Source organism: Trifolium pratense, linkage group LG4 (genome assembly GCF_020283565.1).
Source record: "Trifolium pratense cultivar HEN17-A07 linkage group LG4, ARS_RC_1.1, whole genome shotgun sequence".
Taxonomy (NCBI): domain Eukaryota; kingdom Viridiplantae; phylum Streptophyta; class Magnoliopsida; order Fabales; family Fabaceae; genus Trifolium; species Trifolium pratense.
Window position 1 is genome coordinate 27,902,808 of NC_060062.1, and position 65,159 is coordinate 27,967,966.

At 33.8% G+C, this 65,159-nt stretch overlaps 4 protein-coding genes, 1 non-coding gene and 2 pseudogenes across 7 annotated transcripts in view; 3 read left to right on the forward strand and 4 right to left on the reverse strand.

Moving 5' to 3' along the window:
* Window positions 1-971, reverse strand: part of LOC123920161 — a 1,706-nt gene extending 735 nt beyond the window's left edge. Inside the window, exon 1 of the mRNA XM_045972350.1 lies at window positions 1-971. This exon is cut by the window's left edge and continues 735 nt beyond it. Within this exon, the coding sequence (XP_045828306.1) occupies window positions 1-821 (821 nt within the window). The 5' untranslated portion in view covers window positions 822-971.
* A 6,245-nt stretch (window positions 972-7,216) lies between these two features.
* Window positions 7,217-14,613, reverse strand: LOC123920162 (phosphoglycerate mutase-like protein 1). 3 transcript variants are annotated; one of them, XM_045972353.1, is made up of 10 exons: window positions 14,300-14,613; window positions 12,348-12,457; window positions 11,868-11,975; window positions 11,512-11,591; window positions 9,321-9,483; window positions 8,748-8,822; window positions 8,523-8,608; window positions 8,198-8,317; window positions 7,733-7,777; window positions 7,217-7,634 (listed from the first exon to the last, which is right to left on the reverse strand). In XM_045972353.1, the coding sequence occupies exons 2-10, from the start codon at window positions 12,405-12,407 to the stop codon at window positions 7,550-7,552; spliced, it is 822 nt and encodes a 273-aa protein (XP_045828309.1). In that variant the 5' UTR covers window positions 12,408-12,457; window positions 14,300-14,613; the 3' UTR covers window positions 7,217-7,549. The 3 variants fall into 3 exon arrangements, with proteins under 3 accessions (XP_045828309.1, XP_045828308.1, XP_045828307.1); XM_045972352.1 differs by lacking the exon at window positions 14,300-14,613 and adding an exon at window positions 12,627-13,582; XM_045972351.1 differs by lacking the exon at window positions 14,300-14,613 and adding an exon at window positions 12,754-13,581.
* Window positions 14,614-15,988: 1,375 nt separating this feature from the next.
* On the reverse strand, window positions 15,989-22,326 carry LOC123922397 (annotated as a pseudogene).
* A 10,827-nt stretch (window positions 22,327-33,153) lies between these two features.
* On the forward strand, window positions 33,154-33,310 carry LOC123882596. The gene has a single exon (XR_006799916.1). It is a non-coding gene; the product is annotated as a small nucleolar RNA snoR143 (small nucleolar RNA).
* Window positions 33,311-34,072: 762 nt separating this feature from the next.
* LOC123920163 lies at window positions 34,073-35,412 on the forward strand. The gene is made up of 3 exons (XM_045972355.1): window positions 34,073-34,304; window positions 34,423-34,553; window positions 35,296-35,412. Exons 1-3 carry the CDS (start codon window positions 34,133-34,135, stop codon window positions 35,353-35,355), a joined length of 363 nt encoding a protein of 120 aa, XP_045828311.1. The 5' UTR covers window positions 34,073-34,132; the 3' UTR covers window positions 35,356-35,412.
* A 16,546-nt stretch (window positions 35,413-51,958) lies between these two features.
* LOC123920164 (uncharacterized protein At5g65660-like) lies at window positions 51,959-53,761 on the forward strand. Its single transcript, XM_045972356.1, has 2 exons — window positions 51,959-52,280; window positions 53,076-53,761. Exons 1-2 carry the CDS (start codon window positions 52,056-52,058, stop codon window positions 53,241-53,243), a joined length of 393 nt encoding a protein of 130 aa, XP_045828312.1. The 5' UTR covers window positions 51,959-52,055; the 3' UTR covers window positions 53,244-53,761.
* A 1,045-nt stretch (window positions 53,762-54,806) lies between these two features.
* LOC123920165 lies at window positions 54,807-57,960 on the reverse strand (annotated as a pseudogene).
* Between the last annotated feature and the right edge of the window lie 7,199 nt (window positions 57,961-65,159).

The following is a 65,159-nucleotide window of genomic DNA, read 5'->3' on the forward strand; positions in this document are numbered from 1 at the left end:
TTTTCTCCGTCAACTTTCACTTCTTGTTCAATATTCACAAACTCCATTCTCTCAAGTTCCTGAATCTCAGTTTCTTTAACCGTTTCGGGCCCACATTCAGTTTCCATAGCCGGAAAATCCGGAACAGTTACCGGAAATTCCGCTTGCTTCGCCGACGGAGTATCAGAATACGGTTTATCTAAACCAAAGAGATAATCTGGATTCAACGTCGGAGGCGGCGGAGGAGATTCTTCCAACGGCGGAACATTAGCGGAATTGAGCGCGTCGATGAACCATTGTCCTTCCGATTTGGAATCTTCCACCGCAGCGAGAATAACAGCGGAAACAGAAGAATCAGCAGACGCATCTTCGTCGTCCTTGTTGTTGATGACAGGTGCAGGGAAGAGGAAGAGTCTCAACCTAGCAGGTTTAGGAGAAACGCGACCCAACCGATCGTACTCGATCATCATGTGATCGAGATCTTCCTCGTTGCAAACGGAGATCAGAGCATCGAGATCTTCACCAGGGAGTTGATACTTGAAACAAACATCACAATTCGCCATTGTTGAGAGCTTACCGACGAGTGTGGTTAATTTGACGGAACGATCAACGGTGAGGATTTTGGTGTCGCCGCCGATGTACGTAAAGTGATGATCGTGTAGCCTAGGTTGAATTTTTCCACCGTAGCTACACATTAGCTTGACTCTGTTGGAATTGGAAGGTGGTGGTTGTGGTGGATGTTCATCGAATGGTGAACGGTGATCGTTGTTTTCGAGCAATTCGCGAGAGTTAGGGGATGAATCAGGGGAATTGGGATGAGAAGTGAGGGATTGATGCTCCATTGATGATTGAGAATTAGGGTTTTTTGGGGGGAAAATTTGGGAATTAGGTTTGGGAAGACGAAATTGGGACGCGATTGATGAATTTGGAAGAGTTTCGAGAGAGTAAGAAGAAGTGAGTGTGGATTACAGAGAGGATTGAGAAAAACGGCGTGAAGCGAAAAGAAGAGTGTTGTGGCTTTATTTATTGTAGATGAAAATGTGGGGCCCGCTTATCTTTTTTCATCTTTTTGGTTTTGGATTTTAATACGGCTTAATTAGTAAGATGGTCCCTTAAATATATTTTTGGTTTCACATTGGTCCCTTAAAGAAAAAACTGACCGAATAGGTCCCTTAAAAATAAGGGTCTGAATAGGTCCCTTAAAGACATCTCCGTTAATCACTTTGGTCCCTTAAAGATATCTCCGTTAATCAGTTTGGTCCTCGAAAAAATGGACGGAAAGGACCAAACTGATTAACGAAAATGTGACCTATTCGAACCTTTTTTTCTTTAAGGGACCTATTCGGACCTTTTTTTTTTTAAGGGATAAATGTGAAACCAAAAATATCTTTAAGAGACTATTTTACTAATTAAGCCTTAGTTAATAGTAGTATTTTATAAGTTTGTTACTCGACTTTGCATAAAAAAAAAGTTTGTTACTAGACTTATGAGAGAAGTTTATTTTAGTGAAAATTATCAAAAAAGTTTATTTCAATGAAAAATAAAGATAAATAAGATAAGATGTTATTTTTGAATAGATGAAATGACAAAGTTATTGAAAACTCACACACATAGAGTAGATGATCGAGATTTGAGCCATCTATCATAACGTCCGACACTAGCAATTAGTTTTAAAGTGTTTTTTACGATTTAAAAATGGGATTAGGTGCCCGTTTGACCCTCCTTATTTTTTACTTTTCTACTTCTTTTAAGGATAAGTAGAGTCAAACACAATTTTGATAAAGTTATTAAAATAAGAAGTGTCTTTTTTTAATAAAAAAAACACAATATGAGTGACTTAAAAAAAGAATTTATTTCATAAAAAAAAATTATGATAATTATCTTTTTAGTTGTTGTTGTTATTTTTTTTTTTTTTTTTTTTTGGTCAGGTAGCCTAGTGGCTTGAAATTCCACCTTTAAAGATGGATAAGTGGAGTGTCCAGGGTTCGAACCCTGGCTCCTGCATATAAAATGCTGATGTCCCAACCAATTGAGCTAAGCTCATGGGGACAGTTGTTGTTGTTATTATTAGGCTTAATTAGTAAAATTGTCCCTTAAATACATTTTTGGTTTCAGATTGGTCCCTTAAAGAAAAAAAGGTCCGAATAGATCCCTTAAAGAAAAAAAAAGGTCTGAATAGGTCTCTTAAAGACATCTCCGTTAATCAGGTTGGTCCCTAAAAAAAAGGTCCGAATAGGACCAAACTGATTAACGAATATGTCTTTAAAAGACCTATTCAAACCTTTTTTTTTCTTTAAGGGACCTATTCAGACATTTTTTTCTTTAAGGGACCTATGTGAAACAAAAAATGTCTTTAAGAGATCATTTTACTAATTAAGCCTTATTATTATTATATTTTTTTAAGTTTGTTACTATATTATTAGGATAATTATCTTTTACAGATTTAACTTAAAAATGATAATTAAGTTGAAAAAAATAAAAATAAATACCAAACAACTTTAACTTTAAGTTTAAAGCTTTTATTTTCAACTTTATTCTTAAAGTAACTTTTAAGGCTAAAATAAGGAGGGTCAAACGACACTAGATCAAATTTTATTTGATTTAGTTTTTTTAAAAAAAACTATTTAAAGAAAGCTTGGCAAAAGAAAAAAACGTAAAAAAGATAAAATTGTAAATCACTTAAAAAAAGTAAAGAAATTTATAAAGTAAAACATTTAAATAACTATTAAAATTGGAAGAAAAAAACATATAGTACCCTCTGTGTACAACAGGTTATTCTTATCCAATACAAATAAAATATATTCTCTCCCTCCCAAAATATAAAAACTATATGACCATTGTACGTATGCTAATACATATTTTTTATTAAGAATATCTTTAATTTTCTATTAGTAAAAATTATAGAAATTTGATATTTAAAAAATATACATCGAAACAAATCAAACAAAATCTTATATGATAATATTTATATACTTTTAAAAAAATACAATCAAAACAAGAAATATGAATAGTGTATTTAGTCAAAGAATGTCTTATAAAATAAGACGAAGGGAGTATTATTTTTTTATATATACCGTATTGTTTTAGCCATTGTAAGTTTTTTTAGTTAAATTCCTGTAAACTCAAAAATTATTATTATTATTATTATTATTTTATGTACTGTATATAAAAAGAGGGTCTAAGCCCAGAAAACTGTTATTTTTAGTTCCCTAATGTTGTGTGTCTTGATATTATCACATCATGTTGCTCAATAAATTTTCATAAGGTTTACCTTCATTGACAATGGTCATGGTGATATTATCAGACCTGACATTTTCACAGTTATGTAGTGTATTAGTTTTTAGTAAAGTTTATCACATTGTTTATAGACTAAAAAAATAATTAATTGATTTTTTTTTAGAAAAGTGTACCCTTTCATAATTTGAGGGTATTTATCCATCAATCAATCAATGAGAAGAAGTCACATAAGTAGTAGATGTGCATATGGTATCCACAATTAACATGCATGTAGATGTTTATACTGATTTTTAGTGGTACCTACAATTGACTTGTAACCAACTAATATAGCTTGTTTTGATCGATTGATGATGGGTAAATACTCTCACATTATGAAAGAGTATATTAAAAAAAAAAAAAACCTTTTTGATATTTGACCGATTTTTTTTGGTCAAGTGGTCGATTTTGTTCTAATCTGTTTTTTCTTTTTTACTTGTTTGACGTAAAATTTGTTCTAGGTCCAGGGTTCAAGTCCTCGTAAGGAGAAAAATTAACATAACATTGTAATATACTAAAAATTTGCTTATATATAAAAAAAAGGCAAAATTATCCAGGGGTCTTTATCTTATTTATATGTAACATTTTGGTCCTTTATCTTTTATTTTTATCATATAGATCATTTATCTTATATATTTGTAACATTTTAGTCATTTTACTCATTTTTTATTAAAAAAATACTAATATGGCTTGCCACATCATATAATTCTTTTTTTTTTTGACAAAAGATAATTCTATTTTTTAAAATCTAAATCTCTAATTTTTCAAAATATTTCCTTTCCTCTCCATTTAATATAGATCTAGGTGTGTTATGCTCTTCTAAACTCAAAAATAGGGATGGCAAAGGGCGCTCATGGGTGCGGGTTTGACACTTACCAAACCCACACCCGAAATCATCACCCAAACCCAAACCCAAAAACTGTTCGGGTGGCAAAACAACACCCACACCCACACCCATTGAGTTCGGGTTTTTTCCACCCAAACCCAAATCCACAACACATTTAAAAATAATTTGCAAATTTAAGAAATTAAATTCCAACATAGACTTTGAATTAAATTACAATTAAAATTAAGGTCTTCCAAAGAAATTCAAACATAGACTTTCAAGAAATTACAACATATACTTTCAAGAAATTAAATTACAACTAAAATTTAAGGTCTTCCAAGGAAATTGAGGGAGATTATGGGGGTAATTAGGTAATTATAAAATATTTCGGGTGGGTGTATGAGTTTCGGGTGTGGGTTTAACTGATACCAAACCCACACCCATACTATCGGGTGTCACCCGAACCCAAACCCAGTCAAATCGGGTTTCGCCCGTTGACTTGGGTTTGAGTTCGGGTGGGTCTCTCGGGTTTGAGTTTTTTTGCCATCCCTACTCAAAAATCTCCAAATTATCATTAACCTATAAATGATTTGTCAACAAATTTGGGATTTTTAACAATAAAAAATTCTGGAAATTAATTCCATAAATTTTCATATGCATCTTGTCACTTCACTATATCAAAGAACAAATCAACAATGATAAGATCAGAAAGCACAATCATCAGGAGGCCAAAACAACAATGATAAGAATCTCTCATCCTTCCACTTCCAAACTGTATCAAGAAAAAATATTATGGGGAGGGAAATAATCAGTAAAATACACAAAGACTAGGCAAAGTATTGAGGTGTATTGAGTTTTTTTATTTTTTTTATTTTTTATTTAAGGAAGAATATGAAGAAATTGATGAAGATGATGAAGATAATATCGATGCCGTTCAACAATTAATATAATTTTAAGTAAAGTGATTGAAAGTGTTTGTTTATGAAAAAGTATGAAAATATGGTGATGATGGAGAACTAATCGAAATCACAGAGAGATAAGTTTGTTGGGATTAGATTTCATTAATTCATTCATTTGTATAATAAGTTATATAGATTTTAGTCATCTACCAATATTATCACATATCGCTCGTCGCACGTTTCCGTGTCCAGATAACGCCGAGATGTCTATTATACCTATTAACCTCTGATGTCTTAGATGATCAATCAATACAATAACATTAAGATCCGATACAAAAAGTGAATATTAAACCTATATCTATGTCTAGAATTTAAGCTTTAATAAATATCATCTTAGTTATTTTAGATTCAAAGAGTATATGTCTGTAACAATTCAAATCTTAAAATAAAACATGAGATTCAAAGATCATATCAATATTGATAGATAAACTAAAACATATATAACAAGATCAAGATAAATACATACTAATAGAGTAATTTACACTCAATCTCAACAAAAGTGAGATTAGCTATTCATTTTCATGATAGCTTTATAAAAGATAAGAAGAAAAAGAGATGAACAAACATCAATGATGATTTCCAACAAAGGTTGTAGACCCACTCTCAAATCTCCTTGATTCTGGCTCCTGGGGTCTCCCTCTGCGTTTTTGAGTGGTTGAAAGTGAATTGGATATGAAAAAATGAAGTCTGATGGCCTTTTATAAGTGACAGAAAAGTGGATCTTCGCTTAGCGACGGAACTGTTCGCTTAGCGACGGAGGTTTCTTCACCCTGAAGTACTCTTTAACCGCCATAGCTTCGCTGACTCTCGCTACAGCTCGCTCAGCGGTGGCCTCTCACTATCCCTCGCTATCTCTCTCGCTACAGCTCATCCTGCCACTGACTTGACTCGCTATCCCTCGCTATCTCTCGCTCAGCGACGACACTGATTTTTCTGCATTTTCTGACAGCTTGCGTCGCTTTGTCGTCGCTTAGCCAACAACTCATACTCAAAATTTTTATCTCTTCATTTCAAATTTCATTAAATCCAAATTTTCCTACAAAAAGTGTGGGAATTAGATAGAAATAGTAAAAATAACTAATTTTCTCATTAAAACTAATATTTACAATTAGTTGAGTTTTTTATATGAAATTACTTTTAAAATAAGTCAATAAATACTTAAAATATATAAGTAAAGGAGGAGTGCTAGCAACACACTCTTTAACAAACACACTCTCTTCTATTGGTTAAAATTTATATGGGTCCCATAAAATTTATATGGGTCCACATTTTTTTATGGGACCCATGTGAATTTCAACCAATAAAAGAAAGTGTGTTGGAGTGTATTTATTAAAGAGTGTGTTGTTAGCATTATTCATAAGTAAAATTACCATTTTTTAACACTTATCAATGAGCCAGACTAAATAAATAGGTCAGTTCTACCTGACCTATTGGTTAGTGCCGGTGGACTACACATTGACGAGTCTTACCTATCCCATATGAACTTTGTGGGGGTAATGAGTTAACCCAACCTATTTTCAAATTTTTATTCACTTTTTTTTATGTAACTTTGATGTATTAATTAGTTATTCACAATTATCAATTTTATCAGATATGATCGAAGTGTAAATAATTTTTATATCAACACTAAACAGTTATTAAATAATTTCAAGTTGTTGTTATTATGTGGATATTAATAATTAGTATCATACTTTTTTTTTCCTTCTAACACATACACCATAATTAGATTCTTTTACCTCTCCATAGACTAGTACCTATTTTGTTTTTGTGGGTCCAATTTATAAAGATGTATAGTTATTGGTGAGATGTGTTATTTGTAGGGTCTATTTAGAACTTTTTAAGAGATGTTGGGTTGGAGGAATTAAGTACTTATTAGGTACTATTATTAAAAAATTATAAATAAGTGATGTGTATACGTGAGACCCAGTTAAGTACTAAAAAATGAGTATCTCCATTGTGAATGATCTAAGCTGCCTAAAAAAACAATTATGTGTAAATGGGGAGTAGGGACGAGTGATGACTAAGGGAGAACTTCACTTGTCCAATATTAAATATCTACTCTCGTATAAAAAAACGTATCTAATTTCAAAATAATGTTGTTTATTTTCTTCTAAATTAATATTGTGTACATTAATTATCTCAAATATATATTATGTTCTAGAAGAATTGACAATATGACTTTGCCTAAAAAAGGAATTTGAGTCTGATTTTTTGGAGTTGCTCATTTTAGAGATAGCTCAGCACTAGTTAAAAAACTAGAAATCTGATTTCCATCTCAAGTAATAGTTTCATAGCAGGCTCACAATGTTGTTTACACTATTGTTTATTTACTTACCCCCTCGTATAAGGAATTTAATAATATTTCTTACAGACATAATTTGTTCCTAAAGAATAAAAATGTTTGACTGTAAATGCGACCAAAAAATCAATCATCATGACTGTTACAGGCTATCCAGTGAGAGGAACAATTATTTGGTCAGTCAGCCCATTCCTTGAATTGATGTTTCTTTAGTTAGTCAGTAGCATCACTAGGAAGATCCGGACCGTGAGGAATTTTGCCAGGATAGTTGGTAGTTGAACTATTTGATCCAACCATACTGCAAATTTATATATAAATTAAATGAATTTTCTGCATAAAGTTTGAATACTGTATATGTCGTTTTATCATATGTTTTTATTCAAATAAAATGCTTACCCTTTATCCATGATAACCATCGAACGTAGTTCACAATTAGCAAAGCTGTCAAACATGAAGACCATAATTTAATCAATTTGTCTTATGAAAGTGTAACATATGTAGGGCATGCAATCAAATATTTAGTCTAAAGTAAATTGTTTTCTTCTATGTTACATATCCGTTGACTTTGAGTAAGAATTTTCCTATTTTTCGAATTCAAAGTACACTATTCTAACAGGGCAATGATAATTGTCATTTCAACAAAGCCCTTTTTTTTTTTTTAAGAGAAAAACCATTATTTAAATCAAATAATGAAGTGAAGAAGTTTTCTTTTTGTCCTTGTTTCCTAAATTTTTCAGAAGGATTGAGATAGAATTAGACATTTTGAGAGAAGCACCTTCTTATTTATTATTCCTGCATATATCTAAACATGAAATGCTGTTCATAAATAAGTTTAGTCAAAATTATAAGAGAGATGCTTACTGTGCAGACAATTCAGTCTTAATATTTGGGTGACAATCATTTCCAAAAGCACTTAGAGTATTAAACAGAAAACTGCTGTGTGTAACAACAGCTATCTCCTTCTCTTTACGTGTACACAACCTGAACCAATAAAGAGATTTTAGAAAAATATATCAGATATTTGGTTATAGCCACTCTGCTACTAGATAACATTTGCAACAAATTGTCCATAAGATATTCAAGCACCACAAATACTGGAAACAAGCTCTTTTGATCCAATTCAAAATCACAGTAAAAACATGAAATTCTAAGCTTTATTGAAGTTAAATTATTTAGTCACACTTACCATTCCAAAAACTTCAGTCCCCTAGCAGTAACTTCTTCTTTCTTCTCTCTTTCAGGTGTGTACCAAGTGTCCTCATCAGTTTCGACCTATAAAGATTTATATTAAGCAAAATACAATTCAACAAAATTTTAAATATATTCTAGCAATCATTGTATCAGAACAAACTTAATTATAGTAGCTTCTACCATAAGGTAAGAATTAAGAAAGAACCTAAAGATTACTAACCAATGAAAAATCAATTCCTGGAAACAAGTGTCGGTACTCAGTGACAGTTCTTCTCTTATCACAAGGATGGAGACCCTGCATTACAAAAGAAAGCCTTGACTAAAAGTCTATTGATTTATACGTATACCAAATGAAAATTTAGAAAATAGGAAGAGTTAAAGAATTATGTTAAGATTTTCAAATAATGCAGCCCGATGGTCATTTTATGTTTGATATATATCCTATTTACATAGGCGGCAACATCCTATAAAGCACTGATGCAGATATGGACACCGGACAAGACACTTACATTTTATGTTTGATATATGTCCTATAAAGCACTGATGCATATATGGACACCGGACAAGACACTTATCAAAATCGGTAATAATTTGAAAAAACAGAATAATTGAATGTAACAACATATGTCAGCGTATTGCCGGATGTTGACACAAGTCCGACATCGGACATGCCTTCAATCTAAAATGTCAGTGCTACATAGGGAAAGATTGTTGTAAACTAGTTAATTCAATCATCCAAACTCCAAAGACCAAAGCTACACATTACTCATGAAGTGGCACATTTTTATCATACCATTTGCTCTCGGCAAAGCTCTACTGCAACAAAAGGTGGGCAGTTAAGACTAGAAACTGCAGGATGATCACTATGTCCCACATTTTCAATCATCAAAGGAGGTTCATTAGTTCCATCAGTATGTGCTTCCCCACCAAAGACTCCAACTGCTGTTTGCATTGTCCTGCAATGCAATAGTTTGAATTTCAACTTATGATAACTCCAAATACAGAGGCATGCTTATTTTCTGACCAAATGAAACAGTAAAAAATAAAAAGATTTCTGCAAACATAGCATCAATATCATACTCCTTACGGGTTCCATCTTTCTCATCCATCTTTTTATCTGTATATACTAGTGTGTGCTTTTTTATTCATTCACACTTCGTTATTATCCTGTCCAATCTCACAATTTTTGGTTGATTCACAGTTTTATGTTTTCTTGTTGTTCTTTTCTTACAACTTTTTGTTGAATTGTTTAGGTGAAGAGCAGTGACTATAATACAATTCAGGTGTTGTAATGTTGAAAAAGAGATATTGTATTGCCAGATAAATTAACAGGGAAGATTGTTTCTGATAAAAAAATAAGAAGTGAGGTTTGTGAGACTAACAAAGTACAAACAGTGTTAAACTGGAAGGGAGATGTTTGTCACCCCAAAAATTAGGTAGTGGAGGTTTGTGCAATTTTAAAAAATAGAGGGGTGTGAGAGACATTTTAACAAATCTCAAGGGTAGTCAATATAATTTTCCCTTTTTAAAATCAATCTTTATCATCTATGTATTAAATTTGAGTTCTCACACTTTGAAGGATTTTTTGTATTTTACCCCCTCTTAAGGTGCCATGTGACCTTTTATTTATACTAATTCAATGTAATCACTTTGGCTCTCAATAGTATCTATAGCGTATGTCTACAGCTTAGGACTTTTGGGTCTGTTATGACATTAATTCTAAAGTCGGCAACGGAACATTCAGTTTTTGGCACAGTTAAGTTGCATTTCAACTGGGTGACTCCAAGAGTAAAACTCGGATTCTTTTCTTGGGAGAGAGTTATGTTACCAACTCTCTCAACACCTGGGTGGTGCCATGTGATCTTAGCTTGATAATGTAAGAGGTATCAAGGGAGATGCTCACTAGAACTAAATACAGTTCTTACTTATAAGAAGTGAGTAAAACCTTCTCCCAAGTCTCTCCTTTATTTCTTATATTCTCCTCTCTGTACAATTCCTTCTTGGTTGTCTTATTCCTTCCAGAATAGACTTTTAATGCTCTCACTTCCTTATCCCTAATAGAACCCCTTGAGGTAGTGTATCGAATCCGAGATTCTTGAAGAATGCACCAGGTAAAGATCTGCTTTTCAAAAAATTGGACCATAAACTAATGAAACCTACATTGATGCTAGCTGACTGGGCTGGAATAATCATGGACCGTATATTAACATCAGGATATTGCTCATTTGTAAAATACAATATGTGGTTGGAACATGGAAGGAACAATGTTTTATGGTAAAGTTGAATATAAAGCTGTGTCTCAAGGAGTGTGTAAACTGTAAACTACTATAACTAAAAAGAATCTTGAAGAAATGGAATTTCCTATCAACCTCTTAATGAAACCATGGCTAAAAAGTATTGGTTAAAACCCAGTACAGCATAATCAAATCAAGCATGTGGAAAATGATAGACAATTTGTACAAGATAATATTATGAATGAAGAAATTATTTGTATGCCATTTGTTACAAAGGAATATTTCAACAACTAGCAGTCATCCTCACCAAGGGATTATTTCAACCTAACTTAACTTTTTGTAAGCAAGTTGGACATGATGGATCTATATATCTACACCAACTTGAAGGATGGTGAACAAGTTTATTAGGATCAATAGTTTGAACTTATCTATTATTTTAGATAGATTAAAATCTGATTTATCAAATTCAGATATGATTTAAATTTGTTTTTTATCTCTTATCTTTCTCTTCTCTATTTCTTTCTCAATGTGTGTAGCAAATTAATTAGTACTATTTATCTAACCAACTCTGCCTATATATTCAATCCTTGTATTTCATCACACGAATAAACAAAACAATTATCATCATTTGTTCTCCTAAAATTCCATAATCCATACTTTATTCAGATACATAATTTTAATAACAAAACAGAAAAATAAGTTAAATAACAAAGTACATGATTTGACAGAAATCTAAACTGCAATAAATACCTTAACAATGGAGAAACCACAACTAGTTCAATTTTTCCAGAAAGTCCAATAGCCTTCACGTGCTTTTGCAGATTTTCAACCTGTTATACAAGCGTTTCAACATGACATTTAGCAAACATAAATATTGAGCAGGAAAAACTAGCAAGAGAGAGATACAGGTAAGTGAGGACAAGATTATCATTGACAGTTTTTCATGAGAAACCCAATTGTGAAAAACCAGGACAACATACTAATACCAATCTCTACATCAGTATCATCTTGAAATTGTGATTATTTCAAAGAGGAATTCCACATAATACAAAAACCATTCAGAAATACTTGACAATATGATATTCAAGAATTTGACCCGCATCTACCTGCTTCCAGCCAAGAGGGGTAAGGTTTGCATCAAATAGATCGTCCGATAAGTAAGCATCATGGTTCTTCTCTCCTTCCACATTATGAACTCCTTGGGCATGCCTAACCTGTATATAAAGGTCCTAAAGGACATTAGTGCTATAAAAGCTATAGCAAATTAAATGGTCTTAAGAACCATGAGTACAACTACTTCAACACACAAAGCTATTAACTTATGTAATTGAAAGAATGCCAAGTGCCTGGAATTATTGCGCGGAACATAGTCCATATGAACTGAATTTCATGATGTTACTTATCGTTTTGATCACATAGAAGTTCTTGTTATAATGTCATTCAGAAAGAAATAAGTAGTTAAACACTTGTTATATAAAATCAGAGGTGAGTAAGGCTTTGGATTTCATGTCACATGTTAAAAAAACACAATGTTTTGTATGATAAAGAAAATACAAATCTACTTCAAGGATAAATTTGTCACAAACCAGGTGAATAGTTTTGCTATGGTGCAATGGATAGAGACTTGGACCTGCTGTAGTATCCATAACGCGATTGATGAAGTTGTTACTAAACCAGTGTAATGAAAAAGAAAAAACTGCACACCATATTGTGCAACACAAGAATAGATTAGATAAATAGAAAAATAAATCACAAAAATCAAGTATAGATTCTGAAATTCAAGTATAATTCATGAGTTTTTGACCACATAAGAATATTTCATGTAATTGAAATGGTGTTAAGTGATAGATTCTCAAATTACAAACCAACACAAGCATGAAAAAGTTTGATCAATCGGGCAAGTGGTTGAACTTGAGGGGTTAATGAACTTTAGTTAAGATCAAATCAATCAGGAGAATCCAAGTTTAATCCGTGACTAAAACAATTATTTACCAGAATTTATTTATCTTCGAGACAAATTTCAAATTAATCGGGTCCCTTTCCCCTAGGAATTAGACGGTTAAAACAAAAAAGAAGTTTGAGCAACCAAAAGCAAAATTACAAAAAAATAAAATTGCAACTTGTAAAAAGCATAAATTCCCAATTAGGGTCAAGGAATAGAAGAATAGATGCCAAAAAGCAAGCTCTAAAAGTAGTCCACATTTGTTTTGTCTTAAACATAACCCTACCAATTTGTCCTGAAGCATACATAGGTTTACTAACAGCAACACAACACAGAAAAAGAACCAAAAAGGAATCAGGAGTCTTTCACAGCATATTCCGAGAATAAGATTTGAAACCTTGATGAAATAAATATCAACAATAACCTCGGATAAACAACTTAATTAAGCACTTATATCATAGGTACTTATCATATAAGTGTTTATAAATAAACTATTTATATATAATAAAAAAATACAATATAGTCAAATTGTTTTTCATATAGGCTATATCCTTGACAGTTTATAGAAATAAGATGTTGCCACAAGCTCTCCCAAACAGTCTCAAAATGCGTATATCAATAGCTAAGCTCAAATAAGTTAATTCAAAGAAACCCACATATATAAGCGCTTATGCCATAAGTTCTTAATTAAGTTGTTTATCCAAAAATCAAAAGACACCAAAGTTTTGTTTAGATAAACAACTTATTTGCATCTTATAGCACAAATGCTTGTCATGATAAGCGCTTGTGTATAACCTTGCATAAGCTATTTCTATAGCAAAATATAAAATATAGTTAAATGGTTTTTTTTTGTATATGTCATTGTTTTCATAAGCTTTGTTGGAGAACTTACTAAAAATAAGCTTATGATAATTATCATCAACAGTTTTCATAAATTCTCTCAAACAATCTCACAAAATTCATGCCAGTAGATAAACTCAAATATTATTAGTTTCTGATAATAAACGTAATAATAGTGATTAAGAGATGTGTTTGGAAAAGTATTCTAAGTATGTATTTGGTTCTGCTGTGGACATAATTGATTTTGATAGAATTGAGTTTGACAGAATTGATTTATGTTTGGATATATTCACACAAAAATGAGTTGATCAAAGAATTTGAGTGCACAAATCAATTCTAGAATCAGAAGCTACGATTTCTAGCTTCAAGTAGAATTAATTCTGGAGGCGGAATCAATTCTACTTTTGAGAAACCAAATAAGCCAGAATCAATTCTACACGTCTAAAATCAATTCTGGCTGTGCTCCAGGAAACCAAACATACACGTATAAACTTAAAAAAGCGATTCTACTATGAACATGCCATGCATAAAAGTAGCGAAAAGTGAAAAAAAGCGAAAGAACGTAAAAAGGAGATGTAGAATATTCAATTTTGCAATTCACGATTTGTATAAAACAGTGGATTAAGAAAATGATTATGAATGAATCATATAAACAGAAGCTTAAACTTAAACATGCGTATTGATTTGATCTATATAACAAAAATGAAAACGATTTTTTTAGTGAATTGCGATTGAAAAAGAAAGGCACGTACGAACCTGAAAAGAAGAAGAAGAGAAAACGAAATGAGTGAGTGATTGATTGGTTGAAGGGAAATGAATACGGCGGATAGAAACAGGGGAAGGAAATAGTGAAAATGGGAGTGGGGATAAAAGTGGAATTTCATATGGTTATCACATGTGGAAGATTATTATTGGGTGCATCATGTATTGTAATGACGGTTGGACGGTTAGTGATTGATTGAAACGGAAGAAACTTCTAAGGATCCGTGTTTGGCTTTTCCACTCTACCGTACTGAATTTATTTTTTACAGAGTTTTTCTTCTGGCACCCTCGGGTTACATGTGCGCCTTGATATTCTCAAGTTACCCGGGAAGCGAGTGTGTAAATTGCAAAAAACAAGAACATCACAATTCCCTTTCTAGATAGCGAAATAATTACGCAGCAAATCAAGAGATCATGCTCATAATTGTATCAAGAGATCATGTATATAAGGTAATAATATTGTGTAATTCAAAATTATTTAATTGAGAGAACAATACAATCATATATAGTAGTGGTGCACTTATGGTTGGCACTGGGTTAGAACAATCAGAGGGAGTAAATTACTCTTACTACAATGAGCATTATTAGCAATGAATGATAATTATACAAAGAATATTTACAATGAATGTGAGATATCACGTGAGTCCAATATCATAGACATCTTTTTGAAAGCTTTAGGGGGTGTATTGGATTAAGATTTCACAAGACAATTTTAGCAAAAAAAAATCTTGAAGATTTTAAAAAACTTTGTGAGATTGTATTGATTTTATGAGATTTTAGAAGACTTTTTTGAATGACTTTTTCAATTAAGATTCTTAACACAAGAATTTGTGAGACTTTATGACACAGACTTTTGAGATTTTGAAGTACTTTGTAGACTTTTAAGATTTAAATGAGTCAATAAATTCGATATAAATTCCTTCTAAAATAATAATGAATCAATCAATGAAAATTAATCATTCCTTAAAAAAATCAACAATCATTAATATAATAAAAAAATCAATGAATAAAATTCTACAAAAAAAAATCAATGAATAAACAAAAAAACAATTAAAAAAAAATGACGAACAAGGTTCTATTGCTGTTGTTGAAACATGTTGTTGTTATATATATTTTCAATGTCTATATCTTATAATGAATCGTGACACTCTATGTTGTTGAAACATGTTGTTGTTGTATATATTTTCAATGTCTATATCCTATAATGAATCGTGACACTCTATGGTAGCAGGACAACCATGAAGAGGAAACGTGATAGAGAGGTAGGGAGAAAATATAAGTGATTATAAAAAAACACGAGATAATCAGGAAACATGAAATAGAAACATGAGGAAAGGTGAAAGAAATAAAAAAAATGAGAATCCATCAAAATCTCATGATATGAGAAAAGATTTTTTTAGCTCAAAATTCACTAAAAAGTCCATCAAAATCCATTAAAATCCTATTTTTTAAACAATCCATCGAAATTAGAATACTTTTGAATACCACAAGACTTTTTGTAAGTTGTAAAGAGTCTTGATTGAATACCACTAGACTTTTTTAAAGTCTTTTAAAATCCTAATTGAATACCACTAGACTTTCTTAAAGTCTTTTAAAATCCTAATTGAATACCACAAGATTTTGTCATCATAAAAAAATCTTTTAAAATCCATTGAAATTCTAATTGAATACACCCCCTTAGAATAAGACTGATTAAATCAGATTTGGGAAGATTAGAAAATACCTCATTTTCATCAACATAGTTTGAGCAAGATTATGAGTCAAAATTAGAGCTAAGCTCTGTGTCAGTTGGTGCTTGAGCCATAAGAGCCATGTTTGCCTCTGCATCCTCTTTGTCGGATTCTGAGTTTTCATCACGATCATCCCATATCATCATGAGACTCTTTTGATACTTGCTTTCTCTATTTTTGAGTGATTATAACAATCTTCTTTTTTCTTGAACTTGAGTTTTGTAGTAGCAAGGCTTCAATTTCTCCAGCTTCTGAAACATCTTCAAGATATCCATCTTGAGTTTCTTTCTCGGATTCATCTTCTTCATAGGTTGCACACATAGATGATTACAATTCTCTCCTCGAGTCCCTCAAGCTAGCTATTGATGAGCCCAGGAACCCTGCAGATTTGAAGAAAAAACTTGATGAGGCTTTTGCTTTAGTTGCCGAAAAGTACAAAGCTATCCTTGGATACGATTCCTTTTAGTTGTGAGGATGTACTTTCGAGCTGGATCTTTGAAAGACGCTTGTTCTGTTTTGGATGATATTGACAAACGGCCCAATATTGTTCCAGACATGTTTTTGTTGCGTGATATGCTGCAGATTTATCAGAGATGTAATATGGTTGATAAGTTAGAAAAAAGTGTACTGCAAGATCTCAAAAGATCAGGCAAATTGGGATCAGGAAGTTTATAATTGTGCCTAAATTGCTGTGCTCAGGCTCTGCCGGTAGATGAGTTTTCGAGGCTTTTTGATGAGATGCTGCAGCGAGGATTCCTGCCAAACACAATTACCTATAATGTCATGCTTAATGTTATCGGGGAAGCGAAGCTTTTCAAGAAAGTTAGGAGACATTGTAAGTGGTGCATTGTATTAATTTTCATGGTTGTTTGTGTGTATGTACCATTTTGTATTGAATTAGAATACCTGTAATACTCTTTTAATTATATCTATTTTATATTAGAATATATACCTGTCAATACTTTTTGTTGATCCATGAACATTTCAATTGTTTCATGAAACATTCTTAAACACTAGTCTCAAGTATTTGAAACATTCATTGTACAATCAACTTGTTGATTGTGCAAATGAAGATTTTATTTTTTTTATACCAGAAGGGTTACATATACATTACAGTGTGGTTGTAATACACACACATGTTGATTCGTTTATTTCTAAGGGACTATACTACTGCTCAACATCCCCGCATTATGGGGATGGTTTGGCTACTCTTTAAAGAAAAAAGGTCAACAAAATTGATCAAGCTGCAGGAACTTGACAAGCAGGAGGTTTTCCTGTAACTATAGGTTTAACATTAGTACATTTAGCGACTATTGGTGCTCCATTGAATGTGAGATCAATATTATTTAGCTCTACACCATCACATGGTACACTACTGCTGTAAATAAGAACAACTCCTTCTGCAGTTCCTGAAGTTCCCTGAGTGTTCTTGAATGAAACCTTGGTTATCTTTATTTTTTATGGAACATATACCATTGAAAACCATGCAAGAGATGAACAAAAGTTAGACAGTTTAATTAAAATGTACAATCATTGTAACAGTATTTTGATAAGATAATTTTTTGAATGAATACCCGTTTGTTGCATTGGTTCCATGGACAATGTACTCTCGGTCTATGATGACAGGGTTCTTGACATTAACCATGATAGTATCTTCAAAATCCAAATCTGTAATAGTAAGTGTTGCTGGTTCATTAGGACAAGTCTTGACCCTCACACCATTGTCTTCTGTCAAAGTAATTCTTAATTAGAACCCCTTTTCTTCGGTTATAAAATTTCCAAGGCTTCCAATACTAATATGCCATGACCAGGACCACAATTCACATTTTGGACAGTGAGGTTTTTGGTACCATCACCGACCGATACACAATCATCTCCGGTCCCAATGTTGGTGTTAAGAATGGGAGCTACTTTTGCCACCCTACTGGTTACTCGTGCGCCCTATTTTTACACATCCGCTACTTAAGTAGCGGATGTTATAAAATTAGAAATTTTGGAAAAAAAAACGCCGTAGACAATGTTTGAGTAACCAGTAGGGCGATAAAAGTAACTCCCGTTAAGAATTTTAACATCAGTTGATTTTCCCAGATGGATTCCATCCGTATTGGGACTAATTGCGAAGCCATGAAATGTAATATTGTGGCAAGGAATAACCAACTTTGTTGCTCTTGTTTCCACTCAATGCAGGTCCACCTACTTTTTGTTTCCATCCAGTTGCACCTTGACCATCATAAACTACTTTTCCTGATAAGGTTAAAGAGTCCATGTACGAAAACTTGACCCATTGATCAGCCCCTTTGATTTCATCTTGGTTTGTAGGTGCTTGAATTGTGCCATCAACTTGAACTTCAATAGGAGCCTTAGACCATCTCCAATGGTGTAGTACCTATTAGGTACTCATGGTACTTATTAGGTACTACCATTGGAGCACAACACATTTTAGTACCTAATAGGTACCACTTCTAATATAAGAACTCTCTCTCTCTCTTCTTTTTATGGGACCCACTTTATTTAATATATTCAAAAAAATTTAATTTGACAATATTATTTTAAATTAAATTTCAAATTTTAATGATGTGGAGTTATTGATGAGACCCATTTTAGAACTTTTTAAGAAATGCTCCATTGGAGGGGTTGAGTACCTATTAGGTACTATTATTAAAAAAATAATAAATTGATGATGTGTCTATGTGGGACCATTTAAGTACTCAAAAATGGAGTGCTCCATTGTGGATGCTCTTACAAGGACCTTTAACATCTATTGCATTCAGCTTGTATGTACCAGATGGAATCACAATTTTAACTGCAGTGGTTGATGCACATGCTTCCTTCCATGCACTTGCGAAAGCCTTATGAGAAAACAATACACAATAAATATGAAGAAAAAAAAACAAAATATTGGTAGTGTGTACTTGACACTTTATATATGAACTTCAATTCTCTGCATTTTAAAAAATACGTGGTTACACAGATTAATTGTTTTTAGCCATCAAATTTAAGATTGGCTGTCTCATACTATACTACACCCTCACCAAATCATATTCAACTAGTCTTTGTTGTTGGTTTGCGATCGGATGTTCAAAATCAATTTACGACGTGGAATGCAAATCTCATATATACGACCCTAGATTTGTTAACAACATAGGCTCGTCTAAAAGGTTAAATGGTTATTTTCTAATTGTCAATTCAATAGGAATAATTAATACCTGGGTTATATCTGAATTTGGTGCTCCACCAAATTTTGATATGTCGAGGACTTGAACAGTTTTACTTGGGACATGGTAGGAGTTCAAAATTATATGTAATCTTTGTTGTTTATAACTTAACTTTTCAATGGTAAGAAAGTACAATAGAAGAACGTGGAGGGTTTTGTAGCTGAAAGGGGGTGGAGAAAGCATCCCCTTATTGGGCTATATCAAATAGAAAGTCCTTAGCCCAAGTCTAACATCATCAACTTTGAGGTTTTTTTTTTCTAAATTATTCTTTTGATCTTTTAACTTATTTGTTAGTTTCGTTTTGGTCATTTAACTCTCTTTTGTTCCGTTTTGGTCTCATATCTATACTTTCGTTATTCATTTTAGTCCCTTATGTTACTTTTTGACCATCTACAATGTTGATCCATTATAAATATTTGGGATTAAAAAGTAACGGAAGATACCAAAATGACTAAATGAAAAAAAAAAAAAAAAATAGTCAAAGGACCAAAATGAATTGACTAGCAAATAAATTAAGAACAAAAAAAACAATTTAACATTTTTTTGTCAAGTTGAATAAGTGAAGTGTGTTAGATTTTTTTACACCACACAACTTATATTGCGGGGAAGAATGACAATGTGACATGACATGCATATTAGCTTGGTTGAGATGGTCTATAAGTTTGATAAATTAGCACGGCAAGACACAAAAAAACGTATGAAAAACTTTGGAAAATTGAAATCTTTGAGCATGAAATTAACAATTTCAATTGAAAAACTCATTCAACTTATGAGTAATTGAAAGGAAGTTTCATAAGAGTGTTTTGATCTCAAAAAATTCAAGTCGTGGCTTTTTAGTCAAAGTGAATATCCAATTAACGACTTAAATCATACCTTACTTTATCCAACATAGTACTATATAAACTCCTTCATCACACATCTCCAACGTCACATTAATTTTCCTTAAATAATTTAAACATTTCGGCTTATTTCTTTTGAATCTTGACAATATTATTTATTGTTTTGTTTTTACTATTCATCACAAATAATGGGTTACTACATGAAAATGTTAGTATTCACAACATTAATTATACTATTTGGTTCACAACAAATAAGGGCAGTAAGGCCATTATCAATAGAGAAGGAATTTTTATTGTTGCAAACAAATGTAGCAATACAGTCACTACAAAGAGGTCCCGTGCAAGGGTCCCAAACAAACCCGTGCTCCACCGTTCCCGGCCGCAATCATGGACGTTGCACCTTAGCCAATATGAATGTCGCCGGCCATGTTGCTCACCCAATTCCACCACCCTTCCCAGTTTTGGTGTGAAGTTTTGAACACTTTCAATTAACGCCAGCTACCTACCTTGATCAAAATAAAAGTCTAAAGCTTTATCCATTTGATCATAGTTTATGTGTACATAATTATTTTGTAGAAAATTCAACTAAAAGATCAATTTATTCTTTTTTTAAGAAAAAAACATCAAACTTTTATTTGATTTGTTTAATGTATTTTTAATTCATTTTTGTTGGTAAAGTAGTGAGAGTCATCATTTACATATTCTCAAATTTGGACCGGAACGGTCTTGCATGGATGTTTTTCTGGATAGGATAGAATATTTGTATTATATAAACAAAAATAAATAAATTGTATTATATTTTGTCTTAATATGAATATTTGACGAATAAAATAGGTTCGTTAACCCTGAAGTTTATCATATTTTCTATTTGTAATTATAATTATTATAGTGAATATGAGTCGGGTTAGAAATTAGCATAATATCCGCTAGGCTACCTAACAAAAAAAAACTAGCATAATATAATAAGAAATTAAATTACTAATATGTCCCTATAAAATATAATTTAAAATAAAATCTAATAAAGTATAGACGTAGATATTAAAAAATTAATATTATATTAAAAAAATTATTTATTAATTTATTGAATTTAGAATACTGATTTTAATACTGGTTCCTCCCACAAACGAGATTAATCCAGTCTTCTTGCATTTTCAAGAGAGTTTCACTACAATCACAAAGATTACAAATGCCCAAGCATCTAGCTTAGGACTTCGTTGCCCAAGTACCAAACTTATGACTTCCTTTCCCAAGTACCAAACTTAGGACTTCCTTGCTCAAGTAACAAGAGACTCCCTTTACTCAAACACTAAGTAAGAGACTTCTCAAGCTTTCAGCAAGAGACTTATCACAAGCTAACTCAAACTAAAGTAGTTAGATGTGGTTCCACACTTAATATACAATTAGAGGTGCAGTCAATACAACATATTGAGACTCTATAACTTAAGGATTTCTAAGATACATTCGTTGGAAAGAAATCCTAAGTGTAAATTTGAGCTGGGATTTTGACATGGTTATGCACTATCCTAATGTTCCCCAAAGTCTCTATTTTCTTCAAGTCTTCAGCTCCTTATATAAATTTGAGAGAGAGATCCGTTGGAGAGACTTGAGTAGAGTCGTTGAGAAGCTTGATTGTACAATTAGAGTTTCTCCTTTTAATAATTGAGGCTTTCTATAAAGTATACCTGAAGTTCTTTAACATAATGGCTAATATTTGTTCCAACGGCTATGACATTGAGGACAATGTCTTTAATTTTCTGAAAAAAAAAGACAACTGTTAGCGACGTTGTACTTTCTTATTTTCTCTTTTGTCAACTTTGAATGTGAACCTCTGAGATGCCAAAGTCTGACCTCCTAAACTCTGAATGATTCAGAGTCTGATGTTCATTGTCTCTGATGTTCTTCAGCTTCTGAAGCTTAGCATCCTCTGAACGTCTTCAGAGTCTGCTATTTAGAGTTTGCTTCCAGCTCTTTATATGTTCGTTGGCATATAAAATTCTTAATTCTCCATAAAAAATTTAGTCAATTGTCCTGCATACTTGTACATACATTAGCAAATCCAATTTATACTTTCAATACTTATTACATCAAAACCTATGAGTTAATTGTTCACAAACCAATTTTGTTCCAACAAGGTCATCTTTAGAAGTGGCGGCTATTGCACCGTCAACGGGTTCCGCTTGGTTAATCGGCATGCCTAGAGGCATCTCTGGCTCACCATTGTTGTTAATGTCGACCATTGGTCGTATTTGGTGACTTTTTGGAAGATTTAGTCTTATTATTTAAAAACACAGGAAAACTTAGGTTCTTAAAGACGCCACCACTGATCTTACATGATCATAATCGACGTAGTCGATTGCTGAGAAGCCATTGTGTGCAGTAAATGTCAATCATTCTGATGTCGACCATTATAGATGGTTGGCTTCCTTAACCGTTGGGCAAGAGGACGTGACTTTGGGTCTACGTTCGGTTAGGCCCAGTCTAGAACAAAGGTTATCGTTTTCGGTGGACCTTTAATTAGCAATCGAGAATCTGGTGGATAGGGTGAAAATTTCCTACTCAAAATGATTTCTTGATAAGAGCCCCAATTCTTCTTTGGATGAGAGGTAAAACCTCTCTTGTGCTCGGTCCAATAAAGCTTGTTGGGGATAATTTTTATGGGTGGATGGAGTTGTGGTGGTAGTGTATTTCTTAGGAGCATCTCACCTAGTTGGTGTTCTCTCTCTCTCTCTCTCTCTCTCTCTCTCTCTCTCTCTCTCTCATTAAATCAATAAGTCGCATCATTAGATCAAATAAGATGTGATGTGACATATTGATACAATGGAAACTTATTGATTCAATGATAAAAACATATTTGTATACGGTGAAAGACTTATTTTATTTTTGTGTAATAGATCGTTGTTTAAATGATATAGTATTTTTAGGTAATGCATGTAATTTTTATAGGAAACTCAAATTCTTCTATGTAAATTTTATTGTTTGGATAATTAATTTGAGAATTCTCAAAATAATAATAAAACATTGAAGTATTTAGCTGAAGATAAATTTAGGGAATAAATAATGACACCTAAAAACTATAAATTTGAAATGTCTTCCTTACTCCATACAATGTGAATACTGAATATCAAATTGGTTCCTATAATATGTTCAAATTTTTTCAAATTGGTCACCATCTTATTTTAAAAACAAAAATAAAGTCGCCCCGATAAATTTTAAAAAAGTTGCAAATTGACCGTTAAATTTTTCAATATTTGTAAATTGATCCCTATTTTTTCAAATTTTGAGTTTACCCCAAACTTTTTAAAATTTATAGAAGTACATACCCTAAAAACTAATAATGTTAGCAATGAAAATTTTATTACTCTATTCAAACAAAACTATCATAAATGAAGAGAAATCAATTGAATCATTTGAATTATCTACGTTCTAATTAAATTCTCTAAAAGTTTTAATATATCATCCAAACACACTCTAATTGTTAAAAAGTCCAACATTGAATAGGAAATGACGTGAATATATGTTTATTAGTGGAGACAATTATTACCTTATAAGCTGGTTAAATGATTTTGCAAAGTTAAATGAGGCTCAACCAAAAGTCTCGTTCAAAATTTATTGTCATTTGTTATCATATTTTCGTTGAAAAATGCTAAATGTAGCGAAATATGTATCACCAAGGGTTTCACGAGTGACGTGGTGACATGACATCTTGCGCTTCCTATCCACTGTTTTGACTTTCAATTTTTCAATTCCTTTCACTGTTAATTTTTTTCAATTCATAATTTTTCCCCTCGCTTTCGAAATTTCTTGTCTGGTCTTTGTTCTAGATTATGCAAATTAATTACTTGTTTAAGTTTCTCTGAATTCATTTCTTTCTTATGAATAAGATCCATTAGTTTTTCTTGACTTCTATTAATTTGCATGAAGATGACCCATTCTTTTGACCATTGGAAAAGATTAATTTGCTCCTTCAGTTCCTTTAGTTTCTTCCATTTTCTTTTACATTCAATTTTGGTTGAATAACCCTTTTCCCTTTGATTTATATATTGTTGTTTAGTTTGTTTCTCAATTTGATATCTTATCTCTCAGTGATGTGAGATGATTAGGGATGTGGTATTTTTTTTTATAAGTAAAAAATGAATTATAAGGAGTACAAGGGGTATTCAACCCTTACAATTCAGAATAGATCACTTTTGATGTGTTGAAAACAATCTAAAGGATTATTACGCCATTCAAAAAACACTAAATTAAAGTGAAGTGAAGCGGCAAACGGTGGCAAATGGCAATTGTCCAATATATTTTTCTTCCTTTAGCAAATAAAAAAGTTAACAAAATTTCGAAGAAATAAAATACATAAATAAGCAGCGCTTTCATGATAATTTCGTAAAAAGCTTGTCGTGATATATAGCAATTCTCATTTTCGTTAATTATCATCTATATTTATATCCATGCTCAATAGTTTTTGGTATGAGATATGCGTTAAAGAGTTTTACATCAAATAAGAAATAACCTAAATATAGGTATATACCCAGTAGCGGAGCTAGGGGGTGGCCAGGCAGGGCCATGGCCCACCCCAAAAAATTGGAAATTACCTGGATACCCCTATACATATATAAAATTATGAGTATATGCTACATATATGTTGGACGCGATAAAATTGAAGACAATTTAAGTTGGCCGAGTGGTTAAGTGGTATGTGGGTATTAAATTGGCTTGAGTTCTAGTCCTTGCAATAGCATTTGTTTTTAATTTATCTGTTTTGATGATTTTTTTAGTTTTCTGTTTTTTTCTTTAAAAAATCAATTTTACTGTGTAAAAATCCACGCAAATCAAGATGAAATGAAATTAAAGTAAGCCACTAAATTAATCATATTATTTTTGTAAAATTAGCTTTTCATAGTTATATATACATTATTATCTTTCTCGTTAACTTTTTGTGTGAACACAATTATTATCAATAAAAAAAATTATTCTCTTTTGATTAATATTATTTATTTTCGATTATATCATTTTTCTTTTATTATATATGTAATATAACAAAAAATATAATTTTTTGATGATAAATTTTATGAAAGTATTCATTCAAACTTAATTATTAATTCTTTTAAGTCACTTATACACGTTAATATTATCTTAAGGTACACACTTTAATTTTTGAATGAGAAACTTTTTTTTAACGGAGCAAACTTAAGATATTTTATTTAAAGTTATCAACTTTTTACTTATCACAACTTCAATTGTTATATATATAATATAATATGCTTAAAAAAGAAATAGATAATATAATAATATAATTTTCTTATTTAATTTATATGTTATAATTTTTAGCGGCCCATCCAAAAATAAAATCCTGGCTCCGCCACTGTATATACCTATATAAATGACTGCCAATCGCATCTAATTAATCTATTTTGTAAGATTAGTTAGGCCAATTAAAATCGTAAGACAAATAATTGATATGAAATCTTAGTTTGCTTTGAAGCTCCAATAATAAATATTTAAGAATATACCATCATGCATGTTTCCATATTCATTGTGCATGCATGTCGATCGATGGGAAAAATTAGATAATCATATGTCAAAAAAGTATTTCTTTATGCATTATTTTTTTGAAAAAAATCATATTGCCAAATGTCAAGTTTTTTGTGGTGTATTTTCAAGAAACTAAAGCCAGCTTAAGAGATCCTCTTTTTGTGTGGTGTGAGACTCCTCTCTCATTATGGAATGCACTACAACCTAAAAAGTATGATTATGAAATTCTTTGCATGTTACAATTTGATTATGAAATTGTTAGAGTTGTAAAGTATTTTTCTTTACACATAGGAGTTCCAATTTTGATGTTGACTTAGACCTAATAATAATAGTACGTACCCTACAGAGCCCACAGAAAAAAAAATTTATTTTATGTCAGATCAAATGGGAGCAAGTCATTTTCAACCGCACATTGTATTCAATAATTTAAAGGTGTATCTAATATAGTAATATTGACCTCTTAAAAATAATTTAACACTAAATCTTTATCTATATTTATATATATAAATCCTAGATAGTTGTCCAATTGACTATCTAAACCCTAATTCACATCACCCACTTAAACCAATGAAAACCTTTCATTTAGCCATATCACCCACTTACATTCATTTAATGTGTGGTACTAAATGTTATTATTATTATTATTATTATTATTATTATTATTATTATTATTATTATTATTATTATTATTATTATTATTATTATTCTTTTGGGTTAATATTCATTTTAATTTTTTTCTTCATTTTATTATTTTGTGTATTTTATTATTTTTGGTTCATAATAGGTTATGCTTTTGCTAATAATCTTTTGTTCAATCTTTGTGTATATAATTAGTTGGTCGATTGTCAAGACTATTTACGGATGATTTTGGTACGCAAATTCATCGTCACATTCTTTTGGTTGATCCAAATAAAAATCAATTTGAAGTGTTAATAAAAAAATAGATAAAATAAAATTTACTGATTGTTTGTATGCTGTTCATGATTTTTATCATATTCAATTTTGAGTACTCGGTTAAGTTGGTTTATCTTTGCCTCAATATGTTTCAAATAAATATAAATTACCGATTTGATAATGAAGTAGTTTATCCAACTCAGAATCCTCCGATGAAATTTATAATACAAAAAAAAATTATGTTCCAACATCAATTTTTTTCAATGGTCAATTATATGTTAGTAATTTCTAGAGTTATTTTAAAGAATGAATTAAAGATATCGCTAACCAATGTTAATAAAGAATATACCAAGGTGACTTCAAATGTAGTGTATAAATAACTTTTTTTTAAATGTATAAACACATATTTAATATCTATATCACATTTAGATAACTTCTATTGTTACTATCATTTTGATAATACTTATTTTTCGATTTTAGATTTACTACATATACAAATAAATTTTTTATGTTATAGTATAAAACAACACATAAAACCCGTGCATCGTACGGGTAATCGTCTAGTTATTTTTAATAGAATAAAATGTAAATACTGATAAACGGAAAATATGAATAATATTATTTATTTTTGTTTTTACGATAATAATATTGTTTATTGTTATTTATTAAATAAAGTAAGATTCACGTTTAAATTTTCTCTATATTACTATTTTCTTACTAATAAATTATATTCATTTCTTCAAATTATAGATTACATAAATGCAATACAAAGTCAAAATTTTGAAGAACAAAAAAGGATGAATCTGCAAACAAATTTACAGCATCCATGAAATATTCGAAATATTCATGCATGCCTTCGAATCTATAACGTTGATGACATCACAGTCATTGATTGAATTTGCATTATATATATTGAACTTAATTTTTCAACCCGAAACAAATAAACACTGCACAAAGATTGGAAAACAAAATACACTACACTTAGACGAACGACGCTATGATGGAAAATCAAAACAAATAACGTTGCACTATAAGACAACAAAAGAAACACTGAAGATATATAAAAACCACATTTATTTAACTAAATTAGCAAGAAAAAATGATTTGAAGGAGTGGGTTTTAAGTTTAACTTGACCCTAAGTCATCACCTCTGCTTGATATATAAATTAAGAAGAAAAGAAAATTTTGACGGCTAAAATTAAAAGAGGAGAGTGTATATATTACTATTAGATTCCCAATAATATACATATAACAATCTATTTAAGTATGACCAATTTTAACATGAAAGACTTCGTCAAGTCTTCCATGGTGCACAAATTGTTAATATTATTATAATGAATACAAATTTTACAAAATCGACTGTTGAATTGAAAATTTATGTTATATAGATCATCCATAATTTTTTTTAAAAAAAAATCGAAAATAATTTGATATGTTATTGAGACACATCAAAATTAACGATTTATGGTTTTTTTATTGAATACCGTTAATCTTGATTGGTCTCAATAACCTATCAAATGTTTTCTAATTTTTTTAATAAAAATTATGGATGATCTAAACGATATAAATTTTTAATCCAACGATCGATTTTGTAAAATTTGTATTTATTATAATAATATGGACAACTTGTGCACCATGAAAGACTTGGTGATGTCTTCCATGTTAGCCAAAACCTCTATTTAAAGCTTTTTTAACAACTACCAATTATTTTGTCCTATTGACATTTTTTTTTCATGAATAGTCAATTTCATTCAAAGGTTTATATATATAGGGGAGAGATCAAATTACACCGGTGTAACATTTGAGTAATATTACATCGCTCAATAACGCTTCAACGAATACAAATTTTACAAAATCCACTGTTGGATTGAAAGTTTATATCATATAGATCATCTATGTTAAGTTTTACAAAAATCTAAAATCGTTTGATACGTTATTGAGATCAATCAAGGTTAACGGTTTATGCGTTTTTATTGAATACCGTCAATCTTGATCTTCCTCAATAACATATCAAACAATTTTAGATTTTTGTAAAACTTAACATAGATGATCTATATGCTATAAACTTTTAATCTAACGGTGGATTTTGTAAAATTTGTATCCGTTAAAGCGTTATTAAGCGGTGTAACATTACTAAAATGTTACACAGTGTAATTTGATCCCTCCCCATATATATATATATATATTCCCAAAAATAAAAAATAAAAATTCATGCTGTAAAGACTGAGTTATAGCTTATAAAAAAAATAAAATTATAAAAGACTTGAGTTAATAGTGTCAATAGTATATCTTAAAGTTTTGGAGCCTTAGATGATATATATGCTTGATACTTTTATTCAGCTTGAATTTTTTATGTAAGGCTCAAACAATATTGTGCCCGTTTTTCACAGACAATAAAATAAGTGATTTTCATATTAAATAATTTAGAGATTAATTCTATAAATTTTAAATTAAAATAGAAATTATTTTTATCTCCAGATGCTGTACCTATATTTTTACGGGAACTAAATGAAACTATTGAAGTTTCTCAAAACAGTATTGGTTATTGAAAATATTATTTGAAAATGAAGAAATTCCCAAAGATTCGTTGCAATGACATGCGAGCAAAGACAAGGGGTTTGATCGCATAAAGTTTTGGAATGTGGCTAAATTCAAGTAGAAGGTAAATTTATTTTTAAAACCCTTTCAAGAATATATATTTTTCTGAACCAGCCTTTCAAGAATATTTGAACACTCCCTTTAATAAGTAAGTTTGCTTATCCGATCCTCTACAAAAAAAAAGTAGGATTTTTTTAAAGAAATTTCAATTAGGTTAACACCCATCTACTAATTAAAGCAAACAAACAAGTTAAATTTCATATATTTTAAAACTAAAAATAAATACAAAAAAAAAACTTGAAAGAACTAGACAAAACTCAAGTGATAACTTGATAAATTTTTTTATTTTTTATTTTTTTAAATAGCAGTGATAATTTTATAATATATAACGGCCTCATTAAAAGTAGGTTTTCTTATAATAATGTTATATTATTCTCTTTATATTTTTCAAACTATTGGTTTTACCTATATTTTATTTATTTGTTTGCATTGAAAAGGGGCTACGCCGAAAAATGGCTTTTACCTATTTTTAGTTGCGAAGATGATGAGAAAATCTATTAATTTATATTAGGATTAATTAGTAAAATAGTCTCTTAAAGATATTTTTGGTTTTAGATTGACCCCTTAAAGAAAAAAATGTCTGAATAAGTCCCTTAAAGGAAAAAAGGTCCGAATAGGACCGTTAAAGACATTTCCGTTAATCAGTTTGATCCTATTCGGACTTTTTTTTATGGACTGAACATGACCAAACTGATTAACGGAGATATCTTTAAGGGACCTATTCGGACATTTTTTTCTTTAAGGGACCTATTCAGACATTTTTTTTTAAGGGATCAATCTGAAACCAAAAATGTCTTTAAGGGATCATTTTACTAATTAAGCCTTTATACTATTTGATTTTCGATACTTTTAACTTTTTAGCATAAAAAGTTGTAGATCTTCTAAGGGTCCATTTGGCCGTACTTTTTTTCTACTCTTATTCTTCTTCTTAAAAGTAGTAAGAAAGTAAAAAAATTGTGTTTGACCTAACTTCTTCTTATTTTGTACTTCTTTACTTTATTTCTTTAATTCTTTTAAACAGAAATATGGTCAAATACAATTTTCTACTTCTCTATTTCTTTTAAGGAGAAGTAGAAAAGTAAAAAATAAGTTGGGTCAAACGAACCAATAGAATTTAATTAATCGTGTATATATAACAATATTGTGTCTTTTAAATTACTATTTAAATTGATTTGTTTTGTTATCCAAAGTTAGCCGTGCATGTTTGTTGCATTGCATGTTTATCTTCTGTTCCTATATAATTATCTATAATGAATTGGTTTGACATATGTTTAATTGACACTGAGTTGAGATCTTCTCCATTTTTTTTGTCCATTTTCTCTCCATTATTATAATTTTGAATAATTTTTAAATATATATTGTCAAAAAAAATAATTTTTAAATATATATTATGCAATACACTTGTAACAATTACTGACTTGAAAGACTATTTCCCATTTTAATAAAAAAGCTGATACTATTAATATCTATTGTTTTATAAAAAAAATAAAAATTTGTCAACTTGTTTTATGAATTTTATCACGTACATACTGAAAACATAACAAACACAACAAATGTTAGTAGTATGTCATAAAAAGAAAGAAAGACAACAATTATTTTTTTACAATATTATAAACTGAAAATGGTATTGTTTCTTCATTTTATCGTTAAAAAAAAACTATTCCTTCTCTCCCCTTTAACCAGAAGCATCTCCTCTCTTGCTTTGAAACCCTAGCTGTTGTCCATCCTTTCATCATCATATTTTACACAAAATATTTGATTCCTCGATATTCATAAAAAAACAGGTCTCACAAGATAAAATAGAGTTACATATTATTATTTTATTTACAATCTCACCACCACCATCACCACCCTTTTCCTACTTTATCTACATACTATCTCTCTTAAAACCACCAGGGGAAAAAATTCAGTTTCGACTACGTTACTCCTTCCCCTTCAAAACCACCAATAATTTATGTCTATATCAAAAATATTTTAAAATTTTACAACCACTAACTACGCTTTCATATTTCGACCACCGCAATAGAGTAAGAAAGAACAATTTTATACCCGTGTATGGTAGAGAAGAATAATTTTGAAGTTTCATGCAAAAAATAGAGAAATGATCGAAGAACAAAGTTAGAGACAATAAGGATGAATTAAAGAAATATGAAGAACAAAGTAAGAAAGAAAGAGGAGAACAAATCAACAAAGAAAAATGATATACCTCTACTCGTGCTCTTCTTTCGAATAATGATTAATGTTCTTGGAAAATGAGAAGAAACAAAATTAAAAATTAGAAAATGATAAAATGGAAGAGAAAGATGAAGTTAGAAAGATTGAAAATAAAAAAGTGAGATAAAAATATTGTATTGTATATAATCTATTACCAATATATAAAGGTAATACTTGAATATGGTGTAACATTTTTTTAAAAATACCATAAATACCCTTAGAATTTTTTTCACAATCTTTTTAACTTTCAAAACCAACCACACACAAGTAGTTTCTATTCATTTGTTTCATTCTGAAAAAAAGATATATATTAAAAATCTAGATATATTAAAAATCTAGAATATACTCCTTCCGGTCCTTAATATAAGAGACATTTTGCTTTTTAGATTTACTGAGAATCTAATGTATCTAGTACATATTATTGACTACATACATTAAATTTGCAATGAATCTAAAAAGCAAATCATCTCTTATATTAAAAACCCGGGGAAGTATAAATTTACCCAACTGAAAAATCGAATCACACAAACGACCACTAGTTGTATATAAAGAGAAAAATTAGGATGGGAATAAAAGATTTGAAATTTAAAATTCAAATAAGAAGTAAGAGTGAAAGTTAGACATGTGACCAGAGTAAATTTAAGGGCATTATGGTCGCGATTTACCACGTGTTAGCAGCAGAAAGCATGAGAGCAGCATGGTAAAACAAAGTACTATAACTTGAAAATGAACTACTATGCAAGGTAAATTAAACATTTTGCCTTAAAAAACTTACTATACATATGAAAATGAATTACTATAACTTTAATTAGGTTTGCTATATTAGTCATTTTCATTAGTTTTTTTTAAAAAAATGTTAACTTACGTTAACTTTGCTTACGTGGCTACTGATATGGCCACGTAACACACTGAAATAGGTAGTATAATTAAAAATGATAACATGTTAATAGTCATTTTAACAGGTTAATACACTAGTAGAAAAATGACTTTTGGCTAAGAGATTCCACTACTGGTATGTGAATACCAGTAGTGAAATACATTTGACCAAAGGATTCCACTACGGATATTTGTATACCAGTAGTGAAAAGTTCATAGACAAGGGATTTCACTACTGGTTTTCTTAAATCAGTAGTGAAAAGTAGACACGGTGGCAATGTTGTAATTACGTTGAAATTTATTTTAATTGGATTTCACTACTGATTTGTTATTCACCCGTAGTGGAATCCCTTAACTTAGAATGTATATAGCGCAGAGTACTGTTCATTTGTTCATTCATTCATTCCCAATTCCCTTATCGTTTCGCGCAGAACGAATTGAAGAACGAAGTTCACAATCATCAATCATCTTCTCCAGAACGAGTTTCACAAGGTCATCAATCATCAATCATCTTCTTCATCATTCCCAATCATCTCTCAAATTAGGGCACAATCGGAACGACGAACTTCACAATCGGAACGACGAACTTCTTCTTCTCCAGAACGAGTTTACTTTCGGTACGTTCAATTCTTCCTCCAAATTTCTTTTTATCTAATTTAATCATATCAATGTTAAGATTTCTCAAAATTTCTTTGTATGTAGAATGACGAAGAAGACGAGTGTTCTTCATTCTTTGTCGCCAAATACCCAAATCCCTAAATCCCAAATCCCTAATTCTCTTTGAAATCCCTAAATCCCAAATCCCTAAGTCGTTTTTTATGATTATTGTTTTAATTGTTTTGATTTTGTTTTGGACGAGGAAACAGTTTTGTTGTTTTCTTGTTGAAGATTCAGTGCTTATAGGAAAAGCTTGTTTCTGATTAACATGAAAATGTTTTCAGAAATTTTGGTGGATTTGTTGTAATTGGGCAGCGGCCAGACAACCGTAGAGATGGATTCCACAGAATGTTGAGTTTTTTTGTCTCTTCATTCTACTAATTCCTTCTCACATTTTCTTATGTTTAGATGTTAATTAAACTTTTTTTTTGGTCAACATGTTAATTAAATTTAATTGTTCGATTTGATGAAGTTTCTTTAATTTTGACAAAAAAATCTGGGGTTTTATAATTATGAACATATAGTAGTTTGCATGTTTGGAATCAATTTTCTGCATTTTTGCTCTGGTTTTGTTGTCTTATAATTTGATAAAAGTTGAAATTTATATATTAATCAATGGTGAAGAAGGGTATGTGTGGATGGTATAGAATTGCGTGTTCTTTTAGGCATACAATTACATGTTAATATTGATCCTGAGAATCTTGTGAGACTTGATGACATTGATGAGTCATTACTGTGTGAAGTGGCTTATTGTATGTATTTGATAACCTATGTTGTTTACTTAGGTGCATGAAGTCTAGGAACAAATATGCAGTGATGAAAGTGTCTGCTTAAGAAATGTTTATACCAAATGTTTTGGAAGTTTAATGCATCAACCATCTCCTACTTTTGTTTACATTTGTTGATTCAGTTCAATTGGGAATTTAACATTTTGATTGTACTATGTGAGTAGCACCCTCCATTCAATTTTATTTTTTTAAGTTATATAGCAGATTCATATACTTGCTATTGAAGTTGTGGCAAGTTCATTGATTCATATAGCAGATTCCTTATTAGCATAATTTGTGTATGATCCATTTTTTTTCTTTTTCATTTCATTTTATGCACATGTGTTTTGTATGACATGAATTTTGTTTCTGTTTCTTACAGGTTAGATGCAAAGCACAGACTGCAGTAGGTTGAAATGATCTTAGACTATTCTTCAGAAGCCCAACTTTGATGCTACCCGTTAAAATGGTGGCTAAATCTGCTACAACTTGCAGACAGGGTGGGAGGTATCCTCATGTATCTCATAAATCGAATAAAATATCTAAACGATCATGTTCTATGGTTGGAGTTATCGATGAAATGGAACATTTAGATATATCAAGCCAAATATCTCATAATGGTGGTAAGCTTTAATACTTTATCATATTGAATGCAAAGTCACTTATAATTGCGTTTTAAGAAGTCTTTTATGTTCATATTGTGCAAGCAATGGACTTATTATTTGCACATGTCGGATGTAGGTTTTTTTGTAAATAAAGAATCTTCAGAGGAGCGTGCCAATGAAGAACACCAAATGTCATCTGATATAGATACAACTGCGAGGCAGAACGGTCTTTTATTCAATGGTTGTGCAGATTCAATAGTAAAAACGGTAAGGCTCGCTTTCATTTCATGGATCTTATTAATACGAATTGGCTGTATATATGTACATTATTATGTGTTATCATGCATGCAACATGAGTGCAAATAACGATTTATATGAACGACAACTCGATCCTCATTATTTGTGGGGCAGGAGTATGACGTATGAAAAGATTACGTAGTAGTTGGTGACAAGAATATTGCTAATGGTTGACATTATTGGTCTTAAATTGAAATTTTGGCTTGAATTCATGTGTGTCGTGCCGTCTGATGCAAGTTTTGATATGCAAGAGTTGATCTGCATGTTGTCCGCTTAATATACTTTTATGGATTGTGTTTTTCTTAATAAATAACCTTAGATTCTGTGCACTGCTTGTGTTTATTGTGTTGGCATCAATTACTGCATCTGCTCAAAATGTTATGTTTGTGATTTAGGACTGTTATTTTATAAGCAGTAAAAATTTATTGCACCTGCATCCTTGTATTGTTAATATAGTTTAGGACTTAGGAGTATTGATGTTATTTCCATTTAACTGCTTCATTAACCCTTTTATTTCTTCTGTGGATATCTAATCTAATATTTATTGGCAATTATATTATAATCCTCTAACTTCTACGATTTGTGATCTAATTTTCCATTCAATAAAAATCAGTTCATTGCAGTATAATTTGTTTGTATATTCTTAAAAAATAATTAAGTGCCAACGTCCTCTTTGCTTATCATTACTTACTATGATGATTTTTTATGGCAGGATTCTTTTCCGGTTTCTGTTTCCGCAATTTCGATCAGATCCAATGTTCTCTTATTTTGATAGGCCTGATGGTGCCCATTGTAACCTATTTGAAGCAGGTATACACTTCAAACGATACTTGTTCAAATGCTGTTTTTATTTTTTGTGATAATAAAGGAACATAATTAAAGAACCAACTAAAAGTTGAGGGTAAAGTGTCTCCCCAATTCTTTAAAAAAAAAACTGGAAAACCATACATACCACTACGGATATGTGTAAATACCCGTAGTGGAATCCCCATGATTTATATTAAAAAAATTTGAAACCATACATACCACTACTGGTATTCAATATAACCGACGTGGAATCTCATACATACCACTACGGGTATTTGTAAAAACCGACGTGGAATCCCCATAATTTTAAATAATAATTACAGAAGAAATTAGGATACCACGACGGGTATTAAAAGACCCGACGTGGAAAGTGTGGACTTACAACGACACCAGCATTTACTACTGGCCACGGCCAGTAGTGGAAAGTGCCTTTGGCCAGTAGTGGAATCCCCTTTCTGCACTAGTGATAGTATATTTATCATTAGTTTTTGAAAGGTTCACTAGCAGACCTAACAATAACATCCATAAAAAAAAATTTAGAAAAATTAACGAAAATGATCAATATAACAAATAAAATTAAAGTTAAATGACCAAATTTATAATATTAATTAATTAAGGGACAAACCGTTCAATTTAGCTTAAAATAAACAATGTGATTTTTCCCGTCCAATTGAATATCAACTCAACCCAACTAGCAAATATGAAGGTTTTCAATATCCAAAATAATTGTATGAAAGGGTCCAATCATTGTACCTAAACAAATGCTAGATGATGCGGCAATCTCAATTCTGGTTGGCCCTTCATAGTTCTGTTGCCTTTATTAAGAAGAAAAAACAAAACTAACCCAAAAGACAAAAGAGTACGAGTTTTTTGTGATGTTTGATTGACTCCCACTCTATTCAACTTTCAAGAACAATGATGTTTGGACAATTTTAAAACCGTTAATTTTATACAAACATTCGATATTCTAATTTTTTAAATCTATATTCATTCACTCGCCACTCATTAGAGAGGGGTGGTTTTGGGGTTTTTTATATCAGAAATCATCCCTCTTCGTTTTTTCTCATAGTTTATCTAAATAAATAAATGTTATTTTCATATATTTAAATAATTATTTTCTGTTTTTGTCGCCTAAGTGCGATGTTGTTGGTTTGTTAGTTGTTTTGTGCGATGTTTTTTGGTTGTCCCGTTTTTGTGCGGTGTTTAGTTTGTTTGAAATAAAGTAGCAAATCAGTTTTGACTCACTACATGTATAAACAATGATATACAATTTCAGAGGCATAGATACTATAGTTTGAGTAAAAGGCTTATGGCGACTATCACTAAGGCCAATTTTCTCTCAACCTTGCAAATATCTTGTCAGTATATGGCGGAATCGGTCATCTTAGAGACCAAATATAGTCGATTTTTTGTGCGAACACATACAAATACCTTTGGTCATATGTTGAAGAATTTAGTCACAATGGTTAAGATTTAGATTTTATCGTTTGTTTAAGGATGACAATTTGACTCATACCCAGTGGACACCCGCAAAAAATACCCATAACGGGTAGGGTAAAAACCCGCATTTTAGGTACGGTTATGAGTATGGGTAATTACCCGCAAAAATGAACGGGTATGGGTGCGGGTACGAGTACCTTAGTACCCACCCCGTCTCATACCCGCATAACATATATTTCTTTATTTTATATATATTATTATATAATTACATATGTATATCAATTTTTAAAAAAACAACACTATTAAACTAATACACATTTTTAATAAAAATGTTTATTTATAACATAATACAAACACAATGTTAATATGTCAACAAAGAAATGAACTTTAACGTGAGGTTAGTAAAAATTTTGTTTATAATTTTCATGAGTCAACATTAAAAAATTTTTTAAAAAATTAATTATATTAAAACGATATGATATTTTATAATTGATCGATTTATTTTTAGTAAAAATGCGGGTAACGGGTATGGGGATGAGTACGGGTAATTTTTCAAACTGCGGGTATGGAGATGTGTACTATAGTACCATACCCATACCCTACCCATTGTCATCCATACGTTTGTTAATGCTATATATTGTTGGATGAAAGTTTTATATGTATCTTTAGTGAGTATTTAACTATTTACATCTCATGTATCGTTGTTATTTTAGCATATGACAGAATGAAGTTTATTTTATTGGCAAAAAAAAAGAAGATGAGACTATTGAAATGAAACATTATTGTGATGAAAAAAGATGAAAAATTAGTTAAAAATGATGCATTTTTGAAAATATTAAAAATAATTTTTTTGATCGTGTATAACTCCTACTATTACTAGTTACTGTAGTTATCAAATCGTTGGAATTTTTATTTTTATTTTAAAAAATGATAGTATAACTAATTTGTATAATATAACTTATAAGTATGACTAACTAGTATTAAATTAGTATTATTAATATAAAATATATTGTTATAAATAAATACATAATATAGTAGTTTGCATATATTATAACGTTAGTAACAATCTTTTTTTCAAAAAGATTTTATAATTATTTATTTCATTGGGAAAAATTCTACTTAACAAAAAATTTGTAAGATAATTTCCCAAAAAATAATAATTTGTAAGATAGTTGTAAGAGACATTAACAGAGTAGTACTAGAGATGACAATGGATATATGATATTATAATACTCATCCATGTAGTTGCAGTTAAAAAAAAAATACTTATACTCGTATCATATTCACATTCATTACTCACAATTTTACTTATAAAAATTATAAATAAAATTACATTAACCATGCTAAAATTCATATATTTGTTATGATATTCAGATTGTTTTTACAATATTTTAATAGTATTATCTTTTTTAAAATTGACAAACATATATTTTTATATAATAATAACATATATAAAAAATCTAAATATATATTATGTCGGTATAAAACAGGGTAGATATCAAGTTACCCGCTTTTGTTCATTTTAGCGGTGTTCTGGACTAGACTAATGCTAGTCCACCTAGACCCTCACAAAGTCCACACGGCTTGCCCAACCACCTCCATGTCAGCATGGCACAACCTCTCCACCAAGATAGGGTAAAATTACTACTCTACCCACTATCTAAGGGTAATATCTTGGCAGTCCCTCTTAATGGGCCTTGGCTAGTCCAGCCCACTAAGAGGACCTTTGGCCCAGAGCTGGGGGCTATAAATACTCTCCCTCATGGGAGAGCAAGGTAGACACTATTCATTATTGCAATTACTCTCTCTCTCTAACTTCTCTCTAGTATCTCTTTTGCTCTCTACCCTTACTGACTTAGGCATCGGAGCACCTGCAGGTACAACCCCCCCCTCCGTGGATCATCTGCTCGGACCTGCTGCCTACCACCTGCTCAACGGACTTCCAGCTGGCCTTCCACCTGTTCTGATCAACAGTTAAGATCAGTGGCGCCGACTGTGGGGAACTGAGTTCTCCCCTTCTTTATTTCGAACAAGAAAACTAAAGAACAAAACCAATCAATCACTCCTTCGTTATGGCCGGTTCATCTCATTTCAACAATGACGTTGAGGACGCTGCTCCTCCACCTTCTCCCCGCCTGTCTCCTGCTCTCATCACTGACCTCCAGGCCCTCCCCGAGTCAGACCCTAGAGACGGGCAGGAAACTTCCTGGACTTCTGAGGATGGCGACTTGGTCGTCTTGACTGAGAAGCAGGCAGGGAAGCGTCCCCAATCCGAGCAGGGCAAATCAGCAGAGACCGACTTGTCCGCTGCTTCAGTTACCAATGCTGAACTAGCAACACTCATAGCTGCCCTGAAACAAACCACCGAAGCTCTCCAAGGCCAGAATCGCCGAATGGACGAGCAGAATCTGAGACTCGATCGCTTGGAAAGGAATCAGCGATTCTCAAGGAACAACTCTCCCCCGAGGAGAACTCCTACTTCTCAATCCCCTCCTCGTCAAGAAACTGTCAGACAACGACGACCTGCCCTCGAGAGGATTGAGCAACCTGGCAAGAAAAGAGACCATGTCTCCCCTCCCCGCGAGGGTATATCTTCTCCAAATGTGAAAAAAGGAAAAATTGTGGACCGAACACCTCCTCGTCATCATTCTCCCCAGGGACTCAGCTTGATGACCAAACAAGGGCAGCCAGTAAGCCGCAGCCTTCACACTGACCAATTCTCCAGGAGCCCTACTCCTAATCGTGAGGACTCACCTCCCCTAAACTCACAAGAGAGCGACGAGGGGGATCCCCGCTGCCCTTTATCTCACGACATCCTTCAAGCACCCGTTCCAAAGGGATGTGAGCGACCACCTCCTCTCCCAGCTTATGATGGACTTACTGACCCAGATGAACACATCGCATCAGTCAATGCTACCCTGAACTTCTTAAGGGTCAGCGGAGCAATTAGATGCAGAATCTTCCCAACTACACTAAGAAAGGGAGCTATGGCCTGGTACCACAGCCTAGCTCCTCGCTCCGTTATCTCATGGATGGATCTGACCGACCAATTCTGCAGGCACTTCACTGCTTCCCGCAAGCAACCAAAGACTGAGGCAGTCCTGGACGCCATCTTCCAAGCTGATAATGAATCTCTCCGCAGTTTCATAGAGAGGTTCAACAAAGAAGCCGTCCAGGTAGAAACAACTGATGACATGAAGAAGTACCTGCTACAAAGGGGCCTTAGGCCAAACAGTGACTTTGCAAGAGCCGTGGGAATTGAAAAACCGCGCACCTTTAGCGACCTCCTCCTTAAATCTCAAGCCTACATCCAATATGAGGAACAACAAGCTGCAGATGCTGCCCATTATGGGCGAGCAGGAAACAACCAGCCTGCTCCTCATTCAAATGCTGAACAGTCCAGCCGAGGAGGAGGAAGACGAAGAGGCGAAAGGCCTAGAGAGCCCCGTGGACCTCCCAGCACTTTCAGCAACTATACTCCCCTTAGTAATACTCGGGAAGAAATTTGGAAAGAGTGCAACTCAGCTGAGTTCACTAAAGCAGGAATTAAATTTCCAAGACAACAACCCACAAAGCCTGGCCAAGACAAGAGCAAATACTGCAAGTACCACAAAGGCTACGGCCATCTGACTGACGATTGCATCCAATTGAAGGACGCCATTGAAATATTGATTAGAAATGGGCAAATCAAACAATACGTGAAGAGGGGCAACGCTCCTCGGGCAGAAGCTGCTGAGACCAGCAACACTAAAGAAGCTGCACCAGAAAGATCCGGGCACAAGCCAGTTGCCCTTGCCATCTCCAGACCTGAAGACTTCTTTGTCCCTGACTACTTGGACAACACCTATGTTGCTCCCACACTGAACAAATGGGACGCACTTGCCCAAGCTATGGTTATCTCTGGTGGAGGTTTTGACAAACAGACTGTGGGATCCATCAAGAGAAAATTTGAAGAATTGATAGATGGCTCCTCCAACCTGAATGCAACTTTGGATAAACCGAAAGGGCAATCAAAGCCCTTAGCCTTCTATATGGAAGAGCTGCCCGGTGGAACTGCAAACTCCCAGATACCCCTGCTCATCAGAGTGGACATGGCAAATATGGACGTCCGCAGGGTACTGGTCGACCAAGGAAGCTCCTGTGATATCATGTATTCCCAACTTTTCAAGACTCTGCAACTAGATGAAACCTACCTCACTCCTTATTTTGGATCTGATCTCTCCGGATTTAATGGAGCAACAACCAAGCCATGGGGCTATGTAGACCTGCTAGTCACCGTTGGCTCTGAAGAAACTTCAAAAACTATCAAAGTGAAATTCCTGGTAGTAGACTGCCCTTCTCTCTACCAGTGCATCCTGGGCCGGACAGCTATTGCTGACTTAATGGCTGTCCCTTCAACTGCCCACCTCAAGATGAAGTACTATACTCATAAAGGCCAAGTTGCGACACTGCATGGAGACATTGAAGCTGCAAGGAGAATCTTCAATGCCTCCTCCAAAGGAAATGAATATATCGGGCAGCTCCCCGAGTCCAAGAAGTCCAAGGCAACAACTTCCCTGCCCTTGCCAGAAATCAGCTCCATCGACCTCGACAGCCGCTTTTCCAAACAGGAAAACAAGGATGAGAAGAAGCTCCGCAAAGAGAAGAAGGAAGACGATGAGGCAAGCCAAGAGCACCGTCGTCCAGTTTCAGACGGGGAGTTCGAGCTGATGCCCTTCGGAGAAGACCCGAGCAGGGCAGTGAAGATTGGGACTGGGCTCCCCGAACTTGCTAGGAAGCAGCTTGAAGCCTGCTTGAAGGAAAATGCTGATCTGTTCGCCTGGCACGCTTCCGAGATGCCCGGCTTGGACCCCAACGTAGCTTGTCACCAGCTGACTATTGATCCTACTGCACTTCCCATTGTACAACGTAGGCGTAGGCAGTCTCCTGAGAAATCGGAGGCTGCAGAAAAATGTGTAAAAGACCTCTTAGAGGCAAATTTCATTTCGGAGGCCAGGTATACAACCTGGCTGTCCAACGTTGTACTAGTCAAAAAATCTAATGGAAAGTGGAGGATGTGTTGTGACTATACCGATCTTAACAGGGCTTGCCCTAAAGACTCTTATCCCTTACCTTGCATTGATAGACTTGTTGATAATTCTTCTGGCTTTAAATTATTGTCTTTTATGGATGCTTATTCAGGTTATAACCAAATTCCAATGGCAGTAGCAGATAGAGAAAAAACAGCTTTCATGACCGAGTCGGGCAACTATTACTACAACGTAATGCCCTTCGGTCTCAAAAATGCAGGAGCTACATACCAGCGAATGATGAACAAAGTCTTCCGAGGACAAATAGGAGACATGCTCGAGGTATACATGGACGACATGATCGTAAAATCCCCCGAGGAACTCGACCATGTCGTGCACCTTCGAAAGGTGTTCGAGCAGGCCAGGAAATACAACATGAGATTCAATCCAGAGAAGTGCACCTTCGGGGTCCGAGCAGGAAAATTCCTGGGGTTTTACCTAACCGAGCGAGGAATTGAAGCCAACCCTGACAAGTGCAGAGCTTTTGCCGAGCTCCCCACTCCGAGCGATAAGAAGTCCATACAAACTCTTAATGGAATGCTAACATCGCTTTCCAGATTTGTATCCAAATCAGCACAACATGCACTTCCCTTTTTCAAACTACTAAAGAAAGAAGCAGTCTTCGAATGGACAGATGAATGCGAGCAAGCTCTCCAACATCTGAAAAAGGCATTATCAGAGCCACCTGTCCTCTCACGACCAAATGACGAGGAGGTATTATACCTGTACCTTTCCGTCGCCTCAGAGGCTGTAAGTGCAGCTCTTATTCGTGAGACAAACGAAGGGCAGAAACCAGTATACTTTACGAGTAAAGCCTTGCAGGGTCCTGAACTAAGGTACCAACAAATTGAAAAAATAGCCCTTGCACTAGTTTATGCTGCGAGGAGACTAAGACATTATTTCTTTGCCCATACAATTGTGGTCCGAACAGACCAACCAATCAAGTCTTTGCTTGGCCGACCAGATATGGCGGGCAGGATGCTCAAATGGTCCCTCGAACTCTCAGAATTCGACATTCGTTACGAAAGCAGAAAAGCTCTAAAAGCCCAAGTCCTAGCTGACTTCGTCGCAGAGATGACGAGCTCCTCTCCTACGGTGGACGGAGCAGATAAATGGACAATCTTTGTGGACGGAGCATCAAGCGCCACAGGAGCAGGTGCAGGCATCATTCTTGAAAATGAGAATGGCTTACTAATCGAGGTGTCCCTAGCACTATCCTTCCCAACTTCAAACAACCAAGCAGAATACGAAGCATTCCTCGCTGGACTACGTTTGGCCGAGGACGTACAAGCCAAGGAGATAAAAATCTACACAGATTCGCAACTGGTCGCCTCACAGGTACTAGGAGAGTACCAGACCAAGAATGATAACCTCTCTGAATATCTAGTGTTAGTAAAGGAAAAGATCACCAAGTTCAACTCTGTTGAAATATTACATGTTCGCCGCGAGCATAACAAAAGGGCAGATATCCTGTCCAAGCTGGCAAGCACAAAAAGGAAGGGCGGAAACAAATCTGTCATCCAAGAGATACTCCCTCGTCCAAGCATAGAAAAACCAAGCAAGGTTGTGGACATAAACGTCATTGGCGACAAAGACTGTTGGATGACTCCAGTATACAACTTCCTCGAGCACGGAACTCTCCCTGACGACCAGAAACAAGCAGCTATAGTCAGACGAAGAGCCTGCACCTATGTCATCCTTGATGGAAAATTATACAGGAGAGGATTTTCCATTCCTCTCCTAAAATGTGTGGACGAGGACACAGCAGATTACATCCTGCGCGAAGTCCACGAGGGCATTAACGCCCAACACCTAGGAGGAAGGTCACTTGCCAGGAAAGCTCTACGAGCAGGGTACTATTGGCCTACTATGCAACAGGACGCCAAAGACCACGTAAAAAAATGTGACAAATGCCAAAGGCATGGGGATATGCACTTAGCTCCCCCTCGAGAACTAAAATCTTTGTCTTCCCCCTGGCCCTTCGCCTGGTGGGGCATGGACTTACTTGGTCCTTTTACCAAAGGACTTTATCAAAATCGCTACCTAATAGTAGCAGTAGACTACTTCACAAAGTGGGTAGAAGCCAAACCCCTCTCCGACATCACATCACTCAGAATCCTGCGCTTCTTCAAAAGAAATGTGCTAGCTAGATTCGGAATACCACAGGTGGTAGTCACAGACAACGGAACACAATTTACAGACAAAGATTTTCAAGCATTCCTTGTTGCCCTGGGCACCAAGCAACACTTCACATCGGTCGAGCACCCCCAAACCAACGGGCAAGCTGAAGCAGCCAACAGAGTAATCCTGAGAGGGTTACGAAGAAGACTCGACCAAAACAAAAAGAAATGGGTTGAAGAGCTTGACAATGTACTCTGGGCCTATCGAACAACCCCACACTCCACAACCGGAGAGACCCCCTTCCGAATGGTATATGGAACGGAGGCAGTTATCCCCGTAGAGATTGGGGAACCATCTCGTCGGACTGAGCAACCTCTAGACGAGGAGCAAAATGACGAAGCACTTCGAGAGGAGCTTGACCTCGTCGAAGAAATTCGAACGGGAGCTTCCTTAAAAGAGGCCACCCTGAAGCAGAAAATAGATGCCCGTCATGACACCAAAGTCATCAAAAGAGAATTCGAGGTGGGCAGCCTCGTCCTAAGACGCAATGCAGACTCCCAGGATGGCAAACTTGCACCCAATTGGGAAGGACCATACCGCGTCATTGACAAAACAGAAAATGGTGCATACTATCTCGAGGACCTTCGAGGAAAGAAACTTCCTCGACCTTGGAATGCCCAGAAATTGAAACAATATTACAGCTAAGTTATTGCCACACCAAAAAAGGCTGCTCGCACTTCAGAACACAATGAATCGAGCACCTTAAACAACGGAGGGCACCATGGCACACGTGCTCATCTAAAACCATAGCAGGGGAACTAATTCACCATAAGGGAAATAGAACTCCTGCTAGACGAGGATAACTCTCGAAACGAGCCCATCGTCCCAGCGCCACGACCTAGCACCCAGCTCGCGATGGGAGGTTCAGGTTGCGAAGAAAGGTACACTAGCGTGCTCGTATTCGCGTAACTTAGAAACAACTCTAAGTGCTTATACAGTTCCCTAAACTGTTTAAGTCAAAACAGAGGAGACTACCCTCAATAAAACATGCTCAGTATCAAGCAGGGGAAACCTCCCCGGCAAAGTAACAACGAGCGCAGCATTTTTACATGCAAAAATATGATAAGCATACAAAACAGGCATAAAAATAAACAGGCAAAACTTAGCACACCAACTTGCTCGAATAAGCATATCAGCATGCCCAGACGAGCACCTCAATAACGGGGAGGTAAGCTCCCCGGCACGAAAGTTTTAACAGCAAAATTTCGTTAAGTTTAAAATGGAGACAAGCTCCCCGACTCAGATTTTGAGCAAGAAATTAGCATAAAATTTGGCTAAGTTAAAAGTAGGGACCAGACCTCCCCGGTTGAAATTTTAAACAACAAAATTTCATCAAAAATTTTCTAAGTTATTAGACGGGGAGGCTCCCCGGTTGAAATTTTAAAACAACAAAATTTCGTAAAATTTTCGAGGCGAGCAGAAAATGTAAACAAGCATAGATAAATAAAACGGGCACCTGCCCGGAATTGTCATAAAAATCAAACGGGGACAAAAGCCCACTTGTTCCAAAGTTACAAATCATGGCTCAAAGGCCCCAGAAATTCAAAGAGACAAAATAAATTACAATAAGAAGGATGGGGACATCTACTCCTCGCATCTATCTTCCTGCTCGTGCCCGTCACCCTGTTCGCCTTCATGACCCTCCTCGAACACCACCTCAGCATCTTCCTCTTCTTCATCAGAGTCGGCCAGGCCAGCCGGGATAACAATCTGGCCATCCTTGACCTGCCCGTTCACATGCATTCCCCGGGTCACCAACTCCACGTCAGGATTAAGGCACTTGATTTGCTGCACGGCATTCTCAAAGGTGTACTCAGTGCCCTCTACAAAGTCATGGGACAGCTGAGCAATCACCTTGACCAAGTCTGTTCGGGTGGTCAACCCCTCGGCAGCCTTGTGCTCGTTCTCGCCCGGCGCCATAGCAGCAGTGAGCCTTTCAATCTCAGCCCGAGCAGCTTCCAACTCCTCTCTCCTTTTACGGTGCTCATCCAGCTGGTCACCCCAGCGTTTTTGCTTCTCCTTAAGGTCATCCAGATCAATTTTGAGCTGGTTGATCCGACTTTTGTCCCGCTCGTGCCTGGCCCGGGCATTGTTCAGCTGCTCGAGTAAAGATTCCCGATCGTCACCAAGGACAAGGGAGCTCGAGACCATTCGCACCATAGCAGCCATGTCACGAGCATGCTGCTGCCTACGGACCTCTGGTTCCTGGTCAAGAATTGCTGACCGCTCGGTATCAAAGACTTCAGGAGGATATTTTTCAAAAAAATTTTCCACCGTATAGCACCGGGGAACTGGAAACTTGCTGCATGCACCCATGCCCGCCTCCTCAACCGGGGGATCTTCTTCTCTTGTCCTCTTCGCTGGAGGAGGCCGGGGAGCTGAGGTAGGGGTGCCCGAACCACCAACCGAGGTCCCAATAACCTGCACGGAGGGGGTCCCCGGCCTCACTTCCTGGGAAGCTCTGGCAACAATCTTCTTTTTTTTTTCCTCGGCCAGACCTGCTCGCCTTCTCATCCTGCTTGGCCTTCAACATGCGCTCGGCAATAGTTTCCATTTCGTCTGCAAATAAATGACGAGCATGTTAGTAAAGGACGAGGAATACACACAACAATAACATAAATTTTTCTAAGTTAAAAAGAAAGGAATCAATACCCAAGCACAGTTTAACCTCCCCGGCATTTTTGCACTTAAGGAGGGTCCTAGTATTAATAAAACGAGGAGAGGCCTTAGGCTCCCCGTGTTCATCTCTTATTGTAACTCCCTTACGAGTCGTCCAGACCCCGGGAGTAAAACCGGCCACAAAGGCCTTCAAACTCTCGAAGGCAGCCATGTCCTCGGGAGACAAATCTGCGTCCCCGGTTGTATATTCTTTAGGCTCCTTCTGGAAGTGGGTGTACGACCAGCTTAACGGGAACTTAGGAACTGCCCGAACTATAACTTGCCCGCTGGCATCCTTACGAGCAACACCTTGCTCGTCCCTATCTTCCTCCAGCTCCATTAAACTCTCCCGGGCAGATGGAGACTCTGGCCGGACGACATAGTACCTCTCCTTGAAATCCTTAACGGAATCCACAAACATCTTAAAGAGTTTAACATCCTCGTGATGCTTCAACGAAACCCAATTTTGACGAGGTGCTCGTCCTACTTCCTTCGTCGGCTTGCGCTGAATTTTAAAGATCCTAAAGAAGAGGGGAAGGCTGGGACGAACACCTTTGTACACGCAGAGACGCTCGAACCCCATTATAAATGACCAGGAGTTAGGGTGCAGCTGCGACGGAGCCACCTGCAAGGCTTTGAGTACACTGACCGCAAAAGGGCTGAACGACAGTCTAAGCCCCATCTCCTTAAAAACGAACTCGTACATAGCAAAATCGTGCCCGTCAAAAGACGAACACACCCGTTCATCCTCCCCGGGTAGACGAGTCGACCACTGTTGGGGCTCGTTTGCCCTCCGCTGCTCGACAGTGGTATATAACCTAGGATCCTTGGGAGTAAGCGCCGAAGCTATTCCCCGGGGTTCTGGAGCAACCCAATCCAGTGCAGGATCGGTTATACAGTCGACCAACATATACTTCTCTGCACCCTGCGCTTCCACAACCTCCTCGGATTCTGACATTTTAAAACCTGAAATGCAGTAAAAACAAAGTGAATTCGATGACCAAATCCACCCTTTCACCGCAATTCAAGTGAAAGGGCGCAAGATAGGACGAGGACGCTGTCCCCGACCAAAGCCCTTTTCAAATGGCAATCAAAATCAAACCGAGGAGGGTAAGCCAGGCAAAAATGGGGAGGTAGGCTCCCCGGCACTAAGGCTGTACAACGAAATTTCCTCAAAGCTTCTAAGTTAAAGACGGGGAGGTAAGCTCCCCGGCATGAAATTTAAACAACAAAATTCATGAGAATTCTTAAATTAAGGACGGGGAGGTAAGCTCCCCGGCATGAAATTTAAGCAATAAATTTTCATCAAAAAATGTTCTAAGTTAAAAAAGGGGAGACAAGCTCTCCGGCATATTCAAACTATCTAAAGTTTGAAACGGGGAGATAGGCTCCCCGTCACTTAAATAAACTATCTAAAGTTTGAAACGGGGAGATAGGCTCCCCGTCACTAGTTATCTAACCTAGAGTTTCAAAGGGGAGGAAAGCTCCCCGGTACCAAGTTCAGAAGGTGCCCGGCACATTCATCCTAATGTTCATAAATTCATACATTCTTCATGTAAAAACGCCCAAAGCTGGGCAGGAACAACAAAAAATAGATCTAAATAACGAAATTTAGAAGAATTACCTTGAATATGAAGAAAATCTGAAGAACGATTTGACTAGTAAGTTGAAACTTCAGAGAGATTCACAATTGAAGAGAGAGAGTGAAAAGTAAAAATGAAATTCACTCTCCTCTATTATATAGATCAAGCCAGGAAAGTGAAGAGACGCTTTGATCCAATGGTCCTTACACTCCCTCGTAAAAATCAAAGCAGTAAATGCGCCCTTTCGCATTCCCAGCAATAAAGCCTCCTCGTTACTAACCTCCTCGTCACAGTAACGAGCAATAAAACCCCCTCGTTGCTAACTTCCTCGTCATAGCAACGAGCAACATACCAACAAGTAAAGATTATTTCTTGAAAATCACATCCTCGAAAAATCGATTCGAGCAAAACATTGCAGATACTTGCTATGAGCAAGGCCTTGACGAGCAAGTTCCTCGTCCACATTTGTTCAAGAGAGGTTGCAAGGAAATTTCCTTTTGCACTTGGGCACACATCTAAAGTCATCACTCCTATGCCTAGGAGCAACGACTTGGGGGGCTCCTGTTCTGGACTAGACTAATGCTAGTCCACCTAGACCCTCACAAAGTCCACACGGCTTGCCCAACCACCTCCATGTCAGCATGGCACAACCTCTCCACCAAGATAGGGTAAAATTACTACTCTACCCACTATCTAAGGGTAATATCTTGGCAGTCCCTCTTAATGGGCCTTGGCTAGTCCAGCCCACTAAGAGGACCTTTGGCCCAGAGCTGGGGGCTATAAATACTCTCCCTCATGGGAGAGCAAGGTAGACACTATTCATTATTGCAATTACTCTCTCTCTAACTTCTCTCTAGTATCTCTTTTGCTCTCTACCCTTACTGACTTAGGCATCGGAGCACCTGCAGGTACAACCCCCCCTCCGTGGATCATCTGCTCGGACCTGCTGCCTACCACCTGCTCAACGGACTTCCAGCTGGCCTTCCACCTGTTCTGATCAACAGTTAAGATCAAGCGGATAATTATATTACCTTCCTTCTGTATCCATAATGCAGATTCTAATCTTATTTGTTATTGATATTTTTTACGTTATGACTCTAATTGACCTCCCTAAGAAAAACATTTGTAGAAAATATCAATAACAGAAAAGGAAACGCAAAGCTTTTCCACGACATTGATATATAACAAAACAACATCTCATCTTTATAACTTTTCTTTAAGAAGTGGACTGGATCTATTTTTGACCGTGAGTATCCCATTTTAGAGGCAAACTTAATTCTCTTTGATATTCTTTTGTCCATATTCTCTTTATTAAACTTCAACATTAAGGCAACTTTGTCCACTACATTAAGAAACTATAGTACACATAAAATAATAAAGGGAATCATCCAAAAGTAGATGCTTGATAATATTCTAAAAATGAATAATAATTATATTGGTTCTAACTGATATTGTAACTAGCATGCTACTTAAGCTGCGGAAATTAATATTATACAGAAAAAAGAAATTATGAGTTATTTTACAAAATTGTCTTTCATTAATAATACGAGAAAAATAAAATAAAGAATTAAAATAAGAAAGAGCAATAAATAGTTAATGGTACTCGTATACAGGCTTGGTGTGGCTAGCCACACCAGCCCAACCCGATTTTTTTTCTAAAAACAATAAATAAATATTTTATAAATAATTTTAGGTCATTTTGTATATATATTCGTACAAATATTAATGTAAATATTAATTTAGAGTTTATTATTGATGACTGTAAGTCCCTTGTACATATATTAGTTTAAGTATCAGTGCAAATATTAGTTTCTAGTCTATTATTGATGATTTCAAATCTTTCATTATATGTAAAGTATTATTTTAAGCTATATATAGTTTAATTTTATAACTGTTAACTTTAACTTTGTTTGGCAAAAAAAAGGTAAATAAGTAATTGAGTTTGTAGTACTGGGTAAAATTACCAATTCAACTAAAATATCTATATATATAATTCCTAGATAGTTCTCCTACTATCCATCTTAACCCTAATCCACATCACCCATTTACATCCAATTAAATCACACAATAATGCCACATCACTTTCTTATATTATATCATTTTCATCTCTTTTTTTTTTTCACATCACTTCCTTATATTATATCATTCTCATCTCTATTTTTTTTTATATTATATCAATCTCATAATAAATAATAAAGAATTATGATTCTCCAATTATCCAAAAATTGATGTCACAAGATGTTACAATTTTCTACATTATTATTGAATTCTACCTCTCCAATTATCCAAAAATTGATGTCACAAGATGTTACACTCTTCTACATTATTATAACATTTCTTAGTGACAATGAAGATGAACATAGTTGGATTCTCTTTCAACATTTATCCCATTTAAATGTCAACCGTTTTCATAGAAACAACAAAGAGTTTATAATTTAGTCACAAAAAAAAAAAATACGAAGAGTGTATACATTATTGACTTAATTACATTATAATTTTAGAGAAGAGTGAAGGTTATGCAAAAAGTTAGGTTATGAGATTGAAATATATAATAACCATTAGCATTATCATATTTCATTCAAATTTGATGGTTTGTACTCATTCTCTATACATATAGGTATATATATTGGTTGGAGGAAGTGATAAGTACATCACTTTTATATTATTATTATTATTATAATTTTCATTTTATAATATTTATTGTTACAATTTATACGAATAATTTTTCAACATTAGAATATAAAATATTACATAACACCTGTGCATTGCACGGGTGTGGAACTAGTAAATATAAAATGACATAATTAATATTTAATGTTTTGAAGTAAGATAATACGAGTAAAATTGAAATAAAAATTAATAAGTTATAAACTAATTGAATTAGTTTATCAAAATAAACTATATGCTAGTATAATTTTGTGTTCTATATATTTTGGTTCAAGGTAGAATCTTGTGAAGACTCTAACAATAGTGATATGCATGATTCAACCTTTTTCTTATTCGAATAGAAATTTTGTGGTTTTTTTTTATGTTTGTTTTTTTTTAAAAGAAATTTTATAGTTCGTTGATTTGTTGTTCTTTTTTTGGATATACATGTTGTATTAGTAAATCTCATATATTGTTTGTTGTTCAACTGAATTATCAATGAATATTTTTTCGAGTAGTGCCTAAAATTTTTAGCCCCAACAATTATTTGTGTCTGGGTCTGTCCCTACTCGTATAATAGAAAAAATAGCATTAAATGTTTCATCGGTAAGTATAATATACTCCATAATACTTTCATCGCTAATTTTCATTGCCAAATTTTCTGTAATATAGCTCATGTCAAATAAAAATATATAACTTTCCGTCAAAAAAAGTTTCAATTAATAACTATTTCCCTAGGTAGAAATGCAACACCATTTGTACCAAAAAATAAAAAGAAATGCTACACCATTTTCTTACTTTTCGTACAAAATAGGAATTGCCTTAATAAGGTATACAACCTCATATCATATAAACCTCAATAATAAAAATGTCACACTCCCTACAAGGTCCACCCACTAACAAGCACACCCCACCATTTCTCACCTAAACAATCAATCATAAAGCAAAGTTGCCTCATTCATTTCTTATTTAAATACTAGTACTATATGATTCCATAATTCATAATTCAAGTGAATCCTAAGGACAAATAAAACAAACACTACCTAACTAACTAGAGTGTCTTTAGAGAGAATTAGAGAATTAGAGAAATGGAGCTTCAAGACACAGCAGCAAGTAAAATAACCATTGGTCTTCCATTGGGTTTAGCACTCCTCTTTGCTTGTTTAATCTTCATTTGTGTCTTATTTTGTTGCTTATTACATTGGAATAAGCTCAAACTTTTGTCTCCATATTCTTCTGAGGTTATTAGTTCTCAAGCTCAAACACAAGCTGATTTAACTTCCTCTCCTCAGAAACCAGCATTTCCTTTTGTGGTAATCATCCTCCCCTGTTTACACACTAAAGAGTTTAAGAAACAAGTTGTGTTATGTATTAAGTTTTTAGTAAATCACCGATCGTTAGTTAGTCTAGTGGTGATTGACACTGGATTTGGTAGGAAGGACTATGGTTCGATCCCCGCAACTGCGATCGGGAGGGGGCTGAAACGACTTGATGACAGAACTGACCCCCAAACCAAATTAGACGGTTCAATGAGCCTGATAACTGTTGCTGGTGGTGAACAAAAAAAAGTTTTTAGTAAATCACATAATTTTATTTTTGGAGTTTGTTTTATTTTATTTTTTAAAAACTTTATATTTTATATGGATTGCGCTAACACAACACAATTTATTTTTGTTTAAAAACTTGTTTTGTATGTTTGAAACTTGAATTAATTAATTTTCAAATTATATGCTCCTTCCATTCTTTTTGTCAATTATACCCTTATCTTATAAACTATCTTACACTTGTATGAATGAAGAAATATAATAAATGATGTAAAAATCTCTTTGAAATTTTATTTTTAATCGAAGTTACTTTTTATTGTGCAAAGTAATTTTATAATACATGTATTTCAACACTAGGGAATAATGTTTTTAAACTTGATTTACAATTAAATTGATAAAATTTAATCATCATAACAAAATTTTACAGAATAAAAGTGACAGGTTTATTTTTTTTTCACAATAATATATATATATATATATATATATATATATATATATATATATATATATATATATATACTTCCAGGAAAGATTATTGAAACTGGTTTGTATTGTTTTTTTTAGATGATGAAGCAGAGCTATGCTGAGAGCTTGCCTGTGTTGATGCCAGGAGATGAGATCCCAAAATTCATAGCCATGGCATGTCCATGTAAGCTTCCAACAGATGAAAGTATCACAATCCATGTCCACAAGGAAGAAACAAATGATTTTTCAAGTGACAATCCATGTTAAAAAGATGTTGAATTTTGCTTTTTCAGGGTAGGTTAGACATGTATTAGATCATATTCCTCTAAAACGAGCAATTCAGTTTATAAAGTGACTAAGATCAATTGTTAATCAATGATTGATATTGTACGCACGTGCATAATAAAATCATGTGTCGTAAAAATATCAATCATTGATTTTCTCACTTTATTAACTGCTCACAGGAGCCGAATCCGAATCCCTTAGATGTATACACATTTCACGCACCTTCTCAATTTGTGCTAAGTGATATTATCTAACAAGCTCAATGAAGGTGCTTGAAAATAAAAGAAATCAGGACTCCCATTTTATTTTTGGTCAGAATGGGAAGAAAATGGTTGAAATTGAATATTAACCATCCTGATGTAATTTATTATTTGTTTGTGTCTCTTTTCCAACTTGAAGAAAACTTCTATATGCTCCTTTTAAGTGTAAGAAACAAAGATTGATGCCACTATCTGAATGTATCATTCCACAGCATTGTAATATAATTTGTGTTTCAAATCTTTTGAATTCGAAATGTCCTTTTGATTTTTCTTCCGGTAACTCGTATAATTTTGAGTTGGATTTAACTCATTCCTATAAAAGCGGCCAACACTATTGGCTCTACTTTTAAACTCATCTCACATCCGATGTGGGACTCGTAACACACCTCACCGCGTCCAGTACTATTGGGTTTGGTTCATGAATTTAAATGGTGGGCGACTTGATATAGAAAACGTGATATCAGGTGGCTTAACGAATCTTCGAGAAGACTTTGATACCATTTTATAATTTTGGTTTGAACCTAACTCATCTTTACAAAACTGACTTAGTTTAATTGAGTCTAGGAAATGATTTAAAAACCCAAAACACAATTCTACTCCCCTCCTGCCCCGCATTCTTGGGTTTTTCACCCTTAAAAAATTCGTTACTTTTTCTTTTACGCAAAAAAAAAAAAAATCGTTACTTTTTCTTTTATTTGTACATATGATGAATGTGAATGGCGGATAATGTAGGGTTAACCATCAAACCCCATGTCCCGTAGACCACAAGCTTCCACCACTTGCCTCCCAATCCCAATTTGAGTTAGGCTTCTTGTCGTTCCTCCTATTTTTTCCTCTTGAACTAAGGATATCATTTAAATCTCCTAAACATTACCATTTTTTTCCGACCTGACTTGATAGTTGTTGTCTCAGGTCGCGTGTTTTCCTCTTATTGTGATCTTCAAGGAAACCGTACATGCAGCTCATAAACCAATTATCCCCCCTCTCCCCGTCAACGATAGAACAAATATCAATCAAAACTAACCTGTCCAGTTTTTCAGTTTCAGAATCAAGTATCAAAATGGTCATAGGAATTGAAAAGTCTTGTTAGCTCTATCACAACTAAACTGTATAATGTCTACCACATTACTAGTTAAATAGCATAAGCCTAAGACGAAATGACCTGCAAATCATTCGAATACAAAATACTATATGCCAAAATATGAATCATAATTTTCTTATGCATCAAAAACACACTTTTGTAAGCTCTTTTTAGTTAAACACGACACAAATTGGTTGGCACCTTGATGAACAAGATCTAAAAATGTGAACACATCATAAAACTATCCAAAAGAATATATTCAAATTTGAATACTTCTTTAAAGAAGTATTAAATCACAAAACTACCAATGTAGTAGCAAAATCAATCAGAGGCAGCTATTATAACATGTGCCACAACACAATCCAAAAAGAAATCCAAAACACACCAAAGACATAAGGCCAAATACATGCTTGAAAGGTAAAAACAATAAGACAAAAAACCAGCAGACCCGAAACAGAGAGCTCAACTCCAAGGTGTAGCAGCCAATGGAGTCTATCTGAAAAAACAATTCACCTCTCAAGACAACTCATTGGATTCCAACACCATTTGTAGAAAATACAAGGATTCTTTGCAAGCCTTCCCAAGAACCGCTACCACTGCAATGCTAGTACCTTTATATTATCCACTGCCTCTTCACCAGCCTCCACTTGTTGTTAAGAAACTGGCCATTCCTCAGCTTCCAATTTGACCACAAAACAGCACACTAGATGATCATCAATCCGTGTTTCACCTATTTGCTCATTCCTGAACCAATTAAAGCAGTGAAAGAAATGAAAAGGTTGGGTCGAATGATTAGGGTCAAGCCGAGCCAACAAGCAATAGCATACCAGACTGCTGCTCCAAAATCATAGTGTAAAATTAGGTGGATTAAATTTTCCGCCGCCAAACCACACAATTGACAATCTGTTGATTATGATTGTTGTAAAACTCCCCTCCGTGACCGGTTAGTCTTCGTTGGAGTTCTATCAAGTAGGAAAAACACACTTTTGACGGTGTCTGACTCTTCCTTATATTTTCAAACACCCACAACTCCACAGCCAACCTCTCCGGTGGTGGCAACAATAGATTATCAAGTAACAAGTAGGTGCATCTCACCGTAAACTCCCCCCCCCCCCCCCATCATCCGGTCTCCAACAACACCTACTGTCCTAATCTGATGGTAGCACTCCATGAATCAATCAATTAACCAGCAAAATATGTGGATTCTTGAAAATCAAGAAGGAAAACTTGTTTAATTTTTTTTTCCTTTGCCAACTCTATATGCCAAACAAATGGAGGGAAGTAGTAGTTTGAAAATGAGCGAAAGCACAACAACAAAATCACATACAATAGTAATGGATGAAATATTACAAGCTCCTTTATGCCAATTGTAAAGAAAGAATAATAGTGGCAGCAATATGTGTGATAACAATTGAAATATTACAAGCTCCTTTATGCCAACATATTCAGTAACAAGAAGTCAAGTTAAGTACAATCAACAATCTTTGAAGTTCAGACATATTATATATGCAATATCATTTATTACTAAGTGTGTCAGAAACAACCACTTAAAGTAAATATAAGAACAACCATATAACAAACTACTAAAATACCTCAATTTACTCACTCCAAAGACAAGAAGGCCAACTTAATCAATATCAAATTAAAGCATTATATTAATCTTAGAAATTGTTTCATAATTTGAATTCACAGGATTCTGACAAAAATGGGACTTGGAACAATTCTCATTTTCAATGCAATAGAGGACAACAAATTAAAAGAATCCAAACAAAATAATTATTGAACCACAATGGTAGTCAACGCTAGCTTTAAAACATACTACTAAAGACTATCAAACTATCAAATTCAATGGTCGCATATTATTCAAATAGAAACTAATGAAATTGAAGTGAAAGTTTACATCCCGGAGACAGCCTTGGACAGGTGGATAATTCTTCCATAATTTGATCCTTTTGTGTTCCGTTTGAGGACCTAGCAGTAACACTAACATAGATTGTCATCACTTCTAAACGACTGGCATTCTGCAATATATATGTTGCAAATCGAAGATCATTTTTGGATCCATCAAAACGATTGATAGTACATGATCTAAGGTGTGACGAAACGCATTCAAGACTCCAAATTGGGCAGTCCCAATCCTTGGATAAGCTGGAAGTCCACTGTCAGTGATCAAAAATAACATTGTTAAAATATATACAAATAACAAGCAAAAAAAAAAAAAGCAACTACCACAACTGCCATCAAGAGGGGACAAGAACCACTTGATACCAAAACTGACCCCCCCCCCCCCCCCCCCCCCCCGAATAAAAGCAACTATTCCACAAACCTTGGTAATGTGAAGAATTTGAAGCTTAGGACAATGTTGGAGAAAGTCTACAATGCCATCCCAACCATGAAAGAAGGCAGCAAAGAATAGTTCAACATGAATTAAGTTTTGAAACACAGGAATTCTTTTGAAGAAGTCATCCATATTCCTATGCAAAGAAGGATCTTGTGCCCTATGTAGGCGTAAAAACTGGACATTAGAAATTGGTTCAAACGGAATATCAGTTGAATTGATATCAGCTCTAACCAATTTGGACAAAATCAACGATGTAAACTTTTCCTTTTCAGGTCTTACATAAATTGGATGAGAAGTATGCAAATCTTGAAGATTAGGAGAAGCATTAAGAAGCTTTTTGATATCATTCTGAGATTGAAAACAAACATGCATCAATTCTAGGGTTTTGAGCGAGGGAAGATCAACACATAAATTTTCAGCTTCAACTCGTAGTATATTAAGTTTGAGAACAACTAGAGTATGAGAGGTAAAAATTGTGGGATTTATAGAATCATTATTAAGGAAGGAAGAGATGAAATTGTTGGATACGACGTCGTTTTGCGGCTTCTAGCCATGTGTGAAGGCTTTGACAAGGAGTTGGAACAAATTGACATTTGAGGTGAAACGATTTGAGAGATTGATTGGGCACACGAGGAGAGAGCATGAGTTTATCTATAAAAAGAGTGAATCGATTGAATGCGTCGTTGTTGTTTGGGATTGTTTGATAGTCGAAAGAGAGATTGGTGAGTGAGTGAGTGAGAAAGTGGGTTCCAACGCTTTGAAAGAAAGCTGGTAATGAAAGCATCTTTGGTTGGGAGAAAGGAGAGAATATGGAGTAATATTTCATCTGAGAAGTCGCTGATTCTATCCTCCGATTGTAACATTCTGTTTTTCTTTTTCTGACGCAATTTTGACATTCTGTTTTCAGAACAAGACTATGGAAGAAGAGTGTGGTTTGGCTTTGTGATTGGGCTTGGTTCATATGAAATGATGTATTTGTAAACACTTTGACGATCATGTAAGTAAAAGTCGTGAGTGTGAGGATTTTTGAGGTTTAAAATAGTGTATATATAGCCCTATAGGCTATATTCATAGGTAAGCATTTAAAGGAGAGAAATTAGGTCGGTTTCTCTGACAAATTTTTTTATTAGACATTTTTCTTTAGATGACACTTGTACACAAATCATGATTTGATTTTCATATAACTAACTTGATTTGATCACAAAACATGCTCGAGTGCGCCTCTAGGACGTAATGAGCTAGTGGTCTTGAAAAGACGTGTTACTTTGTTGGATTGGGCTTGGTACACTCCCTTCGTCGTGCCGTATTATAAAAATCACAGAGCTGCTGGCCTAAGCATATATATAGCTGTCCAAACCCTAGCTTTTGGTAGAAGTAATTTTTTTTTTGTTGCACAAAATAATGTTGTTTTAATTATTGAAGAATGTTAACTTGTGCCCTTAAGGGCACATGTTAAGAAGATAAATGTGAAAATAAAATTATTGAACTTGTGGTGTATTCAATTATCTAAACATTAAATTCTTTGTATCATTAAATACTATATTTCTATTTTTAGGTAGCTTAACATGTGCCTTTAGGGCACAAGTTAACATGACCCTTAATTATTTAGAGAGTATAAATTATTTTCTTTTAAAAAAAAAGATATAAAATATTTCAAACAAAAATTATTATTTATACTATGGCCCGTTTGAATTAACTTATTTTTGAGCTTATGCAATATAAATTAGATTTTATGTTATTTTATAAGTTCACACTAGTGAAAATTGTATTTTTATAATAATACATAAAAAATGCATAAGCTGTTTGCATAAGCTCAAAAATAAGCTAATCCTAACGGGTCCTATGATATAAATAGCAAATACAAAAATAACTACAAATTTTGATTAGAGTTTTAATATATATTTAATTATTTATGTGTAAGGATCTACGGATTGTTTTTCAGAAATATTGGCAGAAAAACTTTTTATTCACAATAGCTATAGCCTCTGTTTGGTTTGGCGTTGGACAACACCAAACGCGCGTTTCTCGACCCAAAAAGTGATTCCGACGATTTCTGGCTTGTTTGGCTAAATGCAAACGTGAATCCCTGCGACGTGATTTTCTACTCAAACGTGAGTATTCCTGAAGCTACAAATTGGAGCTTCTGCGTCAACTAAAAGCGATTCTGCGATTTCACTTTTTATGACAGATTTTTTTCCCTAATTACCCATGGCTTCTTTTACAATTTCGTACAATTTGTAAACCAATTTTCTCCATTTCAAAGACAACAGTGATGATGATTTTCCCTTCCCTCAGATTTCTTATAAATTTTGTTTTAGCGTTTCATGGGGCAGATCTGCAAACTTAGAACATTCTCTCTCTTCCTCAAGGTTGAAGAAGAAGTTTGAATTGGACTTTGAAAGCCCATATTTCATTTTCATAAACAAGCCCATTAATAAAGATAAATAACAAAAACTAAAGAAAAAAATATTTGATAGTTTTTTATTTTGGTTTTTAACAGATTCTTTTTAAACAAATAAATAGCGTTTGGTAATTCGTTTTTTTTTTTTAATGATTTGTCAGTTTTGGTATTATTTTTATATATATTTGTCGAATTTTTCACAATTATATTTTTCATAGATTTTTTTCTAATCTATAAATAATAAATTAATTCTCCTTTATTTTATCAAAAATAATAAATTAGTTTTTTTTGAAGCAAAAAACAATAAACTAGTAAGTCTTATAAAAATAATTAAATTAATTAAGCAACAGTAACTAAATATATAAAATAGAAACGAAATATAATTTTAAATAGATATTAATACCCATTTCAGCAATTATGCATTCAAAATCAATTTTGATCCAAAAATCACGAGTTTGTAAGAATCACTTTTCTGTCAATATATCCAAACATAAATCAATTTTGTTCAACTCACTTTTAACCAAAATTAATTTTATCAAACTCAATTCTGTCAAACTCAATTCTTCACACCGCAAAACCAAACACATACATAGTAGCCTTGGAACCCGTTTGCACGAGAGAACTTTTGGTCAATTTGCTAGGGGTTTAGTGGATATTGACCTTATCCAACCCCTAAGGTACAAGTTACTTGTTGAGAGGAAGGGTTTTGCCTTCTTTGTGGAGATTGAGTACGAACAGTACATACCAGACTTTTGCGGTGGTTGTAAAACCATTGGCCATCATATTGACAATTGCAAGAGATGAAATAAGGAAGAGGATTCGAAGACAGATAAGGATAACAACATCCAGAAAAAACCAACCACAGAACCAAAGAAAGTATTTGTGCAAACCAAGGAGGGAATACCACAACAGATTATGCCCATTGAGGTCATCAATGTTGAAAAGGAAATTATCAATGTGGAAGAAGTTAGTGACAAACTCTAAGAGCACATTACTGAGGATAAAGATAATGAAAACACAAATATGGTTAGACAAGAACCTAATACAACACATGAAAAAGAAGATGACAATGGAAAAATTGATGAACTTAATACCACACAAGAAAAGCAAGATGAAACTGTGATGACTCCTAGAGGTATATTTAAAGCACAAGACAAACAATTGGAAGTAGGGATGGCAACGGGCGCCCATGAGTGCGGGTTTGACACTTACCAAACCCACATCCGAAATCATCACCCAAACCCAAACCCAAACCCAAAGGTTGTTCGAGTGGCAAAACAACACCCACGCCCACACCCATTGGGTTCGGTTTTTTCTACCCAAACCCAAACCCGCGGCACATTTGAAAATAATTTGCAAATTTAAGAAATTAAACTCCAACATAGACTTTGAATTAAATTACAACTAAAATTAAGGTCTTCCAAAGAAATTCAAACATAGACTTTCAAGAAATTACAACATAGACATTCAAGAAATTAAATTATAACTAAAATTTAAGGTCTTCCAAGGAAATTGAGGGAGACTATGGGGGTAATTAGGTAATTATAAAATATTTCGGGTGAGTGTATGAGTTTCGGGTGTGGGTTTGACTGATACCAAACCCACACCCATATTATCGGGTGTCACCCGAACCCAAACCCAAATCCAGTCAAATCGGGTTTCGCCCGTTGACTTGGGTTTGGGTTCGGGTGGATCTCTCAGGTTTGGGTTTTTTTGTCATCCCTAATTGGAAGAGGAACTAAATGCAAACTTAGACATTGAGTGTGACAACATCTAGTTCACAAGGCACTTTTGTTAGAGATACTCAAAATCAAGTGTTCAATGGAGGTACTTCAAGTAACAATGCTGATTTGGGTCTAACACCTGATAGCAAGGTTGTCAGAACCGGACCGGTCATCGAACCGGCGAGTTCACCGGTTCAAGGTTCAATTGGTCGGACCGGGTTCAAACCGTTTTTAATTAAATATATATTTTAATTAATATATAAATAAAAATATATGAATAATTGCTCAATATTTCATAATTTCACACTTTAAAAAGATAAAATATCATTGGTTAATTGACAAAATATCATCGTTAATGATATCATTTTTGTTATGTTATCCGGTGTAAACTATGAAGTCAAGTTTGTTATGAGACAAGTGAATTTGGTTGCTCATACGTTAGCTAGGGCGGCCAATTCTTGGTCTAGTTTCCATAGATTTGAAAGTATTCCTTCATATGTACCAAAAAAAAAAGTATTCCTTCATGTATTGAACTTTTGGTGATTAATGAAATGCATTAAGCTTGTTTGGTTAAAAAAAAAGAAGATAAAATATCACAAGTCAAAATAAAATAAAATTTATAATTCAAACCAAATGAAAAACAGATGAAAAACAAAAACCTTTCATATTCCTACGACGTCGTTGTTTTGTTTCAGATTTTATTTTTTTAAAAAAAATTAAAACGACGTCGTCTTGCCCTGTTTTTTTTTTTAAAAAAAAAAACTGCAAAACCGCTTGAACCGCCCGGCCGGTTCGACCTCGGTTCACGCGTTTTTTTTCTGGTAGGTTTCCTATCCGTTTTTTGCTCAAAACCGAACCATTTTCATGACCGGTTCACGATCCGACCGGCCGGTCCGGTTTTGATAACCTTGCCTGATAGAGTTTTACATGACGACATGGTGACTACGGTCTGACAAGTGCATAAGTCTGTCGTCGAGTAATAAATTCTCAATTGAATTCGTTTAGGAATTAATTAGACAGTAAAAATAGGTAGCATTCACTTTGGTTTTTGAAAATGTTTTGAAACAGAAATGGATAATATAAGATAAGGAAACTAGGTTAAGTGTTTTTGAATCCCTCCCATACTCCTGCTTGGTAACTGGCGTTATATTGCTTACTATTCTTTTTATTATCCGGAGGATTAATCTTTAAGTAGTGAAATATGTTGTCGCATACTAAAATCACTCTATTGCAATTGAGGACGCTGATACTAAATCAATGATAAGAGAACCCTTGTTTCTCACGTGTTAGCCTTTAACAAGTTCTCAACGTTAAGCTTACCTTGACTGAACAACCATAGAACATGCCGAAATTATCCTTAGGGTTTATTCAATAATATGGTCGATATTATGAATAAAACATCAAAACTGAGACAATAATAGATAATAAACTGAATTGTTGAAATAAACAATTCGTGTGAAGATAAATTTCTTATTAAATACTATTATTTGACGATACATTTAATACCCTTGTTAAATAATCCATGAGAACCTACATTTCATAAGCATCTTTTTATTTTATTACTTATTGCTTATATTCTAAATCAAAAACCCTTTTATTCAAATATATATCAAATATGCAGGAGGTCTTAGGTTCAATCCTCCTTGAGGGATTTGTAATTGTTATTTCAATTGTTAAATCGACAAATAGTGATTAAAACATACAAAAGAATAAAAAATAAAATCAATATTACCTAGATGAACCGATTCTGGAACAAACGTAACCGAAACAAAATTCTGAAAGATAATTGTGAAGAGGCCGATGATGGAAAAGTGGTTCGACCAATATATGCATTGCCATTTCAACTTTTTTGAGTGACTTATACAAATGAGAGATTGAAATGAAAGAAATCTAATATTATAAGGGTAAGTTGTAAGATTTATTTTTAGGGACTAAAATCAAAATTCACCTATATTATATGAGGAGACGGTGTTTGATGCCGAGTTGGGCTTAGGCCGCTAGAATAAATTTGTACTGAAATGAGAACAAACCTTAATTAATTTGGATTAAATATTCGAATTATCAAATCATTAATTTGGGGTTCACCCTTCTTATTGGTAAGGTTTGATATATTCTCAACTTTAATTTTCTTTCCTCGATTTCTATAAAAATTTCAATCCCATTGGACCACCATCAAGAGTTGTTTTAAATCGATCTTGTAACCTACTGTCTCATTTTCAGTTTTACTATTGTGTGGTACATGACCTAGAGAAGCATATAAATTGGGAAATGTTTGGTCACTCTTTCCTTATTAGCCCCTTGCAAAGTTAGAACCCTATGACATGTGAAAATAGTAGGTGGGAACCATATAGTGTGGGGGCATAAATGGTATTATAATTATCAATTTTAGTGTATAATACGAAGGTGGTGGATGTGGACATGAAGTAGGGGAAATCTTGCCACCTTTGTTAATTAAACAAATAGTGTAATGAGTGGATTGATGAAATTGTTGATAAACTTTCAGTATTGGGCTGAGCATGCCATGTTTTTCTTTGTCCTAATAATCACAATGTTCCTCTTTCATGGATGGTGTATTTCTTTTTCCTGACCGTCAGAAACAATCAAAGGAAAGTGGTATAATAATAAAGATTGTTATACAAAAGAAAGGAAATAGGATAGCATAATAATACTACTAAATATAAATATAAGTATAAGGAAAACACCATGATTAGATTGGGTAGTAGTAGCATTTTAATAAAGTAGTTCGGGGTTATTACAGTCATTTTAATAAGACAATTAATCGATTTCAATTTGTTTTGGTTTAAAATTTAAAATGAGAATTGCATAAAGGAGTAGTGTTTTTGTTTGGATCATGTTAACATATACTTTAAAGATATACATTAAAATTTCTATAAATAAGAATCTTATATTAAACTAGCATAATACCCGTGTGTATGCACGGGACGTCGCGGCGTTGCCGTGATATTTTTTTTATAGTAGGGCGATTATTATACAGTACGAAATTAGTCCCGTTATAAAATTATTAATCATTGTATAAAGATTTTTGTTTGGTGTATGATAGTTAATTTTTCCCGTATATAATGGTTAATTTAATTTTTTATCAACAACATTTTATCCTGTGTATAATAGTTATTGAAAAAAAATTATTGATGACAACTTATCACGTATATATAATAGTTATTTCAAAAAAAACATGAGCGATATTTTTTTAGTGTATATTAGTTATTCATAAAAATATGTATTTAAGTCATCCCTCATTAAAAAAATTAACGTTTTACAAGAGAGATTTCTACTAATGTATTAAAGATGACCGCGGAAAAAATTCAAAATTTTTAAGTGCAGAAAATATAAAAATACATATTTAATTCATCCATTTTTAAAATAATTTAAAATGTTGATAGACAGACTTCTATAATGTAATAAACATGACATCGGGAAAAAAATTAAAATTTTGAATGATACACATGAGTTGATTGTCACTACAAAGATTTCTACTCCCTCCGGTCCTTTTTATAAGGAACACTTAGGGCAAAAAATTTGGTCCTTTTTATAAGAAACTTTGACCAATTTTCAAATGTTTTAAATATTCAATTTCACTTATGCCCTTATTTATTATGAGAGAGAGTTTAAAAATAAGTAAGTTAGTTGAATAAAGAGTAATTAAATAAGGGTATACATGGAATAAATTAAAATTTATAAGAGTATTAAATGAAAATAACTATGTTAAATGTGCTTCATTGATCTGTGTGATTTTTTCAAAGTGTTCCTTATAATAAGGACCGGAGGGAGTATAATATACTAAACATGACGGTGGAAGCAATCTAGATAAAAATAAGTACTCATCAGGGATGTCAATGGATATCCATGGGCGGCGCAGATAGTATGATATATGTGTCCACTCCATTAGATAAATATGATATCCGTATCTACTCCATATCCGTGCGGGTATCCACTAAGCGGGTAATCTGCGGGTTTTGAGGTATCCGCGGATATTATGGATGATAATTTTTTTAAAAAAAACAATTTCTTCTAATTATACCTACAATTTCTTAAAAGAAGTAAAAAAATATTAAAACATAATAATATTCATA

Excerpts from the sequence above, each read along its gene's own strand:
- LOC123920162 (XM_045972353.1), bottom strand. The coding sequence starts at position 12,407 with ATGGATACTACAGCAGGTCCAAGTCTCTATCCATTGCACCATAGCAAA. Across the intron at positions 11,592-11,867 it reads CCCCTCTTGGCTGGAAGCAG|GTTGAAAATCTGCAAAAGCA; the intron begins GTAGATGCGGGT and ends CTTGTATAACAG. Across the intron at positions 8,609-8,747 it reads CAGGAATTGATTTTTCATTG|GTCGAAACTGATGAGGACAC; the intron begins GTTAGTAATCTT and ends AAATCTTTATAG.
- LOC123920163 (XM_045972355.1), top strand. The coding sequence starts at position 34,133 with ATGCTACCCGTTAAAATGGTGGCTAAATCTGCTACAACTTGCAGACAG. Across the intron at positions 34,305-34,422 it reads CCAAATATCTCATAATGGTG|GTTTTTTTGTAAATAAAGAA; the intron begins GTAAGCTTTAAT and ends TGTCGGATGTAG. Across the intron at positions 34,554-35,295 it reads CAGATTCAATAGTAAAAACG|GATTCTTTTCCGGTTTCTGT; the intron begins GTAAGGCTCGCT and ends TTTTTATGGCAG.
- LOC123920164 (XM_045972356.1), top strand. The coding sequence starts at position 52,056 with ATGGAGCTTCAAGACACAGCAGCAAGTAAAATAACCATTGGTCTTCCA. Across the intron at positions 52,281-53,075 it reads AACCAGCATTTCCTTTTGTG|ATGATGAAGCAGAGCTATGC; the intron begins GTAATCATCCTC and ends TGTTTTTTTTAG.